The 72,089-nt window shown below is 36.3% G+C and overlaps 1 pseudogene; it reads left to right on the top strand.

The window, feature by feature from the left end:
• The first annotated feature begins 6,885 nt into the window (after positions 1-6,885).
• Positions 6,886-13,178, top strand: LOC149229856 (uncharacterized; annotated as a pseudogene).
• The last annotated feature ends 58,911 nt before the right edge of the window (positions 13,179-72,089 follow it).

Raw genomic sequence — 72,089 nt, forward strand, 5'->3', positions numbered from 1 at the left:
CTAAGGGTTTCTCTGCTATCTCAGTGGTTTGGTGTCATTGTCTCTCCTTCGTTCCTCACACGTTCTGCTGAGATTTCTTAATGGTTCCTTCAGCTACCTGTATGGTTGTTTTGTTGTTTGACTTGTCTGCGTGTTGTAAACACAGGTTGCGGCCTGAAAAGGACCCTTTCCTCTGTGTTTGCTTAACTCCGGCAAGGTATTAACTCATTCTCTGCTAAATGTTGTCTCCATAGTTTTTGTTGTGTGCTAACAATTGCTGCTCCTTGTGAGCAGGGTTTCTTGCAATGGCCACAACCCAAGTGTGGGTTCCTATGTCCAGCGTTGGCTATTGAACTGCTAAGTCTTTTCGGTATTTCTTCTCCCTTATTGTCGGTCATCCATTTTCTCCTTTAACCTTTAGTTGAAGATGCTAATGCTTTGTTATGGTGCCTATGCAGGTTGTTGTGACTTCTGGTTGGATTACTACTCAGCCCTTCCTTCGAACGGAACCGATAGGGTCATTCCTTGCTACAATTGTTTAGTCGAGGGTTTCTTTAGTCGTTTCCTTCTGTAGTGTAGTCGGTCGACCTGGTTCTCTGTTGTATCATCATCTGGTTGAAGGAAATTTGGCTTGTATTTGATTTCGTTGATTCTTTAGTGGTCTGTAAGGATTTCAGGGTTATAACCCTAACCTTTGTTTCTCTGTTCTGCTCCCGGAGGAGGGTTTGCTCAGCCTTAGGGTCGCTGGACTTTAGAACTTATAGTTGTATAGTTTATATGCAAGTTTCGACACTGTAATCGCTTTTAAAGATGAATGGAAAGAATTTTTTATGTACAGGGTTACCTCTTTTATGAATGCTCTTCTCTGTGGTTGTACTTGTTTAATGAACGGCTTCGGCTGTAGCATACTTTGGTACTTCTGTAGTTTGTCAATATGACTAGAACTGTTTGCTCAGTCTTCGTGTTGATATTGTGCCTATATCTGTCTTCGATTTTGAAGTTGTATCTCTGCTTGTCACTTGGTACTATAACTTTGTCTCTGTTTAATCTGGAAGGGTTTCTGGTAAATTATATAGCTGTCTTTACGTTACAGATGATAGAAATTAGATAATAAAACAGTATCTAGACAGATGGATTTAGGAATGCAAAATGTCTCTCTTTGTATTACTCTTCTGTGCTGGAATTGTCAAACCTTTTTTCCACAATGTGGTACATTTGTTTTGTAATGTTACAATACAGTTATGCAAATTGTTTGCAGTTGTTTCTTCAGTTACACAGTTGATAACTATCTTACTGTTTTAGTTTTCTCGTTCTGTGGAATACATAGATAATATATTTCTTTCTGTTGTTGTTTTTTTTTTCAAAAATAAATAGCTATAAAATAAATAAAAGAAAGACACAAGAACAGTGTGGCTGTAACCACCTCCACCTAACTGTGCTGTCCCTAAATACCTATTAACTGACAATAAAATAAAACAAGTTCCTACACTGTTTTTAATTAGTAAACATAAATGAAATCTAAAAGATGATGAACCTCTCCTCCTCAGCTGAGACCAACACCTGGTCACGGTGCCCTTAGTCGGATGCTCCTGCATCAGGGTCCCGAGGTAAGAAAGATTCATGACTCCCGTCCATGAGCTTCTCGACTGAATAGCCTGCCTACTATATCTGTATGGCATTAAGCCATGAACTATCCTTAATGGGACGATTCTTCCACTTGACCAGATATTGTAGATATTCTTTCTGCCAAGTTCACTTGGCCACCTGAGTGTCGAGAATCCTCTCAATCTCAAGGGGCTAAGCGTAAGGCATTTGTCTCATCCAAGTCTCACTTCCTTCCTATGTGTCCCGTGTAGGTCGTACTGTACTTTCTTCCTCTGGACTGGCAGTGTATGGAAACAGGTCTACCACATTAAAGATGGGCAAGATGCCTATTCCTGGTGGCAGCTATAATTCATAAGCATTGGCTGAAAATTTCTGGAGAATTTTGCAGGGGCATATCTTTTTGTACTTTAGTTTGTTGTATGCACCTCTAGGAAAATGTTCCTTACGCACATGCACGAGGACTTCATCCCCCACATTAAACTGTACCTCTCGCCGTTTCAAATACTCCCGAAGCTTATACTTTTGACTGTTGTCCTGCAACTTCATATTCACTTGCTTGTGTAGATCATTCATTGCTTTGGTGAAATCTTCTCCATCAACACTCCGTCTTTCCTGATGTCCTAGATCTCGTAACTCATGCACTCCGTGAGGATGCATGCCATATAAGATCTGAAAAGGACTATAACCCATGCTACGATTGGGCGAGTCGTTGTAAGCGAACTCTGCCTGGGCAAGTACTCGATCCCACATTCGTGAATTTTCCCCAATCAAACTTCATAGTAGGTTCCCCAAGATCCTGTTTACCACCTCTATTTTCCCATCAGTCTGTGGGTGATAAGCAGAGCTGAAACTTAACTGCGTGTCCATCTTCTTCCACAAGGTACGCTAGAAGTGCCCTGTAAACTTCATGTCCCTGTCAGAAAGAATGGAATTAGGTAGACTGTGTAGCCTGACGATCTCTGTGAAGAACAAGTGGGCCACGTGAGTGGCATCGCTGGTTTTTCTGCAAGGGATGAAATGTGCCATCTTTGAAAACCAGTCTACTACTACCATCACCGAATCATAACCCCGTTGCATCCTTGGTAGACCCAAGACGAAGTCCAAGCTGACTGAGTCCCACGATCTACTCAGAATGGGCAATGGTGTGTAGAGTCCCGTATTTTGACTGTGTCCTTTCGCCAACTAACACACTTTACATCTGGTCACAAATATCTGCACATCCCTTCGCATTCTTGGCCAATAATAAAAATGGCTGAGTTGTTCTAACGTTTTTTCTATGCCGAAATGCCGGGCTAGACCTCCACTATGCTTCTCCCGAATGATATTCTCTCTCATTGAACAATCGGGAATGCATAATTGTCCCCCTTTAAACAATAGCTTCTTTTGCAAATTATAGTCCAACCACGGACTATTGTTTCTCAGCAAAGGATTTTGAAAGGCTTCATAAGCCTCTTTGAAATCCACGTCGGTCTAATACAAGTCTTTCAAATGCTCAAAGCCCAGCACTTGTATCGTACTCTCCCGTAAGAGCAAAGCTCTTCTGCTCAACGCATCTGCCACCTTGTTGGCCTGCCCGCTAATGTGTTTCAACGCAAAGGTGAAACTTTACAAATATTCAACCCACTTAGAATGCTCGTGATTCAACTTATGATGTTGCACCACATATTGCAGTGTAGAATTATCTGAAAATAAAACAAACTCATTCAACAGCAAATAGTGTCCCCAATGCTTCAATGCTTAGACGACAACATAGAATTCTTTATCATAGGAAGAATACTTCTGCCTTCTCTCATTCAACTTCTCACTAAAAAACACAACAGGTTTGTCTTCTTGGCTAAGTACAACTCCAATGGTCGTACCGCTCGCATCATAGCGAACCTGAAAAATCTTTTTAAAATCTGGCAATCTCAAGATCGGTCTTTTTGTGATCTTCCTCTTCAGTAGCTGAAAACTCCTCTCTGCTGCCTCGGTCCAACGAAAAGGCTGAGTTGCCTTCTTTATAGTGTCCAACATAGGTGTGCAGATTTCACTGAAATTCCTTATGAATTTATGATAAAAACTTGCCAGCCCATGGAAACTACGTGCCTCAAACAAACGTTTTGGGGATGGCCAGGGGACTTGCTGCAATCTTCTCTGGGTCCATCTTCAATTCATTTTTTGCAATCACAAAGCCCAGATAAACCATTTCTTTTTGCAGAAAAGTGCATTTTTTCAGATTTATCAGCAGCTTATTCTACTGCAATTTTCCCAGCACACTTCGAACATGTCGAAATTGTTCCTCCCTCATTTTGCTGAAAATTAATATGTCATCAAGGTACACTATTACAAACTTTCCAATGAATTATTTCAGAATTTCGTTCATCAATCGCATAAAGGTACTGGGTGCATTACTCAGTCTGAATGGCATTATCAGCCACTCATGCAGCCCTTCATTGGTCTTGAAGGTTGTCTTCCACTCATCCCCTTCCCTGATTCGAATCTGATGATAACCACTCTTCAAATAAATTTTCAAGAAGTATGCTGCCCCGCTCAGGCAGTCCATCATGTTGTCCATCCATGGTAGTGGAAATCTGTACCTGATGGTAATCTTGTTGATGGCCCTCGAATCTGTACACATTCACCATTCTCCTCCTTTCTTGGGAGTGAGAACTGTTGGAACTGCGCAGGGGCTCAAACTCTCCCTTATCAGCCCTTTATCCAGTAATTCCTGCACTTGTTTTCTGATTTCCTCATTGTCTTTGGGTCTCACCCGGTATGTTGCCTTGTTTGGTAGACTTGCTCCAGGTATAAAGTCAATATGATGACTTATACTTCTCTTGGGAGGCAACTTATTTGGTAAATCGTCCACTACTATATTGCTGAATTCCTGCAGCATTTCCTGAATTTTTGCAGGCAAATCGGACACTTCTGTGTGTAACAGCACTATTTTTGCTCTTCTTACAACAGCATAACTTACTTCACTGTCTTCAATATGTTTCAAAAACAGTTTTCCAACCAATAATAACACTCTCGTATCACTTGTTTTTGTTGTCTCCTCCTCCTTGATGGGCACAAGTGTGTGCTTGATCCCATCTTTAACAAACTTGTAACAGTTTGTCTTCTCATCATGCACTACCTTCCGGTCATGCTGCCATGGCCTCCCTGGCAGTATATGACATACATCCATTGGCATGATATCACAAATAACCTTGTCTTTATACTTGCCAATATGGAACTCAACTTCACACTATTCGTCAACCAATAGCTGATGGCCTTTCTGCAACCACGATACCTTGTAAGTAGTGGGGTGCTTCAACCGCTTCAAACCCAACTTCTATACCATTTCTATGGCGACCAGATTATTTGTGCTCCAACTGTCAATAATCAACTTGCAGCATTTTCCGTGCGACTTACAAACTGTCCTCAATAATGCTTTCCTTTGAGTTTTTTCAGCTGTTTCTTTGGCTGGTTTTAGCAATATTTTATTCAGCACCAAGGCTTCCCCAGTTTCCGGCACATTCTCTACTTCCTGAGGTGGTGCCTGTGCTTCCTCGAGTTGTGCAATAGACGCTCCTCTTTGACCAACTTGTTCTTCTTCAGGACATTCAAAAGATACGTGCCCCCACTTGCGGCACCTGTAGCACTGATAGTTAGCTCCTCTGCCTTGGACATTCCCTCTTCCTCGCTGATATGGCCTGCCACTCTAGTACTGTCTCCTTTTTCTGTTGTCCCGAAAGTTTTGGAACTGCTACCTTCTTCACTATTGCTGGCAGTTCGTCCTCTGCCATAGGATTGTCCTCATCCTCTACTGGTTCCCCATCCTCTCCTAGCATTTTGTTTTCTGGTGATCTTCTCCTCTACCTTCATGTCTCTCTGATAGGATTCCTCTATATTTTTCGAGGAAAGAATGTTGACTTCATCTAATATTTCCAATCTCAGACCATTGACATACCTTTCTATTTTCTCCAGGGTGTCCTCTGTATAACCAACTCTTAAATTTACCTCGTAGAATTCTTCTATATATTCTCTTACTGTCATCCCTTTTTGCTTCAAATGCTGCACTTGCTGATGCAGTGCAATCTGGTAGTCTTTGGGTGGAAATCTGCCTTTCAACTTGGCCACCATTCTTGACCATTTCATTATTGGCAACTTGTTCATCCTCCTTCTCTCCGCTTGGACACTGTCCCACCACATGGCTGTGTGTCCCTTCATCTTTGTTGCAGCGAACTTAAATCTCTGATCTTCACTGACCTCTTCACACTCAAAATATTTGTCCAGTTTGCTGATCCAGTCCAACAGAACTTCTGTGGACAAGCTTCCGTCATAATTTGGAATTTCTAGTTTAGGCTTGCTACTAGCCAATAGGACCGACCTCAACAGTCTCATTTCTGGCCCTTCTTCATCCGATCCATCTGTTGTCACTACGGCTTCTTCTTTGCTATCATCTCCTACCTCTGGATCCCTTCTCCTTCCTGCTTCAACTGCCTCCAAACGGGCAGTAAGGATCTTGATTTCCTCCCACAATCCTTCCTCTGCTGCTCTCCGAGCACCTCTTCCACGACCTCGTCTTCCTACCTCCATTTCTCAAGCAAACTCTAAATCCTGCTCTGATACCACTATGATGGGACCAGCCCGTGACTTATGATTTAATCACCACAATAATTATTAATCAACAAATGATTTAATCAACAATTGTGTAATTAGTTTGATAAACAAGGATTAGCGCTGATATTTTGGCTGCATTGATGTCTGTATTGATTACCCTGTACGTCGAGAGGACATTTGTCCTGGCCTCGGGTTTCCTTCCCGCTCTTGGCTAAACCCTAACCCTTTCATTGCTACTCCGTCATTTTCATTCTACTCTATTTAGTGTGAGAGCTCTACTCGTCGGTTCAGTTGGTGACTGTAAGTGCTTCAAGCCGATGCTTTGTTCACGCCGATTATGGGCTTTTCTATTGGTAGGTGGTATAATTGTGCTCTGTATTTGTATTTACTTTATGGTTAGCTCGGTTGTGTCGTTTGGTTATTGGCTTTGTTGTGAGGGTTTCTCTGCTATCTCGGTGGTCCGGTGCTCACTGTCTCTCCTTCATTCCTCATGCGTTCTGCTGAGCTTTTTTAATGGTTCCTTCAGCTGCCTGTATGGTTATTTTGTTTTTTGACTTGTATACATGTTATAAACACAGGTTGTGGCCTCAAAAGGACCCTTTCCTCTGCGTTCACTCAACTCTGGCAAGGTATTAAATCGTTCTCTGCTAAATGTTGTCTCCACAGTTTTTCTTTTGTGCTAACAGTTACTGCTCCTTGCGATCAGGGTTTCTTGTAATGGCCGCAACCCAAGTGTGGGTTCCTTCGTCCAGCGTTGGCTGTTGAACTAGTAAGTCTTTTCGGTATTTCTTCTCCGTTACTGTCGGTCATCCATTTTCTCCTTTAACCTTCAGTTGATGATGCTAATGCTTTGTTATGGTGCCTGTGCAGGTCGTTGTGACTTCTGGTTGGATTACTACTCGGCCCTTCCTTCGAACGGAACCGGTAGGATCATTCCTTGCTGCAATTGTTTAGTCAAGGGTTTCTTTAGTCGTTTCCTTCTGTAGTGTAGTCGGTCAACCTGGGTCTCTGTTGTATCATCGTCTAGTTGATGGAAATTTGGCTTGTATTTGATTACGTTGATTCTTTAGTGGTCTGTAAGGATTTCAGGGTTATAACCCTAACCCTCGTTTCTCTGTTCTACTCCCGGAGGAGGGTTTGCTCGGCCTTAGGGTCGCTAGACTTTAGAACTTATAGTTGTATAGTTTATATGCAAGTTTCAGTACTATAATCGCTTTTAAAGATGGATGGAAAGAATTTTTGATGTACAGGGTTACCTCTTTTATGAATGCTCTTCTCTGTGGTCGTACTTGTTTAATGAACGGCTTCAGCTGTAGCGTACTTTGGTACTTCTGTAGTTTGTCGATATGACTGGAACTGTCTGCTCAGTCTTCGCGTTGATATTGTGCCTCTGTCTGTCTTTGATTTTGAAGTTGTATCTCTGCTTGTCACTTGGTACTAGAACTTTATCTCTGTTTAATCTGGAAGGGTTTATGGAAAATTATACAGTTGTCTTTACATTACAGATGATAGAAATTAGATAATAAAATAGTATCTAGATAGATGGATTCAAGAATGCAAAATGTCTCTCTTTGTATTACTCTTCTGTGTTGGAATTGTTGAACCTTTTTTCCACACTGTGGTACATTTGTTTTGTAATATTACAACACAGTTATGCAAACTGTTTGCAGTTGTTTCTTCAATTACACAGTTGATAACTATCTTGCTGTTTTAGTTTTCTCGTTCTGTGGAATACATAGATAATATATTTCTTTCTGCTGTTGTTTTTTTTTTCAAAAAAAATAGTTGTAAAATAAATAAAAGAAAGACACAACAACAATGTGGCTGTAACCACCTCCACCTAACTGTGTTGTACCTAAATACCTATTTAATTGACAATAAAATAAAACAAGTTCCTACACTGTTTTTAATTAGCAAACATAAATGAAATCTAAAAGATGATGAACATATCCTCCTCAGCTGAGACCAACACCCGGTCATGGTGCCCTTAGCTGGATGCTCCTGCATCAATGTTTAATTTTACATGCTTTGAAATAAATTATTAATTTGTAAAAATATGATTAATTTCATGAATTTAATAAAACGTTAAATTTATAGTTTCAATAATGTGTGATTAATTTCATGAATTTAATAAAACGTTAAAGCTATAGTCTCAGTAATGTGATTAACAGTGTGTCAATGTGATTAACAGTGTGTTTGCACTAAGAAATAAACCTTAAAAATATTTACTAGATTTGTGTTGATCTTTGTTTGTGAGGACATTTCACTGTAAATATTTACTAGCTTTTTGTTGATATTTGCTTGTGTATAGCTTTCACTGTGCATAAAGTTCCACAGAAGAAAAACTCCACACACTACTTTACATGCAAAGCTCAACAGGCTGTTTAAAAACTTTAAACACCGAGTCTTAACAAATGTTTCAATTTGCATGTTTTCCTATCAAAAAAAGGAAATGATCAATGTCACGTGTTTGTAAATGCTTAATTTTACATGCTTTGAAATAAATGAGCTCCACATTAGCAAGTGATATCATGATTTTGAATGTCCACTTTCAATTAATAATTTAATATATTGGAATAGAATTGATTTATGATATAACTAAGATCTATGTTATAGCAAGTGACGTCATGATTTTGAATGTCCACTTTCAATTAATAATTTAGCATATTGGAATAGAATTGATTTATGATATGACAAAGATCTATATGAACAAATAACTAGAGAAATGACGAGGTTTTTTGTATTATTGGTTTTTTTATTATTGGAATTATTAAATGTTTTGGTTCGATGTGTTTTACATTGTATTACCATGCCTATTCATGGAACTCAAAGTAGATACAAATTTAACTTATAAATATGATTAATTTCATGAATTTGTTAAAACATTAAAGTTGTAGTTTCAATAATGCCATTACCAGTGTGGAAATTTGTAAAAGTAATAATAGTCTCTTATTTAGCTCCCCAACCCATGCTAATAAATAAACCTTAAAAATAATTACTATACTTATGTGAAGCTTTTCTTATATGGAGCTTTCACTATGCAAAAAGATCCACACGCTCCTTTACATGCAAAGCTATGTTATACTCAACCTTTTAATTTTTTATCATGATTTTGAATGTCCACTTTCAATTAATAATTTAATATATTTGAATAAATTGATTTATAAGATAGAATAGATCCACATGAACAAACAAGAGAAATGGGGAGCTTTTTGGATTATTGGTTTTTTTTATTATTGTAGTTAAATCTTTTGGTTCAATGCTTTTTACATTGTATTACCATGCCTATCCATAGAACTCAAATTAGCAACAAGTTTAATTGGTAAAAACATGATTAATTTCATGAATTTAATAAAACGTTAAAGTTATACTTTCAATAATGTCATTACAAGTACCATATATGATGTGGAAATTTGTAAAAGTAATAGTCATCTCCACAAAAGGAAATATTAATGGGAGATTTTCTTAGCCCTAGCACGCCCTCCTCCCCCGCCTACTTAAAAGACCTTCAACAACATCAATTCAAGCATCATTGGGTAGAGTAGTACCATAAGTGTCAAAGTCAGCGTTAGTGTCAAAGCACTCACCTAGCATCATTGGGTAGTGTGGTACCATAAGTGTCAAAGTCAGCATTAGTGTCAAAGCACTCACCAACAAAAAAAATAGTTTCCTTTTATTTGTAAATGAATCGTAGGCACTAACAAATACCAAAAATAAAACGCTCTCACCAAGGGAATTATGTCCCATCAGAGTTGGCTAAGCCAATCAAAAACTATAAATAAAATTTCTAAAAAATTAGAAAAAATAATAATAATAATAATAAATAAATTTATGAAAATTAGATATATTTAGCATTTTCCTAAAACTATAATTAGAATTGCAAAACAAACAAAATAATGCAAAGTCAATACACTTTGAGAGCTAGACAAATACTATAGTCCCTGAGGAGATAAAAATCAACATCAAAAAATTACAACATTAAATGACATTTACATTCTTAACTTGCTAAAATAGTTAGGTGTAAAACTAAAACTTTTGTCATTAACAAAACAAAACAAAAATGAGCATACATATAGTTTATCCATGGTAGTCTTGTTTGTTCATTCTCATTAAATCTTTTGCCCTAAATAAATAAATAAATAAATAAATATATATATATATATATATATATAAACTCATACGTATGTAAATATATATATATATATATATATATATATATATATATGGAAACTCATACGTATGTATTTTTTTCGTTAGACAAAAGAGGGTCCACCTTCTCTATAAATATTTTGTCGTTTCCATATTTTTGATAAGTCTAAGCTTTTTCTTAGCAAATTTATTGAACTTGTAATGGGTTGGATTTTCCATAGATTGCGTGCAGGGATCTCCTCTTTAATGTAATGGAGAAAACCAGTTTATAGGTTACGTTGGAGATATAATAAGCTTAATGCTTACCAATGTAATTTTTATCTTCGTAAATCGGTTGTCAAGTTATGTTGTAAATTTTGCTCCCTTTAACATGTCTCTTAAAATATGCTTCATCACTCATTTAATTATTAGCCATTTTTTATTTAATTATTAACCATTTATTTATGTTCATAATGAACATAGTAAAAAAACATTTCAACATTTTTATTTTAGATATATTAAATTATAACATGTTTACTTATTTGAAACGGGCTTTTGGATTACAATATCAATATAAATAAGGGTAGGTAGACTATAAATAGCAATACCAACTATAATAATGTTAGTTTTTTATGGAATTTATGGATTATCACGGTAGCAAATATATACTTAAATCTATATTTAGAGTTGTTAAATGGTTTCAATATAAAACAAGTGTAATATGCAGTATTGTTATTTAGTATTTGATTTTTACACTAAAAGTATTATTTTTAGCTAAATTAAAATAAAAATAAATATTTATTTAATACAATTGAATAATGACATTTATTTAATGATGGAAATTAGTGACAATTGCTTAAAACTTATAACTTGTTTAATGCAAGTGAATGTTAGAACTATGGAATTTTGTAGCAGTGAAATTGTCACCTAACAATTAGTAATTAATATATATACCATTAATTACAATATAAATTATAAAAATTCTGAGTATTTTAATATACAAAATTTTCAAATTATATTTTTATTTTAATTAAATTAAAAAATAAATAAATTATTAAATCTTATCATTATTTATTAAATTGAAAAATTAAAATAAAATTAAAATTTCTATTCCAACCAATAATATTCTAAACGTCAAGTCAAATACATAACTAAATTAATAAACAATAAACATCCAAATTTTTCAAAAACAACACTTTATCACGTTTAACATTGTAGCATATCTGTCATTCTTAATTACGCCGTAAGGCATTTCCCTCTGAAATGAACTCCACAAAATGCTTTTCTGTCCTAATCATATCCATTAGATCTTTTGTTAGACGATTGAACAAAAATCAGCCGTCTAATTTAAAAAACCTTAAAAAACGTTATTAGCATGTGCTTTTGCAAGGCATTTGATTCGTTTAACGCTTGGACCACCAATTTGGTTAAAAGCGAGCGGGTTGAGAGGTTATCAGTGCCAAGGTTCGATCCCCCTCGCACTCAATTCCTCCGCAGAGATTTTTCGGTAGCGGAAATGGGCATTCACATTCGAATGCATATAGGAATTCCAGAGACATGCTAGTATCGGGACTGGGACTGGGACTGGGCATCGGGCTGGCATTCGCAGTATCTCCCCCAAGTTTGGCCGAGTCTCCAGAACCGAAGCTGAAGATGCAGGAGGACCAGAAGTCGCGAGATCCAGTCTCACCACAGCCTCGAGCAGGCATTATGGGAGGACCTGTTATTACCAAGAGTGGAAAAGTGCTTCCAAAGCTCAAGATCTTTGTGGGTTATGATCCTCGTGAGGATCTTGCCTACAAGGTCTACAGGCATTCGATACTGAAACATGCCACATTTCCAGTTGAAGCAATCCCCATCAAACAAGCGGATCTCCGCAAGGCTGGGCTTTACTGGCGCACAAGGGATCCCACTGAGAGCACCCAGTTCTCCTTTTCCAGGTTCTTGACTCCTTTTCTAGCTGGGTTCGAGGGTTGGGCTATGTTCGTAGACTGTTATTTTCTCTATACTGTTGACGTTAGGGAATTAGCTAAGCTCATTGATGATAAGTATGCTATAATGTGTGTCAAACACGATTACAAGCCCAAGAGTGCTACAAAAATGGATGGGGTTGTGCAGACTACTTACCCTAGAATGAACTGGGCATCTATGGTTTTGTATAATTGTGGGCACCCCAAGAACATAGTTTTGACACCCTTTGTTGTGAATTCCCAATCTGGGGCATTTTTACATAGATTCACTTGGCTTGATGACAATGATATTGACCCATTCCCTACACCTGGAATTTCCTTGTTGGTCACAATGAGATTGATGACAAGGAACTTCCCAAAGCTATACATTATACAATGGGAGGCCCTTGGTTCGAGGCCTGGAAAGATTGCCAATTCGCATATCTGTGGCTTCAGGAAGTGGATGAGTATAAGAGGTCACAAATGATACAGAAGTGATTCAAGATGAGCTCATAAGGCTGTTGGATACAAGAATGAATGAAAGAGCAGGAGAGCTTGAAACCAGAGTAGGTGAGTTGGAAGGCAAGGTCAAAGAGATCTCTACTCTACAGAAATTGCTATTGTTTTATCTACAAGAGAGGTTTCTAACAGAGGGAGGGAATGGTGTGAAAGAACCTCCTTTTGATGCCTAGTTGAACAAGGGATTGCGGAGCTGAAAGGAATTGCTTTGGAATACCCTGCCGGATCTTGTGAGAGTGCAAAATAGGAATATGTTTTGGAGGTACTAGTGCAGGATATAGCCTAATTATTTTTATTCGATTCTATTTTTATCTCTAAATATTAGAGAGAAATTGTAGTTTTCTGCATAAATTTTTAACGGGAAGTTAACTTATTTCTTAATATACTATTCGCCCATGGTATAGTCAAATCACCTTTACTTTATAGCAGCTAAGAAATAGCTACATTCTTCATTATCATCCTTTTTCCTAAAAGAATGGTATGAAGGGTTTGTACCCTATCTGGACAATAATGTCATTGTGACAAAAAAATTTCTCCAATGTAGTTATCTCAGATATTGCAATTTCATGGAATATGCTTCATCATATCGATTTGTGTAATTGTATATGGATGGTTATTTTAGGTTATTCACCTATGGTATGGTCAAATATGCCTTTAATTTAGCTACATTCTTCAATATCATCCTTTTTCCTGAAAGAATTGTGTGAAGGGTTTGTACTCTATCTGGACAAAAATATTATTGTGGCATTTTTTTTCTATCTTAAATGCAGTTATCTCAAACATTGTGATTTCATGGAATATACTTCATCACATCGATTGGTATAATTGTATTAATTCTATTTATTAGCTATCTTGATTGCAATGGATGGATGGTTGTTTTCGGCCAGGCTCAAACATCTCTGTGTTTTTGGGGTTGCCATTGTGGTGTATTTAGTGACTATTTTGATGGTTTATGTTGAAAATTTATAACCTTCATGAGCATTTTTAAGTTCACTGTTATTCAATAAGTAGTGTATTTTGTGAAAGACAATGGAGATCAGTGGATCTTCTCATTTTCTATGAGCAATACTAGAGTGCTCAAGCTAGTGTGTACAAAGCATATCACAGCAAGATATATTCATATTTTGCATGTGCGAAGTATGCATTATGCTCACATATGGAATTTTTAACAGTGTTCTTCTACGAGAAAAGTATGCCTTTATGTTTTGATGCAGACACCTCCAGTCTGCACAACACTCTGGTCCTCAGGTTTCCACAGGGGTAGACTTACACCACCCATTTAAACCTAACATAAATGTCAAAGAACGCTTCCTGTGATCTGAAAAGGGGTTAGTAACTATAATAGAGAATAGGTTGTGCAAGCTTTAGCAGAGGGATCAAATGAAGATTTCCAATCTCAAAACCTGCAAACAAGTTTACAGCAGAAGAGATTTAGTGAAGAATTACGTGATGCTCTGTTCCTGCAAACAATTGCGGTATTTATGAATGCAAACCACTAAAATATTTAGGTTGGGGATGAATAATCTACAAGGGACAACACCAATCTTTAGATTGCCGAAAAGCTAGAAAAGTTGTCTTTATTCCATTATCTCTAATCTTTGATACAAAGAAAACTCCCTAGATAACTAGCATACCGGCCCTACAATGGCTTCCCTCAGCGTATGGCTCATCTGAGCACATTCTTTATCCCCCTATGACAATTATAAGCACTGGATATACATCTATACCAAACCAGACTCCCGTTTAATGAGCTTAAAAAATGCCAGTGGATTGTGACAGATCTCATTGATGGTATGTCCTTCTGGAATTGCCACAGTTGAGTTGTAGAAGTAGCCTGCCTAGCCTGCCCACCTTCTATCCATGTTTCCTTGTTAGCACTTATTCCCTAGTTAGTTTTTCTTTCTTCACATCATGTAGTGCGGTTTCTTTCCACTAATCATTTTGCTGATTTGTAAGGAATCTTAAGAGATAACCACGACTGCAGTTGAGGGGAGATAGCAGGATGCTCTTACATCTAGTTACGCCGTAAGGTGTTTCCCTCTGAAATGAACTCCCCCAAATGCTTTTCTGTCCTAATCGTAGCCGTTAGACGATTGAACAAAATTCAGCCGTCTAATTTAATAAAAAATGTTTTAAAACATTAAAAAACCTTAAAAAACGTTATTAGCCTGCAGCTGTTTGTGCTTTTGCAAGGCATTTGATTCGTTTAATGCTTGGACCACCAATTTGGTTAACGGCGAGCGGGTTGAGAGGTTATCACAGCACCCTCCAGGAGCGTCGATGATGGAGCAATTGGTTCCCGAAATAACAACGCATGCTCTCAGTTATTTGGATTATCCAAGCTTGTGCCATCTCTCCATGACGAATTCTTCCATGCGCCGGGCGGCCAACGACGATAATGCCTGGAAAGCCCTCGATCACAAGGTAGAAAATTAGTCGATCCTCAATTTTTGTTAATTAATTGAATCCCAAAGATTTAGTTTTTCATATTTGACCGAGTACAGTTTTTCTGTGAATTTTTTATCTGGCAAAGCCCAATTTAACGAATAATAGTTCTGTTCAATTGCGCTTTTCATCATGGTGTGGGGCTTGTTTAAATGCCCTTGTTCCTTTCACCTCGCCACGCTTTGGTTATATGAAGGTGCAATTTTTTTCTGAGCAGACTTGTTTCTTGGAATTTTCATCTGGGTAAAAACTTATTCGACGAATGATCAGTTCCTAAATTATTTTGCTAAACTAGGGTTTTATGGTTTGTTTAAATGCCCTTGATTTTTTCAATTGCCCATGCTTTTGTCATATTACGTTGCATTTTTTGTCTGAGCAAACTCTAATGCTTGGAAAGCCCTCTATTACAAGGCAACGAATTAATCGATCCTCAATTCTCGTCAATTAATTGAATACCAAAGTTTTAGTTTGTCAAATTTGATCGGGTACACTTTTTTCCTGTGAATTTTTCATCTGGCAAATCCGAATTTACGAATAATAGTTCTCTTCAATTGCTTTTTTCACCAGGGTTTAGGCTTGTTCCTTGTTTCTTTCATCTTGCCACACTTGTGTTGTATGAAGTGCAATTCTTTTTCTGAGCACACTTGTTTTCATCTGGGCAAAAACGAATTTGACAAATGATGAGTCCCTGAATTTCATTGCTAAATTAGGGTTTTAAGGTTTGTTGCCCATGCTTTTGTTATATTAAGTTGCAGTTTTTGCCTGAGAAAACTCTCTTTAGGTTACTTAAGTGAAATTTTGATCTGGGTAAGGTGACAATTTGACAAGTCGTCAGTCTGTTGAATGATGTCGTTAAATTAAGGTTTAGTGTATGTACAATGCTCTTGTTATTTTCAACTAGGCAAGCTTCTGTTATATCAAGTTGTAGATTTTGTCTGACCACATTTGTTTTGTGGAATTTTCATCTGAATAGATCCCAGGTTTGATGAATGATCACTTTGTCGACTTATACTTAAATTAGGGCTTAGTGTATGTCAAATTGGGCATGTTATTCCAAGCTCTAGGTTTTGGGTTTTCTTCTCATTTGCCAAGTTAAGCTCACAAGGGCCCACTCTATTTGCAGGCAGCATCAGAGAGAACATTGCTTACGGTAAAGAGAATGCAACAGAAACTGAGATAGTAGAGGCTGCAAAGGCTGCCAATGCCCACGATTTCATTTCGTAAGTACACTGAAATAAATCCCCTGACCACTGTTCAATTTGTTTTTCAGCCATTGCAAAATTTGTTTTCCAACCACAGTTTTTTATTTTTGCATGATGTATAAGTTGTTTCTTTTTTCATCATGTTTAAGTTGTTTCACAAACTTTTCTGAACTTACAAAACATAATTTCCATGGGACACTTCATGAATCCTATCTTAAACTTCATGTTTTATTAACCAAGTTTCTTAAACCTAAAAATTAGTGGTTATTATAAATATTCTTACTGAATTCAATGCAGGTTATCTTTTTCTTTTAAGTTATAAATAAATAAGTCCTATATGAACAACTTGCCAGACTTCTTGTTAAATTCCATGCATTGTTAATGTTTCAGTGGCATGAGGGATGGATATGAGACCTACACCGGCAACAGGGGAACTCAGTTGTCTGGGGGGGCAGAAACAGAGAATAGCAATAGCAAGGGTAATTATAAAGAATCCAAGCGTCTTGCTGTTGGACGAGGCAACGAGTGCTTTGGATAGTCATTCAGAGAAAGTTGTTCAAGAAGCACTGGATGGAGTCATGGTAGGAAGAACCAGCGTGGTTGTAGCTCATCGTTTGAGCACAATTCAGAATGCTGACAGTATAGCAGTCATTGAGAATGGAAAGGTTGTTGAACAAGGAAATCACGCTTCTCTACTGAGAAAAGCCGAAGGAGGTGCATATTTTGGTTTGATTAAACTGCAGCAACCACATTAACCAATTATTCAACCTGTAAGCTAAACTGCAATAACCCTCATACTCCTCATCACAAATGTGGCTAGTTATAAAGAGTGCAGGGCAGTGAGCACAAAATTGATATTTGAGTTGTTTCACTAAATGGTGATGATTAGAAGCAGAAAGGATAATAATTAGGCTGTATGTTGTAAAAAAGTTAATTAAATATCTCGGTGATTATGAAGAAAATCATAAACCTTATTATTACTGCTTTCAGAAGTAGAAAGGTTAATAATTAGGTTGTATGTTGTAAAAAAGTGAATTAAATATCTCGGCTGATTATAAAGAATAATCATAAACCTTATTATTATTGATTTTAATGTGAAAATTATCTTATCTGGAGTAAATTTCCTTGTTTCATGGATGTTTTTAGAATTGAATGGCATTGCAAATCTTCTTTTGTTCTACTTGAGGATGGGCTACAGTGGAAATATGTACATGTAACAAACTTACATTTTCATGAACATCCCAGTAAAGTATGTATTTTAAATTTTCATATATTGTATATAAAATTTAATATCCGATGCAGCTTTCGTGATTTACAAATTTCATTAAATTTAACATCCGACGTAGCTTTCGTGATTTACAGAACAACCTTGGGATTACACAGAAAAATATATTACGTTTTTTCTTTCGTGATTTACAATTGCAAGAATGATATGATAGGCTGGAGTTTTCCGAGTGGAATGGGGACTTACGAGAACATAAAAGAAGATGGCCTTTGAGTTTCCAAGATTTTGAGGATGCCATTCCTCCCCAGCTTTCCATTCAACTGCTATGTGAATTAACTGATGGTAATGCTATAATCAATACTGGAGTGGGCTAACACAAGATGTGGGAAGCCCAATGGTTCCAATATTAGAGACCTCAACTGTGGCTGACATCAGGGGGTCTCGGGGCTATGGGATTTGGTTTGCCTGCAGCACTTGGGAGCTGTCGTGGCCAATCCAGGGGCTATTGTTGTTGATATAGATGGAGATGTCAGTTTTATGATGGATGTGCAAGAATTGGCCACCATCAGGGTAGAAAACCTGCCTGTTAAGATGATGATATTGAACAATCAGCACTTGGGCATGGTGGTCCAATGGGAAGATTGCTTTTACAAAGCAAACAGAGCACATACTTACCTCAGGGATCCATCTGCTGAATCTAAGATTTTCCTCAATCTTTTGAAGATGGCAGATGCATGCAATATACCAGCAGCTAAGGTAACAAAGAAAGCAGATGTCAAGGAGGTCATTTTACAAATGCTCAATACCCCGAGCCATATTTATTGGATGCCATTGTGCCACACCAGGAGCATGTCCTGCCTGTGATACCCAGTGGTGGAGCTTTTAAAGATATTATAACCAAAGGCAATGGGAGAAGAGCATACTAAAAAGAAGAGCCTAAGCCGTTTCTCATTGTATAAGATTATTCTAGGTTCTAAAAGTGCATTTTCATTGTTTTCCTTTTGAAGGTATGGAGAAAGCTTTATTTTCTCTCCTCTACAATTTTATTGGTAGGACACATTTTATTTCTCTAACTTATACGGTACATAAATCAGGGCAAGTTTGGACACTTTAGATTGTTCACAAAGTCTTGATTTTATGTTTATATGTTGTGATTGCTAAGAACGAATGCAACAAACTTTCATCTCTATTTCTATTGATATTGGGTGGCCCATGAGGCAAGGGCATAAATTGTGGTGCATTGTATCTCTACTTCTACTTCTTTTTTTTCTGTATTTGCCTGTTTGTTATAGCAAATGTGCATTCATTTCATTGCATAGAGCATTTTGCAAAGTAAGATTCACATAAGATATCCAAGGATGAATTGAAAATAACCTATACGAGGAGGATAAATGTGGTAGTGTCATGGATTGCATAATAACATATGGCATATAGGTTTGATGGTAACTCACTATTTCTACCATTGACAATGGACTTTGAAAAGATGCCCATCCTATATGTAAGAAATTTGTGTTTTAAAGATTTTTTGAATTGTTAACTCGGGATCTTGAAGTCAAGACTTTTTACTAAATGTCTTTGTTGGATACCTTAGAGATGTAACTATTATTGTACTTAACTATTGTCTAACAATTATAATGGTTAGTGAATTCCATATTGTAGGACATATGTTGGAAAGTCAATTTTTCGTTGTTTCTAGAATTTTAGAGTTGACCTTTCCTGTATTATTATAAAACCCTGACCATTGAGAGTGATTTCTAAATTATAGTTTTGAAAATGGAGATTGCTCCCAGAGTAAAAATATTCAATGTTCAGGAAGAAAGAGTACCGGGTGTTGTGGGGTGAAGTTTGGGGGTGGGTCTTCGGATCAAAACATCTCTTCTTGTACATCGCATGGTAAATCATGCTCAACTTCTCTGTAGTGAACCATTTTGTAGGAACATGTTCCATTCTTATTTAATTGGAGCTCTACGTCATTCGAAGACTCTTCTGCCCAAACAATTGTAGGTTCTACAACTAGCTATTTGAGATAGTCGACATAAATTTAGATTGTTGCACCTAGATATGAATCCATTCATCTCATCAATTAAGCGGATTGCTTATGTGAAAATGTGTTTCCTTATTGGTTTGGGATATTTGATTTTTGCCATTTGCCCTGAGAGAAGTGAGGTGCACTCCACAGCCAGGGGTGCAGAGGACATTTAATGTGTGTCACGTCACTTGTATAAGGTTAATAAAATAAAATGGGAGAAAAGTCACTATCATATGTGTAGAAATTCCACGAAAATTCTGATCTGCTTGAATGAACAAATCTGAACCTAACTTGTAACTCGAGATGCAGAATATAAAAACAATTGTTTTTCTAGGGAACCCAACTGGGAAAACCCTCTGCTTGATTGAGAATTTTATTGATAGAAGAATGAGCAATAGATATCTTACAAAAACAATCTTGTTTTAATAGGAACCAATTTGGTTTTCTATTCTTGTACTAAGCTGAAGCACTCCTTGCAAGACTTTGATCGCTACTTCCTTATTTCCTTGCACAAGTCCCAAGGAAATTCTCCTATAAATCTGCACACAAGCCTCTCTTTGTATGTTGAACCTCTCACAAGTTCACACACACAAACACAAATCTATGTTCTCCACTGCCTTGTGTCGCCAACTCATGCTCACAAGACAATTGAATAACAATGTGCCTTAATCGTTGGGGGAGTGCTCAGACATCAAGGCTCAAAGCCATTACAAGAAATACTCATTATGAACTCAATACATCACATGTAGGGATTGAACCTGTTTGGGGGCGATAACAAGTTAATAACATTTATGCCAACCACGTGAGCTAAATCTGGTTGATGTGTGTATGTGTATAAGTTACCAGATGTCAGATTTAAAATTGGATATGTATCCACCAATATTTTAAACATTAATAATTTGTTATTACATTACATTAAGTCATTTTATGAACCATATCACTCTTAACATGTTACTTTTAAGATTACTTACTAATAACATGTATGTGGTTCATAAAGTTTACATTTAATTCAATTATGTACAATGGAAGTGGTTTATAAAATTACTTTAATATATTTAAGAGCCTAATTCAGAATTCCACAAAAACAATTGTTGAACTTCAGACTCTCTCAATCCCCTCTTAAGGTCATATGTGAGGAGATGCCAACCTGAAGGAAATATGCTACATGTCACTACCAGAATTGAAAAATGAAAAATTAGAAATGGAGTTTCTTCAAGAGTTTCATGATTTGATTTTCTCAATCAATCTATCGGCCTCTCTTTGTACCTTTTGGGACAATTGCTAGTCGTATTAGTTATTAGTTAATTAGGCCGATAGTTCACTCTCCACTTGACATCTGTGCGCCGAGCTTCCGGGAGAGTTCGTGGAGTTTATGGCTGTTTCTGTTTACGGTTTCGTGGAGTTAATGGCTATTTCAGTTTACAGGCTCCAATTTCTATTTGTATAGTCGAATCGGCATTGGCAATGGCATCCCCTATATCCTCATGCCCCCAAAACCCTCTTGAAACTGAAATCGGGATAGAAATTGAAAGTTCACCTCCTCGTTCTCACAATCTTCGTCCTGCAGTTTCAGCGATTGACGCCTCATCCTCCGCGGCTGCAACGATAGCCTCCACCTCATGTAATTCCCACAACAATCACAACTTCTATTGTGATGTATTTATCAATCACAGAGGGCCGGATGTTAAGAAAACCTTGGCTAGACATCTCTACCATCGCCTTTGTTTACACGGAATCCGAGTCTATTTGGACCGGCCAGAATTGTATGAGGGGGGTGGAATTTTTCTTCAGAAATAGAAGCTACAATTAGAGCCACCTCAGTCCATGTGGCTATTTTCTCTCATACATATGTAGCATCGACTTCGTGTTTGAATGAGCTCTTCCTGGTGTTGGAGTCGAAGGCTCCTATTATTCAGGTGTTTTACGGTGTAAAACCAGATGATATTTGTTTGTCGCAGGGCAAAGATGGAGTGTATGCTCAAGATCTATGCAACTTAGAAATCATGCAAACGGGTGAAGGGAAACCACGATACAACTCCACTAGCACTCAAACTTGGAGAGATGCCCTTTCTCGTGTTGCAGAAATAAGGGGTTTCGATCTGGACGCATATAATGGGTGAGATCTCAACCCTCCCCTCTCAGTATTGTAATACTTCACGCTGATTAGATATACATAGGTTAAAGTTTCTCATTAGCTGTATTTATTTTCTTGTGAATAACCAGAGATGAAGGGGAGTTGCTAGATCAAGTGGTTGAATGCATGTTGAAACAGGTGAAAAAATTGATATTCAATGTCGCCAAATATTGAACTGCTTTGGAGGAAAAGGTGAAGGATTTTGAAAATAGAGTCCTATTGCAGCAGTAGCAGGAGAGTGGAAAGGTTCAGGTCATGGGGATTGTTGCTGGCGAAAGAACTCTTCAACAGGAAGAGGTCAGATTACAGTAAATCTTACTTTTTATGTGATATTATGGAAAATGCAAATAAAGGTTCATTACATCATTTGCAGAGTGAACTTCTCAATGGCTTGACTCACTTTGATATTCATATAGATAGCATATATGAAGGCATATAGATTCTTAAAAGAAATCTCTCATGTTCTAATGCTTTCACAGTTTTTGATGACATAGATCAGGCAAATCAGCTGGATGCATTTTTGTCGGTTCAAAGTGTACTCAGGGCAGATAGCTTAATTTTGATTACATCTAGAGACAAAACTGTTCTCACAGATTCAGGAGTTCAAAACACATCAATTTATAAATTAACAGGCCTTGATGCACAACAGTCCCAGGAACTCTTTTGCTTGCATGCCTTTAGCTAGCCCTATCCACTTCTAGGGTTTGACTATCTCACGATTACCAAACCTTATATGGCTTCGCTGGAATAAATGCCCCTGGTTTTCTCTCCTTTCTTGGATACCTATGAAGAACCTTAGGGTTTTAGAAGTGCGTGGGAAGAAATTGAAATCATTGTGGCAATCCGGATATCAGGTAAATAAAATTTTGGCAATTTAAAGTATGTGTTTATTCGTTATTGATTTCGCACAGTAGGATCTACAACGAATTTAAATGGTTTTGCAGAAGCTAATCATCGAATTCTTTCTTACGATTAAAACCATGGAACATTTTGCAGGCACCTTTGCTGTTGCGACAGTTAGTTATTTATTCTCCCCTTTCAAAGTTACCAAAATCAATAGGGCACCTTAAGCACCTCGAACTGATTGTCCTCCATAAGATTAATCTTAAAACTTTGCCAGATGAATTTTGTCATTTGGTGTCGTTGAAACGATTGGAGTTAACAAGTTGCCCAAATCTAAAGTCACTGCCAAATTCCATTGGGCACTTAATAAACTTGGATTACATCAATCTGTCTCACACTTCTCATTTGCAGGTGCTTCCAAAGTCTTTCGGTAATTTAATAAACCTGAAATACATAGGTCTGTCTCACTCCCTACAGTTGCAGATGCTTCCAGGTTATTTTGGTAATTGAATTTGTCTTAAATATCTTGATTTGAGTTGGTGCTATAATTTAATCGTCTCTAGTGAAACACTGGGAAACATCAGCACACTTGAATGTTTAGATGTTTCCTATTGTAAGAACATTGAAATATTACCTCAGCAAATAGCATATCAAAAGTACCTAAAAAATTTAGATCTTAGGGGTACAAACATAAAATAATTTCCAAATGAAATTGGCGACTTGGGTGATTTAGAAGTTCTGGAAATAGGGAGCCATTCGTTGGACAGTCTACCACTTTCACTTGGTCACTTGAAGATCTTTAAGGAATTGAGGCTCGAGAATTGCAGTGAATTGAAACATTTGCCGGTGACTATTCGACTGTTGACTCAGTTGACTGAGTTGAGAGTATTGAATTGACATTTTCAAAAAAATTAGCTGGATTTTTTCAAAATTACGCTGTAATTTCTATCATTTTCTGTGCAAAATTAAGGCACTCAAAATTCTAAAACTTGACAACTATAATCCACTTTTTCAAAAAATTTAGCTAAATTTTTTCAAAAGCATGCTGGAATTTTTATTATTATCATGATGGCTCCAACAATTTTTCATGCATTTTCAAATATGGAACGATGACCATGATATTGTTCACAATGTCGTATCGTTTCTTTCACCTCTTCCATTACAATATAATAGTATTTTCTAATAACACCATAAATAGGTAGCATATGGAAAAATTACATCTCGGAAGACAAAAAAAAAAAAAAACTAAAATAATGTACAAAAACATGTTCACATAAACAAAAACAACTACATGGATAATGAATAACCTCTACATGACATTACTATTATTTACCAAATAGCCATATTCGAATACACATAACTAATCATTTCAAGTATAACTCATTATCATCCACCCTAGCTTTCAACAACGTCCATTCACATGTTGCTATTTTTCCACACACTACTATTATTTACAAAATATCCATATTCAAAATACACATAACTAATACTTTCAACTCTAACTCATTATCATCCACCCTTTCTTTCAACAATGTCCATTCACATGTCGCTATTCTTTCACAAACTATTATTATTTACAAAATATCCATTTTCAGAATACACATAACTAACTACTGCAATTGTAACTCATTATCATCCACCCTTGCTTTCAACAATGTCCATTCACATGTCCCTATCCTTCCCCACTCTATGCTATTCTTCACCACTCTATGCCTTACGACATTTCCTTTGCAACATAAGGTGCAAATGCTAGTTTTAGTTTCAAAAGAAAAATATACCAATTAGCCTATAAATTTGTATATTTAATATTTAAGAAAATATATATGACAAATTTCCAATTTATGCTATGCCACATTTCTTTATTTTCATATTTATCGCGTGGACTTGTATGCATTAAATATATTTGAATATTGTTCGGCACATCACACGTCCAAATTTTCATTGTATTTAAAGATAACTACACTGATAATTAATCTGTTGGAGCAATAAAAACATTTGTCCATAGGCATCCGGGGATTAGTGTACAAAGAAAAAAGTAGTGTATATAATATATATCTTAATAGATGTTATTCAATTTATCTACTTATTTATAGATGTTACTAAACTTTTAAAAATAAATAAATATTATTATAAAAATTATGTTTTTTTTATAATAATAAAAACTATCATAATATCTATTAATAAATATTTTGTTTATATGATATTTTTAATTAATATAGTTTATTTATAAAATAAATTGAGTTTTTTCAGTATGATTTTTTGGATTTTCTGGTGTGAATCTGATAAAAAGAATTGAGGTAAAATATTGATTTGTGTTATTCAAATTGGGTTTTTGATTATATATGGATTCAACACTGTGAAAAACGTTTAGGGCACTCCCATTGTGTAGGGGTTACCTATCAAGCTTGTGATTTCAATAAATTCTTGTTAGATTTCAGAAAAATTAGACCGAAAAAACCCACAAAAAATCCAAAAAAATCACACTAAAAATAACTCATTTATCAGTATAAATGCCTAAATGCATATTAACTGGGGCTTTTAACGCTGTGTGGCGAGGTAGGTAGATTTAAATTCACCAGCTTTTAACGCGGCTTGCAGTAATAGAGGTCGATGTAGGTAACTTCAAGAGACCCACTGTTTTTGGCTCTTAAAATTCCTCCAAAACTGCCACAACACAACACAAAAATATACATTTCAAAAATGTTATCAACTATAATAAAAAAATGAATTGATTTGATGGAGAAAGTACTGAGTTATTGATTAATCGTGTAAGTTTTAATTAACGGTTAAGACACTTCATAAGTTTTAAATTTTTTTAGTGTGGTCCTCCATGTTTGTCAATATTACTGTAAAAACCCCCAAACTCCTAATTTCAAATCAATGTGACCCTTAGCTTTCCATTTCAATTGAATCCAATGGATTAATTCTAATTTAGATGGACATATTCCTATGGATTTATAGATTAAAGCATTTCCATTCATGAATTTTTACAGTTCTCCAACTTTTTCTTCGGAATGACAAATCTGGCCTTAGCTTGTGTTCAAGCATGCATCTCCCCTGCATTTTGGCTTGCCACTACATGCCTAGGACTGGAGTTTCAACTCCCAATCTATTTTTTTACTCAATTGACCGGTGCCCCGCACCCGCCCCCCAGCGCCCCACATCATTTTCTGGTTTTTCAGCAGTGATGACCACCTTGTAGGAGGGGATATCTCCCCTCCTCACTCATGGGATCATAGGTGTGTTAGTCTATGGATAATAATCCTCTGCCATCCCCAAATGGGTTAGAAAAACTCTCTTGGACATCCATATGCTTAAGAACTTATCAAGACTTTCCACTGCTAAAGAGAAACCCTAGTAGAGAAAAAAAATGTATATGATAATTTGAAAGAAATTTTATTTTGTGAATAAATTTTTTTAAACTAAAATTATTAGATTTATTATTACTAGTTTATTGAAATTAATTATTAATTAATAAAATTATATTTATAGTTTCTTTTATTTCACATTTTTTTGGCACACTAATTTTATATTGTATCATGAAAATGTAGTTTTCAATCCTTATCTCCCAATGTTTTAACACTAAGGTAACTAGGCAACTAACAAAATAAAATAACATGGATTCTATTTCAAAATAGACTCTCACTTTAAATCCAAGAGCCATTAACCGATAGAGTTTAATGTAGTATAAAATAGAAAAGAAATTGAGCCTAAGGAAGTCTATCAAAAGCATGATAACCACCCTACGCTTAGATATACTAAGGAACCAACAAAACTAAGTAAACAAAGCCATGTAAATTTGGGAGAATCTATAGAGTCCACCTCAATTTGGTAAAGACATTCCTTGTTGTAGCCACTTGAACTAAGGCCATGAGGAAGTTGATCATCAATATGCTTGAGGCAGAGTTTCATGCCCTTCTAGTTTAGTAGTACTTTGTTGAAAGTTAGTAATATCGCCTCTTTATATTTATTTGTATCCATGATGGCCTTCTTGAGGATAATTTTTAACTTCCAATAGAGATCATTGGTAAGGAGGTACATGTTTGGACTTCCTTGAATGTGTTCTAGATTTGCAACCTACTCTAAAATATCATCCATGACCTCTAAGCTAGAAGTGGAAGCACATTCTACTACCACGATTGCCTCCATATGTTGCAACTCTTCGTGATCCATATTTGGAATTTGTTCAACATACACCTAAAAGGAGGCTTTAACCTATAAATGAGCATGTGAACCCCCCCTTTTCACTTTGGTTGCCACTGCCACATTGAACACTTGCTTATTTTTAGAACCATGCTAGACTAAACAAAGCACTAGGACTTAAGAGACTAGTAAAAAAATCATGCAAACACAAAAGAATATAGAGAAGAAGCCACAAAGGTGAATGCTATCCCTCACTTACTATGAGCTAAGGCATAGAGAGATCACAACCAAGACTATAAACCAGTGGCTAGAAGGAGGGAAATAACTATGTGGAGGAAGGAAACCACAAATTATTCACGATCCAGAATATAAATATCTACAACTTATGATGGAGTTAGATGGAAATAAGAAGGAAGAAGTTGTGGTGTTTTGGTAATGATGGAATAGGAATAATGGCCACCTCCATACTCATAGACCTTTCTATGAGCTACGATAACTTTAGGTGAGCCAACCTAAACCATAGTTGCAGCCACTTGAACTCATTTATTTCACGATCAAGCCACTTGGTTTGAGGATTAAGAGAGGACTAGGGCATGTTACTCGAGGTGATTCCATGAAGTGGTGATGTCTCAAATGCCTCCCTTCTCAAGCCACATGGTTCAAGGACTAAGTTAAGACTAAGGTATGTCACTCGAGATGATTGTGTGAAAGGGTAATATCTCAAATACCTGCCTTGTCACCTTATCCAATATTATTTTACAATTAAATATTGAGATATTTATGATTTATATTTCATATAAAATTGGCATCATAAATGAATTCTATCCATTATTAAAAATAAAAATTCGTTTATTAAAAAATATCATAATCTAAAATAATTACAGTTTCTTTTTATATATGAAAAGAAAACATAATTTATATTTGTTTTTTTTAAATATATATAATCCTGGCCATTCATAATGCCATAATCATGTTTTAGCGGTAGCCAACTGGAAATAAATTACATTGTTTATTGCATATATAGATTTAGTTTTAAAGCAAATTTTGCATTTAAAAATAAAGCTATATATGCAATAAACAATGTAATTTATTTCCAGTTTGCTACCGCTAAAACATGATTATGAATGACTAGGGTCTAAAACAACTTTATTTCGAAAAGAAAGATATATTAATTTATATGAGGAGTTAAACTTTTAAATAAGTTTTATTTGTTCCTGAGAAATAACAACTGTTTAGAGGAGAAGACTAATTCTGAACCTAGTTCAAAATCGTCAATTTCTTAAAATTTTCTTTGCTCAACCTAAAAACTCTTAAAAGGAAACACCCAAGAAAAATTTAAACTACCCATGCACTAGTACCACTAATATACTTCTCCCCCATTGTGTAAATCCACTACTCAACCATTGCCTATCTGCATCGTATGAGTTATGAGAATGCCACTCGAGAAGAGAGGTACGAGGAAAAAGGAGTTCTTTTTAAATAGTAATAATAATAGTTTTTCTTAAATTTGTTTAATGTTTAAAATCACTCACGTATAAACGATTTCGTAGAAAATTTTTGGTTACCTAGGTTTTTTAACAAAATATTTCAATTATGTAACTCATATGGGCAAATTTGGGCAAATCAACCCTGAAGGGAATCAAATCTTGCCACCCAGACTATCAGGGCCTAACGCCAAGGGCGTCAAGGAGAATTGACCTAACCCCAAGGGCGTTAAGGAGAATTGACCCTGTGACCTCCCGATCAGCGAGACACTTAAGAACAGGCACTCGACCAGTTGAGCTAACCCTTAGGGCTTATATATATAATAGAATTCTTTCATACTCAAAAAAATATTTATCAAATCATTAATAAATCTATTTATTTATTTTTAACTAAAAAATTATTTATTTATTTTGTATTTTTATTATAGATAAAATGAAATTAGATTCATGTATGGGTGGATAAATATCTTAAAGAAAATCAACTTAATATAGCCTAATGCGTTCATCTCATTATACTATTTGTGAAAAGATTTACAAAATAGAGTATCCACAAAACTACCTATCTATGACTACACATATTAAAATATAAACATTGGTAACTAATAACACCACACAGGAGATTAAGCAAAGGGAGTATCAAACTTCAACTCCATAGGCACATCCATAGAGATCCTAGTCCTCATTTCTTATATCCATGTTGATATTATAGTTACAGTCTTCATCTAGGATAATTAAGTTGGAAAAAGTTCCATCTAGCCCATCCTCTTGCTTCTAATTGACTCCCCCCATTATAAGCAAGAGAAATTAATATTTGAATTCTAATAACCTCCTTGTACATAATTTCAAATTTCACTTCCATAATTTGAATTGTATGCACAATGTCTTCTTGTTCTTCATTATCTACTCCAAGGGTTGTACAATAAAGGTTTCAACCATCAAATAGGTTTCAATTAGCTTGGAAAACCTGATTTCCTATGTGTTAGAGTGAAATAGGTGTGCTACCCAACCCTTAATCTCTTCAAGGACCTAGGCCTCAATCACTCTCTAAATTTTGGCCTAGACACCTTTCTCCATCTTTTCCATCTCCTATTTTCCTACTTTCAAACACTTAAAATGATAATGTTTCTTTGCCACCCAAGCTTCTTCTATTTCCTTAGAGGATTGAGTAGGGTGTACCAAGGTAGAAGCCATACAGAGTCCTCAATTTCATTACCTTCTACTCTCATCCTTTGGTTAGCTGGAATTATAGGCCATGCTATTCTTCCAAGCTCTATATTATCAAGATTCTAATACCAAATAGATCCCACCTTGAGACAAGAAAAAGATTATATGGAGAGGGGTGATGCTAACTAAAACAAGTTCCACAATCATACCCAACATTGACTAGGTTAAACTCTCTATATAAGTAACCACACCATGATGCAACCTACCATCCCACTCCAAACTAGAAACAAAAACAAGAATTACAAGAAAAAACTTAAATAGAAATGGCTTTGATGCTTCAAACTAGAATAAAGAAACTTCCTATCATTGGATTGCATTCCAAGCATCCTCTATTATCCCACATCATCATAATGCAGTCATTCACATCACTTACTTTTAACCAACTAGAAAAAAGAGAAGATCTTCACTTCACCCATTAAAAATTCCCTTGTCATCATTTGAGATTCCCCTATGACCCTACATGGTAAGAATAGCATTGAAGCCTTGCATTACACTACTTTAAAATTCACTTAAAAAACATATTTGTTATCAATTAAAGCTTGTACCACCACCCTAAAGCTTCAGCTAAAAGCAAGATGTTAAATAAGATTGTGAAGGAGGTGGCACTCCTGGTCATTATTTCCCCCCATTTTTTAGTAAGCTACCATAACTAATTCTGTCCTCAAGAGAGATACAATTACGATGCTATTTTATTATAATGTAAACTAATATTTATTTAAAATTATAATTAAATCTTGTTTAAACCAAAAAGATTATTATTATTTAAAATATATATATCTCGCAAACTTATTAAATTTAATGGTTTTCTCTTATATTGATTAAAAATATCATAATTTTTTTGGTCACCTAAAAAAGCTCTATTAATTTGTTGAGATAGTACATTTAATAAATAAAAATATCTTTGCTCTCCCAACCTCAACACAACCAAATTTGTTGGCTAAGAAAGCAATGCAAAATGTAAGGAAAATATATCGTGCTTTACATAAAGACCATAAACTAGTTGACGAGATAGCCCAAAAAACACACAAAATAAATAGACATGAAACCAACATCATAGGATAGAAGGAATATTTGGTGCTTGACTAGCACCCAGAGTAAATGGATGATCAAAATCCTCATGGGTGTGGAATTCCACATGGTCCATATGTGCCTCGAAGTCATCTAAGCAGTGGTTTGTTCACCTTTGATCTCACCGCAAAGAAGTTAGGAAATCAAGGATGTATCATTGATTTTATTGTAGGTCATTGACGAATGCAATGACTTCATTCTGGTCATCATGACATTTTTCATCCATGTCCTCCAGCATATTCAAGATAAGTCAAATTTTCAAGTCCAAGGACTCCAAGGCAACAGCCTAGACCACACGACCTAGGGAGTGGGCCCAAGCCTGCTCCAAATCGTCATCCAACTCCATTCACTCGGCCCCTGTAGCTTTTTTCATACCTTCCTAGTCACCTCTACCCCCAGCGTAACATGGGACCCTACACCTCATCGGGTGTGGTCCCTCTGCCACAACATATCAAATCTCGCATTGGAGCACCGATACTGAGGACACTATGTTTTACATGACCTAGGCTCTACCTCCTAGAACTTCGGTCAAGCAAAGGCACAATCATTCTTAGCAGATTGCATAACCAACACTTTAAAATATAAAACATTCCCTGGATCAACAGGTGCGCCAAAGCCACCCCCACTAAGGAGGCCTCCTAAACCAAGGTATACCATCACACACCTGCAACCCATACAAAACCATTTCCCAATCTCTAGAAGTAGAGATCCAAGCCTTCCTAGATGGGTGCATACACCAAACCTATAATTCACCAGAAAGCAAGTAAATGGAGCACAACCAAAATCATGCACTACCATGGAAAGGGTCGACAAAAAACAAATTCAAATGAAAAGGCCCAAAAACCTTGCCAACTATCTTCCTAGCATGCCAAAATTTGTCCAAATGTCGCACACCTCAGACCAGAAGGTTGCTTCAGTTCCCCTTATCTTGGAAAACCAACCACCAAAGAAGATTGCTATCAGCGTTGCTCTAGGGTCCTAGACAAAGAAATGCATACCATAAATGAAGAAACATTGAACTCCCATGCCTCCAGTAACGACTACCCAAATTGAATTTCTCAGACATGAGAGCATGCACAGAGTGATAACTTGTGCATACTCTATAATGTTTACACCACCATTGCTATATCCCATAACCTGAAGGTGAAATAATAGAAAACAACAAGGCACCATCCTTATAACTTGTAGCAGCCTTCTCGAGGGTTCACAACCCATCCGCGAGTTGTCCTAGTCACCTCTCTCAGGTGTAACGGTTTTCCTTCGCACGAAATTTCTCCCTACTAGACCTTGCTGTGAATTTCAAATTCCTCGACCACCATCAAGGTCTCCATGTCTTGATCTATTATCCGTTTGAGTTGTTATATCCATGTCTAGGAGGTGGGAGGCGACAAACGTTGCCTGAGAATCAAGGTCCGATCTTGGATTCCCTCACTAACAAGAAGGTCAGTAGCCTTATTCCCAATTCTCATAGTGTGAGATGTGATCACATACACAAAGGCTAGCACCAAGGATTGAATGTTATGAACCATGAGTTCCAATCGCTAGCTTTTAATAACTTTATGGAATAGCGATCCGTTCAGCAATTGTCTAACCATCATGACTATCAAAACGGAATCATCTTCAATATGAATCCAATGGAAACCTTATTCCCTACAATGTGGAGCCCCTATAAAAATTTGTGAATTCAACCATATTATTGCTCATATTTCCACAATATCACCCATAAAAAAACTGTAAGTTGACCTATGGCGTCCCAGAAGATGCCACCAAAAACTACTAGACCCGAGTTACCTTTAGAGGCACCATTAATATTTAGTTTGATGAAGCCCTCAAGAGGGGCGAGAGAACTCCAAGGAAAACCTCGCTAGACTAACCAAAACAGATACGGGGAAGGATGCTACATGAGATTGAGATATTTCCATCTGTTTCAAAATTTGAGCCTCCTGCTCATTGACCTTATAAACATTCTCTATCCATTTCTCCAACAACATTGTTTCCTTTATGCTCTCTTTGTGTGGTGCAAACCTTGTCCCCAAAACTCCTACCATCTCTAAAGACAATGTTATTCCTCACCTTCCAGAAATTCCATAAGAGGAGTCATGGGGCTAATACCTAGACTCAATTAACAATTGTACTTTGAAAAGGATTGGCTCACCAAGATTCTAGCATTTCCCAGAGCCTGTTGGAGGATCTGCCTAGATGTCCAAACAAGCATTGAACTCTACTCCAAAGGATCTCCATACACAGACATGTGTTGACAAGATGCTCCATATTATCCTTGTGCTCTTGACAGATAGGGAATCATGAAGCACCTTCAAATCCTTTGTGTTACATGAGATCCCAAGTTAACAATATTCGTCGTCCGATCAACCAAAGGAAACTAGCACCTTAAGCATATTTTACTACCCTAGATCCTACACCAAAACCCTTCTTTGAGAAAATCATTGTGCTTAGCCACGAGGTTATATAATTATTTTATAGTGAACATCCCCTACAACTGATGGCCCTAGTGAAGCTTATCTCCATATTGATCGATCGATATTCTCTTTTGCTGGAGGAGGGACATTAGAGAAATTTTGAGGTATAAAATGGGTTTCCTAAGAAATATTATAAAATAATAGTGGAAATAATAAAATAAGATTAGATTACCTCATCAAGTTTTGAGGGAAAAAAAGAAAAAACTACTTTTTCAACTTATCTCCCTATGATTTTACTCAAATTTCGAGTGGGAGCACTCGTTGAAAGTGGAATTTAATTTTTCAACTAAGAAGTACCCATGTTGCATACTTTCGATGGACCCCACTACACGAAAAATGTGAACTACATAAAAAACGTGATTGCAATCACATTATTTCATGTGTTTCACATTTTTCGTGTAGTAGGGTCCATCGAAAGTATGCAACATGAATACTCCTTGGATGCAAAATTAAATTATGCATCCAACGAGCTCTCTTGCCAAACATTTGATTAAAATCATAGGGAGATAAGTTGAAAATAAGAGTTGAAAAAGTAGTTTTTTTTTTTTACATTTTTACTCCAAAAATGGTGAATCATCCCCCATGGTTGACATCATCATATTGAATCATATTGGTTCTTATAACGTTTATTTTTTCTGTGTAATTTTTTTTTAGGCCCATTTTTTACCTCAATATTTCTCTAATGAGATAGGCTCTGCCACTCTTGTTGGGGATAATTAGAGTTCCAATCTATTTGTTCTTCCACATTCTCCATTAGTTTGTGGGACTCTAACTTTCCAATAATTTGTAACATCCAAAGCACCAAATCCCATGTTGAGCTCCTTGATGCTCCTTAGTTCTTCCCTACTTGCCAACCTTGGGAGTTGTTACCATGAGTCATCCCAAAACTGGGAAGTATCCCCATTTCGAATTTCCCAAAAGATATGGTCTTGAATCAATTTCCTTTGGGCCTTAGCCATATTCTAGATTGACTACACCTTTGGGAAGTCTTGGGGTCTTGTGATCAATTCATGTTCCCTTACTAAGTTGTATTTCCTTTGCTAAATCATTTTCCATAGTTTCATGCCACCCTTTAGCCACTACTACCATAGCTTGGCTCCCATGACATGGCTAAGATGCTCTGGGGCCCTCATCCTTAGAACACCATTGGCCTTAGGGAAGCATACCTTTTCACAAGCCAAAAAACCTTGTTTCCTATCTTGATGAACTCCTCACCATAGAAATTTGTGGAGGGTGGAAACTATGTCTTTGTAAACCACTTTTCGTGCGAGGAGCACCATTAATTTATAGTCTTACATGGCTTGGAGCACTGCTTTTAATAGGAAAATATAACTAGGGAGGTTAAGAGCTATGAAAGTCCAATTGGAAAAAACTTTTAGCTATTTTTTCCCTAAGTTCTATCCATATAGAGGCCTTCAATGAACTTGTCACTAAGGGGATTCCCAAGTATTTAAACAGAATAGTACTAATATGAAAACCCAGACTTCTGGCCATATTTCTTTGCACCATTTTGTTTGTATTGACGAAGTACATATTTGATTTTCCCCCATTCATCTACATGCCAGAACCATTTTCGAATTCTTTGAGAATTTTTCCCAATGCCCTTACCTCTTGGATTGAAGGTTCTTTAAATAACATAATGTGATCAACTAATTATTGATGGTTCAATGGAACATCTTGTCCCCACATTCAGATCCATTTCATGATTCCTTAGTTAACAACATCTTTGATATCCCTGCCCAGTACTTCTTCCACCAGAATAAAGAGAAAGGGGGACAAAGGATCCCCCTGATAGAGAACACGAGAAGCCATGAAAGTCTGAAAGGGTGACCCATTGATTACAACTGAGAAGAACAGGAAAGAAATAAGAGATTGAATCCATTTCAGCCATTACAAAGAGAAATCGAAAGAAGCTAAGGTTCTCAGAAGAAACTCCCAATTCATGTGTTTTAAATATGTCTAGCTTAATAATCATTCTTGGCTTCCTGTTTTTCTTCGAGGAGTGCACCAATTCATGAGAAATGATAACTCCATCCATGATCTAACATCCTTCAACAAAGATAGATTTCTCTAGAGAGATGAGAAGATTGAGTAGGGGCTTAAGTCTTCTAACAATGACAGTTGAGATAATATTGTAGATGAAATTACAAAGAGCTATTGGACAGAACTCACAAGCATCCTTAGATTGGTTAGATTTGGGGATAAAGTTAAGAAAGGTAGCATTCAATCTCGAACACACCTATTAGGAGTAGTGTTATTCCTAGACTACAACATGCACATCATTACTAATAAAAGTCCAACAGACCTTAAAAAAATCATTAGTGAACCCATCTAGCCCAGGAGACTTGTTCCTTGGAATTTCTTTAACCACTTTGTCCATCTCCGCAAATGAAATATCACACATCAGGGCCTCATTCTGCTCCTAATTGATCAACCTAGGGATGTGAGCGAGGATCCTCTCAATAGCACTAGATTTTCCAAACTTGTCCTCAGTTAGAAGGTTCTTGTAGAAACCGTCAAATTCCCCCTTGATCTCTTCATGCTCCACAAATTCCTCCTTGACTTATGCTGCTAAAAGGTCTCTTCCTGCTTTCGTCTAGTATCCAACTCAAGAAGAACATTTCCTTCCTCTTCTATCAATTCCTTTGTCCTCCCTTGTTGAATAATAGTTGATTGAATGGCATCCATCATGTCCTCCAACTTTCCTTTTTCCTTGAAGTTATCACCAAATTCAAGCCTATTCCATTTTTTGAGATTTTTCTTTACTTATTGTTAGCTTTGCTATAAGATGAAGGTTTTTCTAAAGAACAGAATAGTTTTGGCTATGTGTTATGCTCAAAAGGGAGCCCGCAGCATTTCGTCTCCTCCTCCTCCTTCATTTTTCCTACACTCTTATAACTCTCACTACCCCTGTTTTCCTCTGTTTTGCCTCCAAAACCCTGTGTAAGCCCTTGTTTCATCTATCCCCTCAGTGCTAAAGTTTAAACCCATACGACTATATTCACGTGACCACGCACCATAACCCGTCGTTTCCCTGTCACATCAGTCATAAACGTGTGCATTTAGTTCGCGCCATCCGATCAACCCCCCGCTGTGATCCGACGGCATTTGCGCTTCCCGCTCCTGTAACCTGCACGTACATTAACCCGTGGGGAAAGCGCTTTGCTGCTCGTCATATCCGCCACGCGTCGCTGTTATATTGGATCACGCGGCCGTGTACGTTTACCGCTTCCCTCCCATAAGCGGTGCGGGGAATACCGCCCGCCACCGAAACCACCTCCCCCACTTGCTAACCTTCGCACAGCTTCGTCGCCCGACAACCGTTGGATTTCCCCGCCCGAGATCCAACGACCCACGATCTCCCCACCCTCATATCTCCTGATATATTCTACAAACCGATCCCCACCATCGATCACTGCGATCCAACGATTGATGTTCGTCCTCCATCCACTCGTACCCCCGCCATGAAGTCTTCACCACCTTTGACTAAGCCGTGATTCCGAAGGACAATGGCGGCCAGCTACCAGTACCCTGTGCAGTTATTCTTCAACAATTGAATTCAAGAGCATTATGGCCAAAAAGCAGGAAGGACGGTCGAGCAATAGAGAATGTCAAATTAATTTATTGAAGCAACAGATTGTATCAGAAACCCATATCAGAGAGTTAAGGTGGTTGGTGGTCCATTATGACCCCTCCACGCATAGGATAGCAGAGCATTTTTGTAAACAAACTCTATATATACCAAAAAACAAGAGGTAATGAAGGTTGATGGTTGTTGTTTTGATGTAAGGTTCAACTTCTGGAAACTGTAACTTCTGTGATACCTGCAGCGTCTGGTCTTCATTTTCAGCGAATACAAGCTTCTTTTGCTGTTAATTGCTTACTTTTCCACTTCTTCTCTGTTCTTGGTTGTGCCTGTTATGCATTTTTCATGTGCTCTTGATATTTATCATTTGAGGGGCTGTCATCCCACCTCTGTGTTAGAATCTAGTATGTATCAATGTGTTATGCAGGTTTCTGTTATTTTAGTGCTCAGAGAGTTGTCATCATATCTGTGCATTAGGAAACAGATTTGCAGACCTTCTTACTGGTTGCAGTTGGCCATCAATGGTCTTGTGCATCTGGTGGTGTGGTCAGTATTCTCCATGTTCACGTAATCCTCAAACAGTGAGTAATTGGTGGTCTAAAGCCTTGTAGTTTGGGGGTGTTCACCCATGTCTGGGGTTAAACATAGTAGAAGTGGTTATCTAGCTTGAATATGCATCATTCCTTCCATCCATTTCCAACATTTTTTTTAGTTTGTAATGTTCCCGAGCATCTATGAGATACAACCTAGGAGAGTTTCTTGGGGTGATAACATTAATTGGCGCCATTACCGAGGAGAGGAGATTGAAGCTCAACTTCCCTGGGAGAATGACACAGTTCAAGATTTTGATGATAGACAAGGTTTGGGCACATTTATGGTTGTAATCATCTATCTGGCGACTCCACTGGACGAATACTAACCTTTGGCGACTCCACGTTATAATCCTGGCTCAATTTGTGAGAATTACTCAAAGAAATCCTCAGAAATCACCAACTGAACCAGTGCCTGACTCTGAGAAGATTGTTAAGTTGAAGAAAACATCACAGAAAGGAGCATCAGAATTAGGTAAGCCCAAGAAATCTTATTTGTCTCTGCATGAGGAGTTTTTAGTTGAGAATACACAATTTGAAGACTTAGAGCCTAGTGTTGCTAGTGAACAAACACCTGCAGAGATTAATAGAGCTCCTTATCCATCTAGTTCCCATTTGAATCTCAGTCCAAAGAAAGCTTCCCATACAGTCCATAACATCCTCTGTCTCTATCATCCATTTCATTGTTTCATACTGCTCAATCTGCTAGTGTCCTTCCACATACCCCAGTCATGGCAGGCCACCAAGCACCTACGAAGATTGAAAGAATTGTTGCTGATAGGTATGGACCTTTGGGCTTGCTTGTTCCTTTGAACGCTATGCCTGCAGGTGAATATCAGAAATATATGCCCAAGTTCACTGGCACAGAGGGAGTAACAGCTGAAGAACACCTTGAAGCTTTCTATAGTTATGCTGATAACTTAGATATAAGTGAAAATGATGTGTGGATGAGAGTTTTGGTCCAGAGCCTTGATGGAGAGGCTAGAAAGTGGTTCAGAGAACTAGCCCCTAGATCTATTGCTGATATTGAAGCCTTAGATGATGCATTTTTGAAGCACCGGGGAGATAAAAAATATTTGTTATATTATCATACTGAGTTTGGTAACCTGAAGAGGGAAAATGGGGAATCATTGCCTGATTTTAATAAAATATTCAATCGTATGTATAGTAATATACCAGCTGAGGTAAAGCCTACCCCCACCTCTGCCAAACTCACTTATGCCAATGCTTTTGACTTTGATTTTTGCCTATTATTAAGAGAAAGAAGATGTGTCACTCTAGCTTACATGCAGGATGCAGCACTAGAGGTGGAATCTAATATTATGGCTGCAGAAAAGCTAAAAAGTCATGCTGATAGAAGGAGGTAGGGACGTGAGGCTTCTTCTTCCTCTACTTCATCTTCAAAGCCTAAATTAGATAAAATGACTAAGATGCTAGAGTCATTGGTTGTTGAAGCATCTAAGCTGAAGGTTGAGCAGAATTCAGGAAAGACAAGGCAGCAGAACACATTTGCTCCAAGAAATCCAAATCCATTCAGAAGAGCAAATGAACAGTTGCAAATCATTTAGAGGGGTAAAGAACCAAGTGAAGAACAGAAAGTTAAAGCTCCCTTCCAAAATGTAGTCATCTAGGAGGAACAATTTGAAGATGAGGATGAAATTCATTGCATGGAAGATAAAGGCAGTGCTGCCATTTTGACGTTGGCTGCATATGAAGAATCATTTCTGCAGGACCAAATAAGTCAAGAATGGGACAGAGAGGTTGTTCTCCAAACTTGTGACCAGCAAAGATATAATCTAAGGTCAAATGCAAAAAATTTCAAGGGAATCCTGCCCAAAGAGCTGCTGTCCAAACAGAGTCACAGAATATAAGGCAGAAAAGACCAGCAGCTAATCTAGTCATCCTCAAAGCACCAGTTCAAGAGGTAAGAGGTTCTGATAAGTTACCTTCCTCTTTCAGCTTTGAGTCAGAAGTCCAGAAATTGAAAATATATGTGCCTCTGCTAGAGTTGGTGAAGAGTGAAGTGTTTAGAAAGCATATCCTTGAAGCTCTTGAGCTGGAAACCACACAGACCTCCACTGACTCTGTCAATTTGCAAGATGATAAGCTTGTTGTTGTGCTTAGCCCCATGATTTAACCTATTGATAATAATTCTCCATCATTTTATGTCTCCTTGACCATTCATGACAAAATCCTCCACAACTGCCTGCTAGACACAGGGGCCAGCCACAATTTAATGCCTAAAGCTGTCATGGAAGAGTTAGGCCTTGACATCACCTGACCATATCATGATTTATTCTCTTTTGATTCAAGGAAAGTAAAATGTCTGGGGTTGATTAAAGATTTAGCCATTACTCTAACTCAGCTTCCCATGAAGAGTATGATGATGGATATTGTGGTAGAAGATGTCCCTCCTAAGTTTGGCATGCTGCTGTCCAGAAGATGGATTAAGAGGTTATGTGGGACATTACAGAATGATTTATCTTATGCCACTGTCCCAGTTTTTGGAGGAGAAAGCAGGATATTGTATAGAGAAGCACAGTTGGCATACATCATCAGTGATGAGAAGAATCCTACTAATCATCCCATTTATGCTGTGGACATTGATTTTGGAGCATGTATCCTCCAAATAGAAGAATCTTAGATGGCCTCAATGCAGATTAGGAAACCAACAAATCAGGCCGAGGAAGAGCAAGGAAGTCAGGTTTGGGAGATGTTCTTTGATGGAGCATGTTCCAGGGAGACTACAGGAGTAGGGGTGGTGCTAGTATCTCCAAAACAAGAAAGCACACAGCTGTCTTTTAAGCTGGCTTTTCAAGTCACAAACAATATAGCAGAGTATGAAGCTCTGCTATTGGGCCTTAATGCAGCAAAAGACAGAGAAATTAGGAACATAAAGGTGTTTGGAGATGCTGATTTGATCATTCAGCAAGTAAATAAAACATTTCAGGCAAAGCACCCAAGGGTGAAAGCATACAGAGATGAGGTATGGAGAATCAGAGATTCTTTTGATTATTTCTATATTTCATATATTCCTAGAGCCCAAAATCAGCTTACTGATTCCCTTGCTGTGTCTGCTAGCATGTTTATTCCTCCCACACCTCCCAGACTAGTATTTGAAGTCCAAATGAAATATAGACCATCCTTTCCTGATAATGTCCAGCATTGGAAAGTTTTTGAAGATGATGATGAAATAAATAGGTTTCTGCAAGTTATTGATGAGTTTTCTGAAATGCAAATTCACCAAGAAAATGAATCCATGGAAGAAAGTCCTCAATTCCAGCTTAGAAATAAAATTGGAAAAGATAGCATTGTCCAGCTTCCCAGCAATCAAATTCCTAGGGGTTTAATTCCTTTAGAAAGACTGTTTGACCAAAATGATGTGCCTTACAAGGCTGCCCCAAAAGAAGATCAATCTGCAGTCTGTAAGCACGATATAGGGAGTCTAGGTTAGCCTAGGTACATAAACCTTTCTGCTCATCTATCTGCTGACCAAAGTTCTGAATATTGCAATTTAATGAAACAATTTGTTGATGTGTTTGCCTGGGAATATAGTGACATGGAAACCTATGATAAGAAGATTATTCAACATAAAATCCCCTTAGAGAAAGACACCATCCCTTTCAAGCAGAAGCTGAGACCAATAAATCCTATGCTCCTCCCTCTGATAGAAAAAGAAATTAAAAAGTTGTTGGCTGCCAAAATCATAGTCCCTCTCAGATATTCCAAGTGGGTAGCCAACCTAGTAGTGGTGAGGAAGAAAAGTGGAGAAATCAAACTCTGTGTTGATTTCAGAAACTTAAACAAATGCTCTAAGAAAGACAACTATCCTCTACCCAAGATGGAGCATTTGCTGCAAAAAGTCTCAGGAGCCAAAGTAATGTCTTTCTTGGATGGATTTTCAAGGTTTAATCAGATTGTTGTGCATCCATATGATCAAGAAAAGACTGCATTCACCACTCCTTGGGGCACTTTTATGTATGCTAAGATGCCTTTTGGGTTAATGAATGCTGGAGCAACCTTTCAGAGAGCTATGGATATAGCATTTGTGGGAGAGAAGGATAAATTTGTCCTTATCTACCTTGATGATATAAAAGTATACTCCAGAACCCATCATGACCATTTGCAGCATTTAAAGAAAGTGTTCCTGAAGTGCAGAAGGTTTGGGATTCCAGTCAATCCTAAAAAGTCACAGTTTTCTTTAGAAGAAGGCAAGTTGTTAGGACATGTTGTTTCTGCTGCAGGTGTCCGAATTGACCTAGAAAGAGTAAAAGCAATACAAACCCTATCTGTCCCGAGATCGAAGAAGGATACTCAGTCCTTTCTGGGCAAGATTAATTTTGTGAGGAGATTTATACCAAATTTTGCAGAATTGGTGAAGCATATTACTTCCATGTTGAAGAAAGGGACAAAAATCAAATGGACTGATTCAGCAAGAAAATTGTTTGAGTCTATTAAAAAAGCCATTATGGAAGCTCCCACTCTAAGCAGTCCAGATTATAGCAAGGAGTTCCATATATTTTCATTTTCCTCTTAAGGCACCCTTGCAGAAGTTTTATTGCAAGCAGATGAAGAAGGCTCAGAGCATCCGGTGGCATTTTTCAGCAAAAACTTAAGGGATGCTGAGCTGAGGTATGAAATTTTGGAAAAACAAGCATATGCTCTTATCAAATCTTTGAAAGCTTTCAGAGTTTACATTCTACATTCCAAGATAATTGCATATGTGCCTTCTGCTGCAATAAAAGATGTCTTAACACAACCTGATGCTGATGAAAGAAGGGCTGAATGGATTGCAAAGCTAATTGAATTTAATATAGAATTGAAGCCCACCAAAATTGTCAAAGGTTAGGGTCTTGCCAGATTATTAGCTGAAGAAAGTTGCAGATCCTTGGATATAGATTTCCTGTGCACAATTGCACAAATTGGTCAGACAGATGAAGAAGAGGAAGCAGCTGAAATAGAGAGAAAGCAGTCAGTGGAAGAAAATCTAGCTTCTTGTGATTTGTATTCTGCAATAGTTAAATTCTTGCTGAAGCTAGAAATCCCTCCAGGCCTTACTTAAAGTCAAACCAGAATGATAAAGCTTAGGGCAGCTAAATACTGCATTAATAAAAATCTGCTCTATTGGAGCGATCCATCTGCAGTGCTTTTGAGGTGTCTAGGCAAAGAACAGTCAATAGAAGTCATGCAACAGTTTCATTCCAGCATGTGTGGAGGGCACCACTATTGGAAGACTACAGCCCATAAGATTCTCAGAGCTGGGTACTATTGGCCCACTTTATTTTCTGATGTATTTTCATTTGTTAAATCTTGTGACAGGTGCCAAAGATTTGAAGGAAAACAACAATTGAAGTCCCTACCCTTAAAACCAATACATGCCAAAGGACCTTTTCAGCAGTGGGGCTTGGATTTCATTGGAGAGATCAATCCACATTCCAGTGGCCAGCACAGATGGATATTAGTAGCCACTGATTATTTTACTAAGTGGATTGAAGCAATCCCTACCAGAAAGGTTGATCATAATGTGGTCATGAAGTTTTTTACAGAGAATATCTTCACTGGGTTTGGTTGCCCACATAAATTAGTCACAGATAATGCAATAGCCTTCAGGGCAAAAGAATTGGTGGAAATGTGTGACTCAATGGGCATTAAGCTAGTTCATTCCACCTCATATTACCCTCAAGGAAATGGTCTAGTAGAATCCTCTAATAAAACCCTGATAAGGATAATTAAAAAGCTATTAGAAGACAATAAAAAGAACTGGGATTCTTAGCTTAAGTATGCACTGTGGGTTACAGAGTGACCATTAAAAAATCCACAGGGAATTCTCCTTTCAAGCTGGTATATGGTACTGAAGTTGTATTCCTAGTTCAGTTAACTCTCCCTGTGGCAAAAATCCTTCAAACAGAATAGAATGAAGAAGAAGACATGGCAAAAAGGATCACTGATTTGGCAGAGTTACATCAGATTAGAGAACAGCTGGTTGAAAAGGCTGCAGCACATCAAAAAAAGATCAAGGATGCTTTTGACAAGAAGACAAAGACAGATAATTTTCACGTTGGAGACTTGGTTTGAAGTGGGATGCACTGAAGGAAAAGAAAGGCAATCATGGGAAGTTTGATGCTTTCTGAACAGGGCCTTTTATCATTTCTCAGATTCAAGGGAACAACACCTTCATACTGAAAAGTATGGGAGGAGAGGCAGTTTTTGATGGCCCAGTTAATGGGCGTTTTCTAAAAAATTATGTTGTTTAAGGTCTTTTGGCCTTAAAGTTGTAAATATTTTGTTTTTATTAGTTTAGTGTAAGCAAAGTAGACTCCATGCCCAATGGAATAATAGGAAATTTTTCTAATTTGTTTTCATCAGGAAGGCATTGATCTGCAGGTTCTTGAGACCTCACGGGGAGGATCTCATCCCAGAAGGAGCCAGTGTTAGCTCTTCTATAAGATGAAGGTTTTTCTAAAGAAAAGAACAGTTTTGGTCATGTGTTATGCTCAGAAGGGAGCCTGCAGCATTCCGTCTCCTCCTCCTCCTTCATTTTTCATACACTCTTATAACTCCCGCTACCCCTGTTTTCCTCCGTTTTGCCTCCAAAACCCTGTGTAAGCCCCTGTTCTGTCTATCCCCTCAGCGCTAAAGTTTAAACCCATACGACTATATTCACGTGACTGTGCACCATAACCCACCTTTTCCCTGTCACATCAGTCATAAACGTGTGCATTTAGTTTGCGCCGTCCAATCAATCCCCCGCTGCGATCCGACGACATTTGCACTTCCCGATCCCGTAACTGCATGCGCATTAACCCACGGGGAAAGCGGTTTGCCGCCCGTCATATCCGCCACGCGTCGCTGTGATATTGGATCGCACGACCGTATACGTTTACCGCTTCCCTCCCATAAGCGGTGTGGGGAATACCGCCCGCCACCAAAACCACCTCCCCCGCTCGCTAACCCTCGCACAGCTTTGTCACCCGACAACCGTTGGATCTCCCTGCCCGAGATCCAACAGCCCGCGATCTCCCTACCCTCATATCTCCCGATATCTTCTGCAAACCGATCCCCGCCATTGATCACTATGATCCAACGGTTGATGATCGTCCTCCGTCCACTCGTACACCCGCCATGAAGTCTTCGCCACCTTTGACTGAGTCGTGCTTCCGAAGGACAATGGCGGCCATCTACCAGTACCCTATGCAGTTATTCTTCAACAACTGAATTCAAGAGCATTATGGCCAAAAAGCAGGAAGGACGGTCAAGTAACAAAGAATGTCAAATTAATTTATTGAAGCAACAGATATCAGAAACCCATATCAGAGAGTTAAGGTGGTTGGTGGTCCATTATGACCCCTCCACGCATAGGATAGCAAAGCATTTTTGTAAACAAACTCTATATATACCAAAAAACAAGAGGTACTGAAGTTTGATGGTTGTTGTTTTGATGTAAGGTTCAACTTCTGGAGACTGTAACTACTATGATACTTGTAGCGTCTGGTCTTCATTTTTAGCTAATACAAGCTTCTTTTGTTGTTAATTGCTTACTTTTCCACTTCGTCTTTGTTCTAGGCTGTGCCTGTTATGCATTTTTCTTGTGCTCTTGATATTTAGCATTTGAGGGGCTGTCATCCCACCTCTGTGTTAGAATCTAGTATGTATCATTGAATGCGTTATGTAGGTTTCTGTTATTTTAGTGCTCAAAGAGCTGTCATCTTGTCTGTGCATTAGGAAACAGATTTGTAGACCTTCTTACTGGTTGCAATCGGCCATCACATGGTCTTGTGCATCTGCTGGTGTGGTCAGTATTCTCCATGTTCACTTAATCCTTAAACCGTGACTAATTGGTGGTCTAAAGCCTTGTAGTCTGGGGGTGTTCACCCATGTCTGGGGTTAAACATAGTAGAAGTGGTTATCTGGCTTGAATATGCATCATTCCTTCCATTCATCCATTTCCAACATTTTGTTGAGTTTGTAATGTTCCCGAGCATCTCTGAGATACAACCTAGGAGAGTTTCTTGGGGTGATAACACTTCTTTTAGCTTGATCTACATTATGTGCATCTGATTTTGACCTCGGATCTAGATGTCTTTCCACCATGCTTCCAGTAGGGGAATGAAGTCAAGATGCTGAAGCCAAAAAATGTTGAATCGAAATGATTAGTTATGTGGGGTTTTCTTCAAATCCATCTCTAGATGTATATGCCAATGATATGACCTCAAACTAGGGAGGATTGCACCTTCTATGAATATGAATTTTGCTAGAAGATATTTAGTAAGAAAGAATTGATCAAGATGTTATGTAATATGATGTGATCCCCCACTCCGATTGTGTAAGAAAATAATTAATAGAGCAATGAAATACACAAAATATTGTAGAAACACAAATATTTAAATCCATGAAACAAGAGAGACACAAATATACGTGGTTCACCAAATTTGGGCTACATCCACAAAGAAACAACCATTCCTTTATTTTATATAATCCAGAAAAATGAAGAGATACAACCTACAGTAGATCTGTTATAATTTCCTCTTCGTTCTCACACAATCTCCTCTCTCTTTCCCACTCAAAATAATAATACATATCTGCAATAAAATTCCCTCATATAAACCAAGGAGTTTCCTTCAAGGGGATAAAACCCTATATTAAACATAAATTCTACCGTCAGATCATCCACCTGATCAATGACCCAGATTGACTATGAAATTACACTATTTTACAAGGCAATTTTTAATCTATTTTTAGCTTGGGGGCACTACCCCCACCAGGGGGGATCCAAACATGTAGTCGCCCCCCTTGGACCCTACAGGAAGCAATAATGGGGGGGGAATTCCCCCCCGTTGGGGATTGGGATCCAAATGTAGCTGAAACAAGACCTCTAAATCAGGAAGATAATCACACTCCACATCCAACAGGTTGCTCAAAGTGTATAGTACATTGGATGTATGAACGTATACAATTCTTAGATCTTTGATCATATCTTGAAATTGAGTTATTGCTGCTTCTAGGAATCAAATACTTTCCTCCTCATCCTATAGGTTCCTGACCATGTTAAAATCACCACCAATGATCCAACCTTCGTCGTGAACTTGTTTATGCATTACCCTTATTTCCTCCAAGAATGCCTCTTCGCCTCCTGGATTAGAAGGACCATTCACCACTGAAACCCATAGCCACTCTCTAGATCCCCAACATAGGAAGCATCCAGATAGAAATTTTGGGAAAGAAATCTATTCATCTAAAGAAATGCATCTAGGGTCTGATATTATCGTGATCCCCCTTGCTCTTCCCTAAGAATCGATAGTCATTGTTTCACACACCCTCCAACACTGATCCATTATCAATTCAAGTGTGGATCTAGGAACATTTTTTTCTTGCAACAATATAATATATAGTTTCTCTCTCTCTCTATTCACAACCTTAGGTATCATTGTTTACCTTTACTTTTGAGGCCTCGAATGTTCTAGGAAACTATTTTTGTGGGTCAATAGGTTATCTTATTAATCTTCCCTTAGTTGAGAATAAATTACCCTGTAGCTCGGAGAACCTCCTAGGTGTTTTCCCTTTACTTGTGACTCTGATCACTAGTGGTTTGTTCCTTGAGTTTCATCATCTAGGCCAATACGTTTCGACCAAATCTTGAGGATGTCAACCCCCCTTCCTAGGTTGGATTGAATTTTCTCCAATGGGCATACAAATGGAGGAAGTTGTGTAGATTGTCTACAGTTATTGATTGCTCCTCTGTGCAGTATATAGTTTCTCTCTCTCTCTCTATTCACAACCTTAGGTATCATTGTTTACCTTTACTTTTGAGCCTCGAATGTTCTAGGAAACTATTTTTGTGGGTCAATAGGTTATCTTATTAATCTTCCTTAGTTGAGAATAAATTACCCTGTAGCTCGGAGAACCTCCTAGGTGTTTTCCCTTTACTGTGACTCTGATCACTAGTGGTTTGTTCCTTGAGTTTCAGCATCTAGGCCAATACGTTTCGACCAAATCTTGAGGATGTCAACCCCCCTTCCTAGGTTGGATTGAATTTTCTCCAATGGGCATACAAATGGAGGAAGTTGTGTAGATTGTCTACAGTTATTGATTGCTCCTCTGTGCAGGCCCATGTGCATAAAAACTCTAGCATCGTCATTTCATCTACATCTAAATTGTGCTTCCTATCTTCTACCTCTAGAATGGAGGATGTGTTTCCCAATAAATCCTTCAAGTTGGAGCCACCACAAGGTTCTTCAGTTGGCTTTATTTTCATTTGAATATCGCTTATTTTGGTTTCTACTTCTACAATGTGTTCATTCGAAGGTATTTCTGCTTGTTCGAGTGGCTCCTCTACAATCTCATATTGAGTGAAGATCAAGAACGGGTTCTTGTTAGCGAGCGAATTTGACAACTCTTCCTTCTTCTCTTATTTCCCTTGATTTGCTCGAGGGTTATTCTCTAGTCCGAATCTTCCTAACTTTTTTGGTTTGTGTTCTCTAGTCTTCTAGAGACCTCCTAGAAATCCTCAGAGTTCTCCTATTTTTGGGCCAATTGTTGTTCAGTAACCGTAAAGGAGAAATTTCTGATCTAGTGTGCATACTCATGGCACTAGAGGAATTTAAATAGCATGTGCTCGTAATCCAGGGTTTGGACCCAAAAATCATCTTGATATTCTACATTTACTTATTTTGGCAAGGGTTTTGAGATGTTCATTTAAACACAAATCAAAGCATAGGATATATGCCATATGCATTTGGTAATTTCCGAGATCTTAACAAAATCAGCAATGGCATTTCCACCCTTCTAAAATATATGGTTCCCATAAAGTTTTTGGGATTGAGAAGGGTTGAACCCGAAGTGAGCCTTCAAGAAATTGCTCCTTCTCCAGGTTGTAACACTCCTCCCAAAATTGCATGAACAAGCCTGCATTGTTCATAAAATAAGGACCTTTTCGAAGAAATGCTTCTAATTAGCCAGATCCTCAAAAATGACCATGAAAAAGCCATTGGCTCATAATCGTAGCTCTACAACACCCTGGGGTTTCCATTTCAGCTGGATCCAATTGACAATGCCCTTCCCTTTAGGCCAAATGCCAATAAATTTGCAGATGAGTGCATGATCCTTCATGTAACTGCAGGATTGCTCCAACCTATTGTCCAAGATCACAAATTTAGGGTTCTCGAGAGCCTTTGAAAGGAATTTTCCTTCGAAGCGGGCCTACCATTGGGCTCCAAATACCAGTTCATCTCCATCTCCACCCTAACCACCAGATGAAGCTTCACCGCCTCTAGGATGCAATGATTGACCTTTGATAGCATTCTTGTAGGAGGTGGTTTCCCCCCTCCCCATGGGAATACTCATGTGGTGAATCAACAACGCTAAATTTCAAAGAGCACAAGTTTTTGTCAGCACGAACCTATGGTCGAGCTACCCAGGTTCACAATTCTAATGGCGACCTACAAAACCCTAATGTGCAAAGTACGAAAACATTTCCAAAAATATCATAATTTTTATTAAATCCATAATCTTATTATAATTTTTATGTCATAAATTTATGTTTACATCAATGTGTTTTATTTAGGTATGATCTAAATGTTTTATATCTTAGTGTTTTTCACTTGCTTTTTGCATCGAGGGGCACTCTACATACTATATGAGGGAGATGTGGTCATGTAACGTAACACTGCATTAAAAAATATTTAAAAGATATGAAGGAGATGTTGTCACGTAATGTAACATTACATTAAAAAAAAATATTTAAAAAATATGAGGGAGATGTTGTCATGTAACGTAACGTTACATTAAAAAAAAAAATGTGTCGACTAATATATATTGTATATGCGGAAGATATGTGTAACGTTACTTTAAAAAAAATTAATTAAATAAAAAAATATGTCGCTAATATTAACAAATTAAATTTTGAAAATGATATATATACAATTTAAAAAGAGAGTGGATGATTCAATTGGGCATATGAGGCGTTCAAGTTTAGGTAAAATTTAACAATATTACATTTTAATTTGTATTTCTCCCCACCCCTGACCACTATTTATTAGGTGGGGGTGGTTATAAATATTGGGTAACACATAATATTGTAATATTATATTTTATGTAATCAATATATTTATAACAATTAATATAGATGTGTTCCATCTATAAATTTAATTAATAAGCGGATAAAAACTTAATATTTACAATATGACAAGATTTTTAATCATGAATATTTACCATGGATATTATTAACTTCTAAGTAGGTTTTTTTACAATACCATGGGCCAATACCCACAAGGGAAAGATACAGAGGGAGAGGAGGGAAGAAAAATATAATACCATGGGCTACTACCATGGTTTATCAATATCATGGGCCATCTAGACTTTTGATTATTATGTTATGGATCTAGGCTTTTAATTGTTACAATACCATGGGTCAATACCATGTCTTATCAATACCACATGCTAAAAAACAATAACTTATTTAAAAATAAAAATATTTTACAAATATTTTATGTTAATTTCTTAAATACAATACAATGGGATCATATTTAAGAAAGAGAGTGAGATGGAAGGGGAATAGTATGTGAGAGAGAGACATAGACCATAATGAGAGAGAGAAAGGAAGAGAGGGAGGAGGGGGAGAGAGGGAGGGAGAGAGATGGATTTGGAGGGGGAAAGAGAGGGAGTGAAAAGGGAGAGATGAATATGGAATGAAGGAGATAGGAGACAAGGGAAGAGAGAGAAAAGGAGAGGATAAAGATAGGGAAAGAAGGGGGAGAAAGAGACAAGGATACATAGATATGGAGGGGGGAGAGAGGGGGAGAAAGAGAAGGAGAGAGGGAGGGAGATTCTGACAGAGTTGGAGGGTTGAGAGAGAGTCTATGTATGATGGTGGGAGATACGGAGAGAGGTGGGAGAGAAGGGGAGAGAGACGAAGGAAAAATAGAGAGGACTTGAGAGAGGGGAGAGAGAGGGGGAGAAAGATATGGGGTTGGAAGGGGAAGAAAGAAATAGAGAGAGAAGGGTGGAGAGGTACTGGCAAGGGAGAGATGGAGACTCAGTGAGAGAGAGAGAGAGAGAGAGATATGAAGAGACAGTGTGTATGTTTTGGGGGTGAGAAGGAGAGACAATGGGAGATAGAGATATATATGGGGCAGGGGAAGGGGTAGAAGAGAGAGGCAAAGAGAGGGAGGGAGGAAGATGGAAAAATGGGAGATAGAGATATAGATGGAGGGGGTAGATAGAGAGAGAGAGAGAGAGAGAGAAGGGGAATATATATAGAGGGAAAGGAAGAGGGAGAGATAGATGGATAGATAGATAGATATTGGGAGAGAGAGAGAGAGTGTGTAACTTATGTTTAGGGGGTTGAGATAGAGAGACAAATAAGGAGAGATGGAGGGAGGTATAAATATAGATGGTGGGGGGAGAGAGGAAAGAAGAGAAGGATAGAGAAAGTTAGGGAGAGGCAGATAGAGTGAGACAAGGGAGAGAGGGAGGGGAAGAGAGAGAAGGAGAGGAAGAGGTAGATAGACACAAAATGTAAGGTAGAGAGAGAGGGAAGAAGAAAGAGTCTCATAGAGACAAATACAAGTGTAGAAGTTAGATCTAGAAATTCATGAATATTTTAGATTTTCACTCAAATAGATGTATTAATTTCAATGTAGTTGTTAATTTCTAATCTTATTTGATCACATGCACTATATGGATTGATCTCAATATAGATGTGTTATGAAACCAGCTCAAGAAAAGATAGAAAAGATAGATCAACGCCTTAGAATCTGCCTCTTCGAGGGGGCAACCTCCTTTACAAGATGTCGATTTATAATTCTATTTATACCTTACACTAAATGCATTGATTTCAATGTCAATGTTGATTTCTACTCCTATTCGATTTCTTGCAGAGGCTGCATTGGTTTCAATGTAGATATTGATTTCTAATCCCATTTGATCGCTTGCACTAGATGCATTGATTTCAGTGTAGATGTCGATTTCTAATCATATTTAATACCTTACACTAGATGCATTGATTTCAACGTAGATGTTGGTTTCTACTCATATTTGATGGCTTGCATTAGATGCATTGGTTTCCGTGTAGATATTGATTTCTACTCCTATTTGATTGCTTGCACAAGATGCATTGGTTTCAATGTAGATATTAATTTCTAATCCTATTTAATCGCTTGCACTAGATGCATTGATTTCAATGTAGATGTCGATTTCTAATCATATTTAATACCTTACACTAGATGCATTGATTTCAACGTAGATGTTGATTTCTACTCATATTTGATTGTTTGCATTAGATGCATTGGTTTCAGTGTAGATATTGATTTCTAATCCTATTTCATTCCTTTCACTAGATGCATTGATTTCAATATAGATGTTTATTTCTAATCCTATTTGATTGTTTGCACTACATGCATTGATTTCAGTGTAGATGCTGATCTCTGATTTGATGTAATAAGATATATGTTGTACATTAGTTTCAAAGTAGTTAGATTAATAATGTGCATTGATTTCAATGTAAGCACATGTCTACCTCCTCCATCTATATCTCTATCTCCCATTGCCTCTCCTTCTCTATCTCTCTATCTCAGTGCCTAAACATACACACTCTCTCTCTATATATATATCTATCTATCTCTCCCTTCCCCTCCCTCTCTCTCTCTCTCTCTTCCCCTTCTCTCTCTCTCTAACATTTCTCTCTCCATATATATATCTCTTCCTCCCTTCTTGTCTTTTCCCTTTCTCTTCTTCACTCTCCCCCCCCCCCCATCTATATCTCTATCTCCCCTTGTCTCTCCTTCTCACCCCCAAAACACACACACTCTCTCTCAATGTAAGCACATAAAAATTATTCAACCATAAATACAATACTTGAATTTTCATCCTAAATAAAATGTTTGCTTACCCCAAATGTTTGCTTCTTGAAACTATAAACTATTTATAATTGGCTACATTCTTATTATTCTCATTTTCCATCATTCAACATTGTTAATTACTTTGCATTCAAACGTAGTAATAGAAAATAACTACCATTGAAAATTATTTGGGGTTTAACACTCCATAAGTCACAATGATTGACTTTGGAGAAAACTATTATTAATATTGGAGAGCAACAGAGACAAGGTATGTTGTTTACTACAGTAGCTCGAGTTAAATATTTGAATGGTCTATGATTCCAACTACATTTTCATATGATCGATATGAGAAAATGGAAAAACTGATAGGTGTGATAATAAGAACAGTAGAAGAAAATAGTTTCAGATTGATTGCAATGAATATTGTTTGTAATTGACTATATTCTTAGTATTCATATTTTATATCTATCAGAATTGTTACATTGACACTTTGCACTCAAAATTTGTATTTCATCATTTTTCATCATTCAAGTTACTAACAGTCTCTCTCATCTCAATAAACTGAGGTAACTAAGAAAATTTTAAACTAAATTAACTAAATTAATCTTAGACATATTTAGCATATTTAGAATGATCAAAATAATTAGATGTTCAGCAAATTTTGTATGACTACACACGATTGAAACCAGCCTAGATCCATCTTAACATCGGATTTATCAAGCACTGAGAGGAATCAAATATCTCGAGGTGCAAACCTTTCCTCAAGTTTTGCACTCAAAAATAGGTTACACCTTTAGAGATTTGATCCCCCTCTGCGCTTGATAGATCTGGTGTTAAGATGGATCTAGGATGGTAATAAACAATTCTTTTTTTGATCAAGTAAGAGTGGAACCTTCCATTAATCTAAACAAAATACATATTGTACACTTCTTTAAATGAGCCGAGTAAGGCAAACACCAGCTCTATGAAACTTCAACAAACAACTGGGATAGCAGAACCCCGAACTAAAATCTGACAAGACTACAAAAGAAAAGAAGACAAGACATCCTGCCCTACAAAGAGTGCAAAGAAACCAAAAGAAGCCCAAATAGTTCGCTCTGTATGACCATCGGACTAAAAAACTTGCTTATCGAGCCAGAAGGAGAAGTTGAAAAACTCAACTCTCGTGCAACAAATAACCAGAAGCCCTTGAAGGCAAGCCCACAGATCCGAAGGCCCAAAACAATGCCATAATTGACCCATGCACCACCCTTACCTTTCGTTTAACTAACGAACCTGATGACCGTGCGATCCCACCCTCGAAGATCTAACGTCCCTGATTTGATTTCGAGCGTAAACCTCGCCCGCACTTTAACCTTTCTTGCAAACCTGAAGAGAATATAAGCCGCCACACTAACCTTTTTCGAGTTTGAATGACAAATTAACCGTCGATCATTTTCTTCGCCCGAAACCCATAGGATGGGGGAGTTCCAAAGCGGTCACGCCAACAAGCCCATGTTTTAACCTATCTTACGGACGAAGAGATTATGAGCTACCCCACAATAATTTTTCGGGTCCGATTGGAGAATTATTTCTTGTGCAGCTTTCTACCCGAAATCCTTGGGATGAAGGATTTCTTACGAGATCTCGTCAACTTGCCCTCTCTTTACCGTTACTTACGGACCCGAAAATTAAATAAGCCACTGCTTTATAATAATTCGGGTCCGTTTGGAAGATTAACCTTCATGCATTTTCTGCCTGAAATCCATAGGATGAAGGATTTCAGGGCAATCTTTGGTTGGCCGCCTGCCAACCTGCCCGCAATTTATCACTTACTTCTGCCCTGTGATTGGTCCACTACCTGTTGTTTCCATTGGTCTTCTCTCTGTTCATTTCTCATTCTTTGAAAGTGCTCCCTCTCTTCGATAGCTTGCTTGTGACAGTCCTCATGCAATTTCCCTAATGGCATCGTCATCCAGGCATATCTTCTATTGTTTTTTGAACAGAGTACTCCTTCGTTCACCAGATGATCTGCTAACCTGTTAGCTGTTCTGCAAACGTGAACAAATTGGAGTGTTCTCAAGGCTCTCAGGTGAGATTGAATGCATTGATAGACCTGCAATAACCACCAGTGTTTTGACACTTTTTTTGGTGTTGTACCATTGCATATCTTCTTGACCGAGTTAATTATCAGTTCAAAGTCTGCTTCTACAATAGCATTATGTAAATCTGACTCAATCAATATCTCTAGGCATTGCGCTAAGGCCATGAGTTCCCCCATATTGTTAGTGGCATTCCCCAAATTACTGTGAAAGATGATTTGTATGTATCCCTGCTCATCTCTTATGACTCCACCATAGCTAGCCACTCCAGGGTTTCCTTTAGAGGCTCCATCTATATTGAATATCAGAAAACCATGTGGAGGAGGTTGCCAGAAATCCTTATCCACTGTTGTATAGCTTGCGTTCTTGCTTATGCCCTGGGGGATCAGCAAGTGGAGACCCAATTGCAAAAGTATATGTGCATCCTGGTTTAGAGGAGGGTTTTCGGGGGGTTGCTTAAGACAGATACTTACAGTTTCTTTGATCTATCTTATAATTTGATCTATGATGCTCTGTTGCAAGCCAATTATGTTCTTGAAAATCCTGTTATTGCGTTATTTCCAGACATCCCAGATCAAAAAACCTAGAATTAGGGTTTGTGCTTTGTTAACTGTTTCATTTTCTGAGAAATCTTTCCGCCAATTCTTTAAAGTGCCTGTAATGCTGGATGCATCCTTGTCAGTTTGCCTGAAGAATGAGGCTAACCAATTCCATAAGGTAGAGGTGAATGGGCAGAGGTTGAGTAGGTGATCCATCGTTTCTTCTTGTAGACCACACAACTGGCATCTAGATGGACCAACTAGACCTCTTTTCCGAAGATTCTCCCAAGTAAGAATCTTTTTATGATGCACCAACCACATGAATAGTTTAATTTTCATCCAGTGCGAGTTCTGCCATAGGTCCTTCCATATCTTATCAGGGTTTGGAAATTCAAGCCCAATGGCAATTCTTTTGGCTTCTTTGAGGTTGAAGTTGCCTTCATTGTTTCTTCCCCATCTTAGTTGGTCAGACAATGTAGATGTTAATATCTTTCTTTGTTCCAAGATGACTGCAAGAGCTTCTGCTTGGGCCTTCAAAGGGGTTTCTTCACTATATCCCAAGTTCTTCCATGTTCTCCATTTATGCTGGTGTCTTGTTTGATCCAAAAAATCACTTACCTTGAGTAAACCTTTATTGTCAGTGTCATCCTTAAGATTGGCTAATTCTTCTCTACACAGGTTAGGTTCCTGCTGCCAGTTATCCTCCCAAAACCATGCTAGGTTTCCATCTCTGATCTCCCAGAAACTGTGCTTCTAAACTATGGCTTTATTCTCCCAAGCATTGTTCCAAATGTGGGAGCCTTTGATGTGCCCAGACATCCGAATATGATCCCTTTCATGCCAATTGTTTGCATACTTATGTTTCCAGAGCTTGACCCATGGGGTTGCTGACTCCTTTAGCCATCTCCACCAAAGTTTTTCCCCCAAGACTTTGCTAAGGGTTTCCGGGTCATGAAGTCCCAGACCCCCATGGTTCTTAGGTTTACAGAGCTTATCCCAAGCTACCAAAGCCCATTTCCTTTTCTCTTCCCCTTTGCCCCAAATAAAATCTCTTTGAATATTTCTGATGAGTTTCAAAACTCCTTTAGGAGTAGGAAGAGCTAAAAACATGAAGGTGGGAATAGTTTGCAGGAAAACCTTTGTAAGCACTAGTCGTCCAGCTAATTTCAAAGACTTGCTTGTCCATTTCCTGATTTTGTCCTGTAGTCTATTAGTCACTGGCTCCCAAACTTCCTTGCACAGAGGTTTATCAGTGAGAGGTATTCCCAGATATTTGGATGGTAATTGATCTCTTTGAAAGCTGAGAATTCTGGAGAGGTTTCTCTGAATAGCAAAGTCAGTATTGAAAAAAGAAAAAAAAATTAGTCACTGGCTCCCAAACTTCCTTGCACAGAGGTTTATCAGTGAGAGGTATTCCCAGATATTTGGATGGTAATTGATCTCTTTGAAAGTCGAGAATTCTGGAGAGGTTTCTCTTAATAGCAAAGTCAGTATTGAAAAAGAAAAATTTTTTATTTGTTGAGGCTTACCTCTATACCAGCGGCCATAGCAAAGTCGTTCAGGATTTGTTTGAACGCTTTAGCTTCCTTGATTGTGGGTGTACCCTGCAGCGTAGTGTCATCCACAAATTGTTGATGAGTCCAAGCATCCCCATTCAGGGTGAGTTTGAGACCCTGGATTCTCCCTTCTATGTTGGCGGATTTAATGGCTCTGCCTAATCCTTCCATCATGAGAATAAAGAGGAAGGGGGAGAGCGGATCTCCTTGTCAAGGCCTCTCGAAGGTCTAAAGGTTCTAGATGGAGAGCCATTAAGCAGGATTGAAAAATTCGTTGTAGTAACTAGGGCCATTATCTGTCTTATCTAGTTGTGGTCGAAGTCGTATGCTATTAGTACTTCCCTTATGTACGACCAATTGAGCTTGTCATAAGCTTTTGCTAGGTCAAGTTGTATGATCATCCCCGCTTTCTTATTGCTCTTACGAGAATGAACCACCTCGTGAGCTTGAATTATGTTTTTTAGAATCTGCCTTCCTTCCACATAACCAGTTTGCTCCTCAGACACAAGCGTTGGAAGTCGGGGCTTGAGTTTGTTTGCAATTACTTTGGAAATAATTTTGTACACCACATTGCATAAAGCTATGGGTCTAAATTTGTCTGGAGTCATAGCTTTTTCTTCCTTTGGAATCAAAGCTGTGAAAGCAGTATTAAGCACCCTCAAAACGATTTTGGATCTTCTCGAGTCCTCCACAACTTCAAGGATATGGTAATAAACAATTCTTAATGAGACAGAAAATTTCCATTTTTAAAATTTATATTTTAATACGTGTCATAAAAAAACTTATAAAACATTAAAATTCCTTAAATTTAACAAGTTAAATAAAATATTCTAAACAATTTTAACAATATTTTAAACAAAATAATTCTTAGAGAAATATAAATAAAGCATTTAAACTATATTTTTAATTTATGTTTCATCTAATTCTAACAATATTTTAAACAAAATTAATTTTAGACTAAGGGAAAAAGTAACTTAAAATATTTTTATTTTTCATCTAATTCTAACCATATTTTAAACAAAATTAATTTTAGACTAAGGGAAAAAGTAACTTAAAATATTTTAATTTATATATTATTAGTAATTATTATTTTTTAACACCAGATTCATTTTGACATAAAATTTATATTTTATTTAATAAATTTCTAGCCAAAAAGACTTATTTGGAATCTTTAAAACATTTGTCATTATGTAGTTTGAATTACTTTTTAAATTTTTTTAAATCTTACTTCTTTTATTTAATCTTTGAATAAGATCCCACAAATTTTATAATAGATAGTATAATATTGACCCATTTGCAATGTCGGATTGTCCCACTTACAAACTTTACAAAAGAGTAAAAAACGCATTTATAACTTTGAATTGGTACGTTATTTTAATAAAATAAATCAGGGTTTAGATTAACATTTCGTGTTTTCAAGTCCTTTGATTTATTCTCCAACAAAAGTCAACTACTCTCTCCATTAATAAATTATTATTCCATACGATTCACCTTTCTATTTAATAAAAGGAGTTGTCTATAATGCGACTTTTTGGAGATTCCGGTGACGGAATCCGGCGGAAGAAATTGAGGTTAAATCTTGATTTATTGCAGTTAAAATGGCTTTTTAACTGCATATTTGGATTCAGCACCCTCGAAAACCCCTGTGACGCTTTCATTGTGCAGAAACTAGCTATCAAACTTGCGATTCCAATAATTTCCTGCCGGATTTCGACCAGAAAAATCCGCCGGAAAGGCTTCCAAAAGTCGCGTTATAGACAACTGCTTTAATAAAATAAAAGGATTAGAACACATTAGTTCATACAAGTCATTGGGTCATTGGTTTGGGACAAATTGTGCTGACAAATAGCATGACCATTCATTATAAATAGAGGAATGGACTTCATATCCCTATCTTATTATAACCGGTTATTACTTCTTGTTACAATAGGGAATAAACAAATTGATTTGAATTTTGTTTTTTTTTTTTTAAACCTATGTTTTGGATTTTTTTTTATTAAATTGATTTTTTTTAATTCAAAATTATTCTGTGGAATTTTAGAAAATAAAAAATCTGTGGTTAGATGTACATCTATTAAAAAAATTAATAATAAAATGAAATAATAAAAAATTCAAAATTCAAAAATTTACACTTCTTATTGACAATATAAGAAAAAAAAAATATAAATATATACTTTTAATTAGAAAAAAAATTAAAGTTTGCCTAAAAAGAAATGCAAAGATATCATGTCTTGTCAAAAAATAAATACAAAAATCTAATAATGTAAGTTTATTGCACAAAAATATGAGTCTATTGTACTAAAGAAACATTTCACCATATTTTTTTATCACTTCCAAAATTGGTGATGAGATTGATGGTATTGGTTAATTCATGTAGGCGGTAGTATGTAAAGAGGAAAATTCAATGCGCATTGTGTCATTTCCAATGTTTAATCTACGAGTTGTTGGTAGTTCTGCTTCTCCTTCACTGCCTTTTATTGTTTTTACAATCAATATATCCAAACACTCAATTAGTTATCGAAAATTTGCATTGTTGATGATATCATTTTGGAAATATAGTGTTGATTTTGAGTTTCTTTCTAATTTAGGGTGTTTATTATCAAAGCCTTGAAAGGAAAAATTCATGACATTTGATTATTTGGTTATGAGGTTTCTACCCATGGAGTTTGTCTTCTTAATGGGTGCATTATTCCATCATTTTTCAGAGCTTAGCGTTGGACGACTTGGAAATTTTTGAAGTTAAGGTCTGGATTTGACATTACCTAGCTATAAGAGGCTAAATTATGAACCATTTGAAGCTTTTTATGTGGAATGAAGATTGCATTTCATGTAAGTTTCTCATCTTTAAATTACTTATACTTTCGTTTGTGTTTCTTCACGGGTTGAAATGTCATTTGTGTTTTTTGTTCTTATTCGTATTCTTTATAAAGACCTACTCCTTGAGGTGTTGTTTTACATTTTTTCCATGAGTTTGTGTTTTTTTGCAATGAAGCCCAAAACTCAAACCTAATTCATTTACTTATTAAATGTGTTTTTTGTGCAACTAATTTCTTTCCCAATTGATTTATAATCTAGAATTTTTGGTACATATACCCATCATATATCTCGACCATTCTTACATTTTTTGATGAGCTTCTTTCTCTCATATCCTTTTATAATCTTCACAACATTATATAAATTGTATTGCCATTTTGGCCATAATCCAATCTATACAAGGTTGGATTTTGTTTGTAGGTTGTATTGTTTTCTTTTAAATTTGGGGTTTTTTAGTCTAGGGTTTAAGAATAGGGATTGAAAATGTGTGCCCTTATTTGGGTTTTTGGTGCAAGTTATGGACAAGATTTTAAGAGCATAGCAAAGAAACAAAGGAGAATGGAATTTTGGTTAAAGGATGCGAGACATTTTTCCTTGTAGAGGAGATTGAAAAGTTATAATTAACTCATGGCTATCAAATACTTTGAGCTGGGTAAAAAATATTTTTTGTCTATCACTATTTTCTATGTAGAGCAGGATTATGTATTATTTGACAAATTTGTTTATGGCCCATCATTTCATCTTTGAAAATATCTATTATTATCTAATATCTAGTAGAGAAGTCATTACAGATAGTGGAGATTACCTTGGATTCTAAGAGAAGTTTCCATTGTCTCTCTGAGAAGAGGATGAAGGAGACCAAAGGAACTTTTGTAAAAGAATGGTTGGTTTTAGCTTCCCAATTAAGATGCTTGTGGGTTTTTTTTTTTAGTTTTGTGGCTATGGAAACTTGATACAATTGGGGCACATCATTTGTGAGGTGGATATGCAACTCAATAATGTAAGTATGATAGAGTTTCGAGTAGTGTAAGTATGCAATTCACTCCGGTCCACTTCTAAAACTTAATTTGTGTGAACTTTTACATTTAACAATCCGTTCTCAAAAAAATATAATCAATTTTTGAAGAAATAAAAATTATCGTATCCAATACTATATTGAAAAAGGAATATCTACAGGTTATCTTATATCCAGGGCAAATCCAATCTTCCCATTTTTAAAATATCTACCATTTATGTTGCATTGTTACATTTAGCAATCCATTCTCAAAGAAATATAATCATTTTTAAAGAATTAAAAATTATTTAATCCAGTCTCAGGGGGGCAGCTCAATTGGTGATTGAAGTAATGTGAAATCCGTGAAAACTTAGCGATCCAAGGTTCAACTCCTCTTGTTTGCGACCCGATTTATGAAGAGGAGGATAGGTTGTAGACCCCCAAAGTTTTACTAGTAGTTATGTGTCAGGCGAGTTGTTGGCTTCCTCTGAGATACAAAAATAAAAATAAAAATATCTAATCCAATACAATATCGAAAAATAAATTTGTAACTCTTACCTTATATCCATGGAAAATACAATCTTCCCATTTTTAAAAGATCTACCATTTACGTTACATTGTAAACATCTTATGGACATCTCCTTCCTCCATTCCTAAAATCATATCATTTATTACACGATATGCAAAACATATGATATATGTTCCACAATATGAAAAACATATGATAAATGTTACATTGTATGCATGATAAATAATTTTTTTTCCCAATAATTGATAAAGTTTAAATATTTTAGTTTTTTATTTTAGTGTGAAGATTTTGTGTGGGATGGAAATATGCAAAAAAAAAATGTGCAGAGGGGGAATGTGTGTGTAGGTGTAAAACTAGGGATGTTTGTTGAAGAAGGAAAACATCCTTATATGTTACACAATATGAAAAACATATGATATATGTTGCATTGTATGCATGATAAATAATTAGTTTTCCCAATAATTGATAAAGTTGAAATGTTTTAGTTTATTTATTTTAGTATGATGATTTTGTGCAGGATGGAAATGTGCAAAAAAAATTTGCAGAGGGAGGATGTGCGTGTAGGTGCAAAACTAGGGATGTTTGTTGAAGAAAAAACACATTCTTCCGCAAAGCACAAGAATGATCTCTTTTTAATGTGATGCATGAAAAAAATCCCCTTAATATCGAACCAAGATTTCAAATATTTTAACAAATCAAAATTCCAAATTCCGAACCAAGATGACAAAAACTATTAGAGTATAAAGTACCAACATTATTGTTGTTTCAACTTCAAACTTGTACCATCTAATATAATAGATGGACATGTCACCATTCTATTGCTAGTCGCTTTACTTAAGATTTCAATTTCTTGGAAAAATAGATGTGATACAGATAATCTAAGGCATGAGTTGTCCAATTAATTTAGGAACTGTTCTCAAAATAGAAGAAACCATACACGTTAATGGAAACAAATTTATATTTTTTCAATTCCATTGGCATTTTCAGTGTCAATATGTCATTAATGCAAATGGTAACACTGATTGTATATAACATTCAATAGCATTATTAATATACATCCAAACATTTTAATATTCAAAATTATTCATCAAAAATTAAGTTAAATGAAACACTTGTTTTGGCATATAATAAGCTAACTGCAACACTTGAATGTGTAGAAGGAAAATGTGTAGAGGCAAATAGAATAATGTGTAAGTTTCCTTCTGCATGTACATAAAATTTAGCTAAGTGAAATATTTAAGAAAGTGTATTATCACTTAAGTTACGTTGTATCCAAAACATTTGGATTATGTTACATTGTATGCACAATATGTAGTTTTTTTTCCCATAATTGATCAAGTTTAATGGTTTAGTTTATTTGTTTAATATTCAAAATTATTAACCAAGGCTTACCTTGCATCCAATACTTATTCATATATATAAATAAATTGCCATGTAAATAGGATAACCTATTACTTAAATGTAATGATTCTATTTATAAATGCCATCTTCATCTAAAATTCATTCAAACCATTAATATTGATGGAAACATTTTTATACTAAAAAATATTCATTAAAAACTAAGCTAAATGCAACACTTTTTTTTGCATACAATAAGCTAAATGCAACACATGAATGTCCAGAAGGAAAATGTGTGGAGAAAATGGGTACGGAGAAAAATATGTAAGGGGAAAAGTGTGTGGAGAAAAATATATAAGCTTCTTTTCGCACATATAAAATCTAAATAAGTAAAAAAGTTAAGAAAGTGTAGTACTTATGTTGTATGCAAAACATATGACTTACGTTACATTGTATGCATGATATATCTTTTTCCCCAATTATTGACAAAGTTTATTTGTTTTAGTTTATTTGTTTAATATTCAAAATTATTCATCAAGATTTACCCTACATCCAAGGTTTACCCTTATATAAAAATAACTTGCAATATAAACAAAAGAACCTACTACTTAAATGTAATGATTCTATTTGTAAACATGAGCTTCATGTAACATTCTTTTAAATCATTTATATACATTCAAAAAAAAATTATACTCAAAATTATTCATCAAAATCTAAGCTAAATTAAACACTTTTTTTTTGCATACAATAAGTTGAATGCAATACTTGAATGTGCAAAAGGACACTGTAGAGAGTATTGTTTGCAAACAAAATATGTAATCTTCCTTTTGAAAACACTTAAGTTAAGTTCCATATCACTTAAGTTACATTGTATGCAAAACATATGGCACACACACACATACATAGATATATAAATATGTGTGTATGTGTGGATTGGTGTAATTGCTAACATGTCAGTTCTCATACTCGCGTGCCATGGGGTTGGTCTTTGATGGGTGCCACTATAACCTTAGGATGCAACCGCACTGCCCCCAAGCACAGTGCATGTGTAAGACAAGGTTTGAACCTCTGGCCTACACAACAGCATGAATGCCTTAGCAGTGCAATCTTTGGCCAACAAGCCGCGCCCCTGTGGGATAAAACATATTATTTATGTTACGTTGTATACATGATATGTACTTTTTTTCCCAACAAAGCATGAACTCCTTAGAAGTGCATTCTTTGGCTAACAAGTCGCACCCCTGGGGATAAAACGTATGATTTATGTTACATTGTATGCATGATATGTAATTTTTCCCAATAATTGATAAAATTTATTTGTTTTAGTTTATTTCTTTAATATTAAATATTATTCATTGCGGTTTATCCTACATGAAATACTTATTTTTGTAAACCATTTATACAAAAAATTGGTTTTTTTTCAATTTATTTATTTATTTTATTTTTATATTTTTGTTCATCTTTGTTCATTTTTTATTAATTTTTTTATTTTTAAAAATTAAATACAGTTTTCTCTCTTTATTTATATTTTAACTTTTTAAACGTATGCACCTTTAAAAACACACACATACACATATATTACTTAAATACACTTATTCTATTGAACAACCTTGAATAAGAAAAATGTTGTCCTTCAACCAAAATGAATTTTTTGACACTTTAGGATGTTAAAATCTTTCTTGGTTAAATTATTAACAATAAAAACAAAGTGAAACTATGTATAGAAGTTGAGCAGTTATGTTTTTCATGAAAGTTTATACTCTCTCAGCAAAATTAAATTCAATACAAACTAAGATAGACTATTTTATTAGTTAACCTACTATCCTTTGGAATCTTAACAAATATCAAATAACAAAATTGAATAGCAACATATGGGGTTTTTATGAAGGTGTACATTAATTCTTATCAATTCCCGCGAATAAGCCAAGAATATAGTAATGAGTTGTTCATTAACTAGGTATTATTTCTTATAATTTCATAAATAAATAAATAAAAATGTTATTTTGTTTGAGTTGCAATTGGATTTCAAATTTAAAACATTACTACACAAGGAATATAGAGTTCTTATATGAATCTCATCTTCTAAATAGATGGCATATGACTTTATTGTCTCAAAGATCGCTCATTACCATAAGATTCTAAATTAAATTAAATCTCATATATATGGTCAGGCCAAATTGTCACACTTTTAAAAGAAATACTATTTACATTACATTGTAGACATCTTATGGACATATCCTTGTTCTATTCCTAAAAACATATCACTTAACTTAGGATATATGCAAAACATATGAAGATTTTTTATAGGATGGACATGTGCAAAAGAAATGTGCAAAGGGGGAATGTGTGTAGAGGTATAGAAATGGAGATGTGTCCTGTAAGCAGGAATGTATCCTCCTACACTACACTTCTTTGCATATGCATGAACTCTCCTTAATGTGATGCTTGGAAAAAATACCCTTAATTTAAAACCAAGATTTCAAATATTTTAACAAATCAAAATTACAAATTCTAATTCAAGATTTACAAAATCAAAATTACAAATTCCAAACCAAGATTTAAAAAATAAAAATTCCAAATTCTTAATCAAGATTTAAAAAATCAAAATTCTAAATTCTAAACCAAGATTACAAAAAATGTTAGAGTATTATAAAGTATTACCATTATTGCTACTTAATCTATAATGCACTTGATCAAAACTTGTACCATTTCATATAATAGATGGGTTTGTTACCATTTTGTTCCGAAGTGCTTTAGTTACGATTTTAAGTTCTTGTAAAAATAGATGTGAGGTAGATAATTTAAGGCATGCATTGTCGAATTTTTGTTTAGTAATTGTTCTCAAAATAAAAGAAACCATACGTGTGAATGGAAACAAATTTATATTTTTTCAATTCCATTAGCATTTTCAATATCATTATGTTATTATTCCAAACAGTAACATTAGTTGTGCATAAAGTTCATTCACACGATTAATATATACTGAAACATTTTAATATTCAAAACAATACATTAGGGAATCAGTTTCAATAAAGAAGAGAACCTATTACTTGAATATAATGATTCTATTTATAAACACTAGCTTCATCTAACATTCATTCAAATCATTAATATACAATCAAACATTTTTATACTCAAAATTATTCATAAATAAATTAAGCTAAATGCAATATTTGTTTTTGCATAAACATGATTTTTGAGGGATTTATGTATAAGAGTGTGTATATTTCCTAGTTTTCACTCAACATGGTCTCATGCTTTCCTACGCAACACTTTCCCTTCCGCATGTTTCTCTTCCACACACATTCCTACTTCCACATCTTTGCACACATTCCTCCCTATGAACACTTCTTATATGTTTTATAGGATAATTTTTTCTATTTATTAAGTTTTTTTAGAATTTGTATAATTAATATATGATAAAATATTTTTTTATGATTATTTTTTATTAATTGTCACAACTTAATTATTAGTTGATAGTAAGAATAAATGGTTGTTTCATAGTTATGACATTGTTTAATGTCACTCTAATTTTGCCTTATTCATTATGAGTATGAATCTCAACTAGTGGTAGTGTTCACTAGATTTAATATCTTGTGTCATTCATTCACATAAGATAAAATAAGATAATTTTATTATTGTTTAGTCAATGGAACTATGGTAATTACATCAAATTGAAAAAATGATCTCATTTTAATTAGGAAAATTAATTATAGGAGGATATTTTTTAAAATTTACATCACTTTATGGAAACATGATTCTCCCTTCTACACACTATGTCAATTTCCATAAAAAAACATCTCATGTATTAGTGGTTGAAAATAAATTTATTTGTTTAGCTTATTTATGACAATATATTACTATTGTTTATTTGGGTTTAAATAACAAATTAAAAATTATTTGATCCAATACTATATTGAAAAATAAATTTCTAACTCTTACTTTATATCCACAGAAAATCCAATCTTCTCATTTTTTAAAAAATTATCATTTACTTTACACTATAGACATATTATGGACATCTTCGCACACACTTTCCTGCACACATGCTTCTCCCATACAATATTTTCCCTTTCGCATGTTCTTCTTCCGTACGCATCCCCACTTCCATATCTCTGCACACATTTCCGCTTGTGCATAGTTCTTATATGTTTTGTAGGATATTTTTTTCTATTTGTTAATTTCTTATAGAATTTATATAATTAATATATGATCAAATATTTTTTTAATAATTATTTAAAAAAAAAACATAATTTAACTTTTAATTGATAATTATAGCATATGGTTGTTTCATAGCTATGACGCTATTTAATGTCATTTGTTTTCACCAAAATTAATATCTCGTATCATTCATTCACATAATATAAAATATGATAATTTTATTAATGTTCAGGCAATGAAATTGTGTAAATCATAATCTACTATACTATGGTAATTTTAACAAATTAAAAAAATTGATCTCATTTCAATTAAGAAAAATAATTATATCCCTAAGCATTAGCTCAATTAGACGAGTCCCCGTTGTTAAAGCCTCGTTGTTATTGAAAGGTCATGGGTTCAATTCTCTCAACACCCTCGTGGGTAGGTTTTGTGGTTGAACTAATGGGATGTGATCCCTTCGGGTGGATTTGTCTGGTACAAATATTTTGTGGATGTACTGTCACCGATCTCTGAGTCTATGAACCACATAGAAAAAAAAAAAAAAATAATTATAAGAGTGTATCTTCTAAAATTTACATCGCTATATGAAAACATGATTCTTGCTTTTACACATTGTAAACTTTCATAAAAAACTTCACATCATCTCATTGATTAGTGGTTGAAAATGGATTTATTTGATTAGGTTATGTCTAAAAATATATTATAGTCATGAAAAAATAACATAAACATAGAAACTAATTGATTTGCAACTGTTTCACTTGTTAAATTTATAATTATTATTAAATTTAAAATTATAAATATTATAAGTCAATTATTTTTTCCCCTCCCATATAACATCGAGGTCCTTAATTTAATTATTCATTCAAGTCATCTAAGAGTTAATGGTTTCATCTTTCTATGACTCAAACTACAATCATAGTCCCCCCCACACCCTACGTTCCAAAAATTAGATACTCAATCTTATTAGTCCCTGCCACAGGGACTATTAGTAATCGTTTTTCGATGACAGCATTAGTCGCTTTTACGTTTAACCCAAAGTTTTTAGCTTTCACACTACTCTTATTTCTTAAATAACCTATCAGATTTGATGTCAAGATTTCCATGACCAATAAGATGTTTGATCATCTTATGTGGCCTCTTCCTGAGGCAGCAGAAGCATAGAGGTTATCTTATGCATTCAAAGAGGTTATATTATGCATTCATTGGACTTATTTAATTGATTTTTGTTTCAGTAATGGAAGTAATGCTAACATTAATCTGTAAACATTAAATGTTTGTTTATTTCAGACGCTTCGGACGTTTGTAATAGTATACAAAGGGCACTCCACATGGCTCGACACACCAGGTGGCTTTGTGCATGCCATGGTGTGGTGTCTAACATAACGGGATCGACTATCGTTGGCTGGCGGTAGTATAGGAAGGAGGAGAGAGCAAGAAGTTGGTAGTGTCAGTTGTCGACTCACGCGTATTAGGGAAATGCAACCTGATGATCCTAATGACCTTCCTGATCGGCCAGCTTACAGGACTCGAAACTGGCTTGCCTCTACTTTCGCTGTAGGGTAAACTTCCTTTTCCTTGGCTTGCCTCTACTTTTGTTGTAGGGTAAACTGCCTTTGCCTCTTATTTGTGTAAGTGGTGTCATGTTGAACCACCTACTCATCCTGTTGTTGTGGAGTCTACCTAGTGCCCTATGCCCCTCTCTTTTCTCCTACCTGAGAAAGGACATGAACCAAGTGGGAGCATCCAACCACTTGACGAAACCATATGCCCAACCTTCCCACTCTCAGATTGATAGGGCATATACTTGCTTAAAGAGAAATGTCAGTTTGAAACCCAGATGGAAGATAAATGCTAGTTTGAAAACCGGATGGAAGAATTCTATCGAAGGGTTCAAGTGGGACTACAATGCACTACAATGGTCATAAAATGGGCTTTCTGGCACATTCACTGGTTAAATGGGAGCTATATTAGATTTTTTTAGAGAGCTAGAATAGAAAGACAATTCCTGAAGGAAATATGCAACATGAACATTAAAAGCTTCATAGCATTGGAGAGCCATATAATGGAAAATAAATCATGAAGAAAATATACAAAAGTTACCAAAGAGTAAAGAACTTCTGCTTATACCTATCGCCAATGCTCTATGATTGATGCCTCCATTTCAATTGTGGCAAAATGTAAGGAGAAGGCGGAGTTGGAAGCATGCCTCTAGTTTGGTTTCTAATTCTGGTTGTTCAATATGCATTTTAAGGTCTTATCGCTTCCACTAGCTCAATCATAAAAGCCTTATCCTTGTTCAATCAGCGAAATAATTACCATTGGGTTTGACATTGGCATACATACGTCAGCCGCAAGGAAGAATCGGTATTTTTTTCTGCACCAGTCAAGCTACTGCAATTCCCTGAAGATTCGGAGAAGATCACTCTTACGTCTGGGCATCATATGACTAATTGCCATAAGGTGAACAAGGGCATGGAACCTGCAAAGGTGGACATTAAAGAAACGCCAAAGGATTACGTTTTGCCACGGTCTTCCTGGTTCACCCAGCATTTCTAGTTGGGTCGCTTCATCCCGGAGCATGTCTAGTTGGGTCCCTTCATCCCTGAGTCCTGGTCTGGTCTGCTCATCTCCTTTCTAAGCTTTTGGAATCTTTTTTTCTTTATCCAGGGAAAGAATCGTTGGTGGTGACAGAGGAAGGCATGGGCATTGAGGGAGCAGGTGTATCTCATATGCTCAGGTTAGGAAGGATGAGAAGGAAGTTGCAGAAGCTTATTGAATAGAAACCCCAATTCACATTCAAGGAGAAATCTCGCGGAAAGAGGAGGTAAAATTTCCTGGGGTGCCAATGGCATGGGCATTTCTACATTATGTATTTATGCATTATGTGTGGATGCAGTTTTAACTATTATTGTGCTCAAGATTCTGCCTGCCATGAAGTCTAAGACAATTCATAATTTTGTAACTGTCAATTTAGAATTCTGTAACTATCAATTCAGAATTTTGTAATTGTCGATAGAAGAAGGTGTTTCTAGATGAACACACATTGGAACTTGTGAATCCATACCTCTGACACCTGGGAAGCATGCCCTTGGCGTGGAAACCTCTCTTTTTAATTTAATTTAATTTACTTTATTAATTTTATTTTTTAACATTCGCATACATTCATACATTCTTACATATGACAAAATTTGTTTATTGAATGTATAGATCAGATTAAAAAATATCATTAAAAAAAAAAAAAAACTTGAGAAAGATCTAAATTTAAATTCTAGAATGTGCACCAATGTGCCATCATTATTTGCAGAAGACTAGACAAAGCCATATGACCAAAAGGTAAACCTGATCGACCTATCTAAGTGCTTGTACATGCCAAAGATCCACAACCCCTTGTGCTTGGTACGTCTCCTTTATGTGGGGATCAAGGGGAAATTTCCAGCTGTGGCGTTGTTTGCTAAAACCATATGTTCCAGAGGGGATGGTAGAACCCCAAAGCTTTTGAGGTAGAGATTTTCCATTTTGCTTTTAGATATCTTCCTTTGCAATTTTATACTTCTTATTTGGTATTTTGGGAATTTGAAATGCGCATGCTTTCAAAGTAACTTATTGATTTTCCACACGTGCAAAATCATATGTATGAATGTATGAATGTACAGGGCTTGATTTTCATTTGTTATTGATCATTTTAAGGGTATGATCTGAGATTCTCCCTTTTTAACGTAAATTGAACCAGGAAACTTGATTTCATTACATTGAAGGTAGCGAGGGTTGTCAGGCCAGACTGATTACTGTGATCGTCAATACTGGAATCTGGACCTGGCAAAGTATTTATATATTGTCCACTAGAGGCCCGTAGTTTAATTTTGAACTTGAACAGTTAAACTCTATTGTTTTTATGTTTAGATAAGCATAATTTCATGCCTTTTAGGCACCTTAGTTGTCACTGGAGGTCCATAACAACCACTCATGAATTTTCCATTGTTATTGTTTATCCATGCATGATTTCGTTTGTAGTGATCCAGATAATCTCGTGCACTTTTCAAATCACCTTCCTGATAAGGATCTAATAAAAATTTATTATAAAATAAGGGGAAGGATGAATAATTACAACCCTTTCTCAAAAAAATTATGCAAAGAGTCACAGAGAATTCGTTGCTACTCTCTGGATAGTTACAATAAATGCTTTGCAACTCGGTACTTATTGATCCAAAACCCATACTCAATTTTCCATGCCCTGAAGAGAAATCAGGCCTTGTCCATATGGCACTGACTTGTTCTGGAATATCATGATAAGGTTTTATAATGATTTCACTATGTAAAATGTAGTGTCATGAAAATTAATTGTTTCTGATGGACCTAAATTAGTAATAGTGCCTTTGTCTATCTAATGCCAAACCATGCCATCAATGATTTTGTCTGTTAGAATATCTCAATTTAGTTTTATCATTTGTTGTAAACAATTCGAATGGGGTTACTAAGAACTTTACTTATCCGAATTTACTAGTTTGAATCACTGAGGGCTTTCTAAATTCTGTTTTTGGTCGTCTGGAGATCATTTTTCATTGTTTTCCCTTGGCAGTTTTGAGAAGGGTTTTGCACTAGTAGTAAGGTTTTTCAACGACACAGGTTGTTTTATTCATTATGCATTCATATTTAATGATATGATTTCAAATTTCACTCTTGACATTGGAAATCAAACTTTAAGGTCTAAACTCATAACAGTCGTTGGAGAGACTTATGGGTAATGAATAGTGCCTTTTTGCATTGTTGTACTTTGATATATGCTGAGTCATTGGCAGGTCTATTGGAAAATATTTATTGAGGTCTATTGGAAAATTTTGACTAGCAGGTCGAAGTGAGTTTTGAGCTGAGTCGAGTCTCCGTCCACCTCACCAATAGACCAACTTCCCATTAAGTTATTTTTTCATATACATTGGTTGACGTTGGAAGTACCTTTAACTCTCTATGATTAATCAACAAAATTTCAGTTTACCATACATTCATCACTCTTCAAAAGTCCTTTGTTGCTTGGTGGACTTTCAGAAAGCATTTTACACGGTTCTGGCAGAGCCTTTGTTTTGTAGTCTATGTGACATTGACATTTTGGAATCACTCTTGACTACCATCACGAGACTATTAGTTGGTTATTTGTCGCTTCCATACAGCCAACGACTTTTCAGATTTCATCTAAAGCACTGCTGGGGTTAATAGAAGGGTGTCCTCTTTATTTGACTTTTGTTGGGATCACATTGGTGTGCTAGAGTCTTTTCTCTTGGGTCATATTTGAGACGGTGATTGTTGTCTTTTACACCATGTGTTGATTCTTGTCAGAGAGAGTCTAGATCCTCCTTGTCACATGTCAGAGAGAGTCTAGATCTTCCTTGTCAAGAAGCTACCAACTCACTCATTTATAGCTAAATATGAAACCTGTTTCATAAATTTTAACTACATTGCAGAAATAAGTAGATCCCCAATCCATACCTATAGTTTTCTTGCAGTGCAACTCATTTCACTATCTATGGTTGTAAAGAGAATAAATGTTGCTATGTCTCAATCCATGTTTCATCAAGCAGCAATTACTTATATAGGACTTTGGAATCACAAAAGAAAACTAGTTCCATGAAAGAATAGAATGTTTATATGAGTAAATATGTAAATTCAAATGGTAATACAAAAGCCCTCAGTAGGAATGACTTCATCTAAGTTCAATTTTTTTAATTATTGCAAAGAAATTTTTTTACTAGCTCAACATGTTAGTAGGCATTATACCAATTGGATATATAGCTATATCTGTATATAGCAATATCTCTAGGAAAGCAAGAATAGGCACCGCCAATAGGCAGCAATTTTGAAAGCACCTAGAACCGGTCCTAATTACGGCTTCCAAATTAGCTAAATTAATTCTCTCATTTATTTCCCTACAACCTTTGATGATGCCTATGGATCTAGAAGAGATGCTGGTCAATCCGCTTTGGGCACTGAATATGATAGAACAACCAGATTTGAAATTGGATCTGCTGCTACATATGCTT

Source organism: Pinus tabuliformis, chromosome J (genome assembly GCF_031772625.1).
Source record: "Pinus tabuliformis cultivar Carrire ecotype Pingquan chromosome J, CPIR1, whole genome shotgun sequence".
Lineage (NCBI taxonomy): Eukaryota > Viridiplantae > Streptophyta > Pinopsida > Pinales > Pinaceae > Pinus > Pinus tabuliformis.